Below are 66181 nucleotides of genomic sequence, written 5' to 3'. Positions count from 1 at the left end.
TTGTTGAAAGGCAGCATTCATGGAGTTGTTCCCATCCCTTGACAATGACAACCTGAAAGCAACATGTCCATCCAGATAGACATTTTAAGTCTAGTATGTGCAGATGTTGCACTTCCAACACGCAAGTTCTTCTGGTTCATTTGTGTTTTCTGTAAACAAAATTTGACTTGTTTTTTACTTGGCTTGTAACCGCTGTCCTGATGGAAGGGCATGGAAACCTGGAGTCTTGCAGATAATTCCCCATCTCTTAAGCATTGCTAATGCACCTTATTAACACCTTAGTTGCGTGGACAGATAACTAACAAAGGCCTACCTTCTAAACTTTAGTTGCCTGATAATGATGATGGGCTTGCTAATTTAGACAGAGCATACTGCACCACATGGCCCACATGCGCCCATAATTTGGTAGGGCTGTAGGTGGAGGGGTCTTTCTCCATCTCCAAGCACAAAGGTCCATTTCTTGACACATCAGGTTTCCATTCAAAGCAATGGGCTCTTTGCTGAGCAGCAGAGGAAACTTGTGCAAGAATCAGGCAGGGGTGGGTGGTGGATGCCATTGGCCTCCCATTACACTCATGTGGTCCATCTCCTGGCTAAAGGATGTCAAATGCAGGGCAAATGTGTCAGGAGGTGAAATCATGGAGTGTGTGTGTGTGTGTGTGTGTGTGTGTGTGTGTGTGTGTGTGTGTGTGTGTGTAGAATGCGTGTGCCACCTCTGCATTTCTGGAGGTTGCAGTTGCAGCTATATATATATATATATATCACTTTGGTCCCGGCCGGCCTGATGTGCCGCCTCAAAATAGATAAAGGTTCTAAAGTTGCAGCGAGCCTTGCAACACGAGCAGGCTGCTCGAAACAGTCCGGGGTGATGTGCCTGTAGCTTTGTGGCGAAACGGCAAGTGTGAATCTAAGGAGCCCTCCAGGAAAGGACTCAGGGCCGATCGGAGAGTCTACTACTTGTGCTGCACGTACTGGCCACAGGACAGTACAGCAGTAGCAGTGTTGCTGTTTGTACTGATCACAGGCACGTACGTGCCTAGCTATATGGAATATGCACACGGCTAGTAGTAAGCTGCTTGTTATCATGCGAAAAGCTTCAGTCCCGGGCTGTTCTTGGTGTGCATGCAGGCTTCTGCACGTTTTTGGCTACGAGAACATTCAGAGAATTAAGAATAGTGGTGTGCTTAGTACGTACTTGACAGGATCATCACGTGGACATTTTAGTACCTGCCAAAATGTATGACTTTGAACCGAGATGCAAAAATGGTTAATAGGAGCTAGATTACACATCGACCCCTACGACTAATAACACATATAACTCCGATCCATGGCTTTTGGTTTCATCACTTAAGATTTGTGACTACAGTTTTGCGTGCACACTCCACGGTTTCTTAACCTTACAATACGATGCGCCCTAACCTCAATGCTTTATGAAAAGCTTGTTGCTATATAGTGCAATATGGCCAATCTTGCTCACCACAAAATTGCATGTGTACGCGTACACACGCCATGAGGAGAGTACTAACTCAGTAACTCTAATTGGTATTTTGTCACGCAGCTTTTCTGAAAATAAAGAGGAGATTGAAGGGGCCAAAATGCATATGTACGCACACGCCATGAGCTACCGAATGAGCGGCAGCGGCACACAACCACTCCCCTTCTTTAAAAGGAAACCACGCTGCGCCCGAGGCTTCTCCATGCAGCTGCCCTAAACTTTTCCTCACCCCGTCCCATCGCTCCCCAGCAAGCCCTGATCCCCAGCTCCCCAGCTCGATCCCTTCATTCATTCATCAGATCGGCCGATCGATCGGTAAGAACACGCAGTACTCGATGCGTTTCTTAGCTCTGTGTGTGAATCGATGCATGGATCTGCCCTCGTTTCTTTTCCGGGCCATTTTCCATGTCTTTTTCTGCTATTTCTTGGGGTTAGCTTCAGTTTTGCCGCAAATAGGATCTGTAAAGAACTGCGAGCCTGCGACGAGAGTTTGCGGTACAGCAGCTGTGTCTGATGAGTAGCTAGATCTTTCGCGTGTAAATTCGTTGGATTTGGCTTGCTATTTTTGCCTCAGATCTGGTTGCCCTTGTGGCTAATAACGTTTCTTGCAGCGTGTGCTTTCATTTCTTTGCGATTCTATGCTTATTAGTTTGTTCAGGTGTATTTTTTCTTGCTTTCTTCTCGATCGATTAATTACGCGCTCGTGCTTGTTTCATGCATGTCCATGAGCCTTTCTTTTGCCGGATATATGCTGTTACCCTCCTTGAGATAGCTAGCTCTCCGTGTTCCTTTCTGTTAGCTAACTATATCGCTCAGATCTAGGCTTCTTCACTATTTTCTTCTTGGAAACATATGTGCTTACTTTGATCTGAAGACTAATAAAGCAGGTAGCTGCGAACCTTGAACCTTGAATTGCTGAAGTTTCTTTGCGTGTTCTTTTTTCTCTGCCATGATTTCCCCTTCAAGTAAACACAAAAGGAGTTACATGCTTCTTGGTATGCGTGTGCCAGGGAAATGTGTTTGTACTGCTTTTAGGTTCAAGACCTGCATATATATCTAACATGCATACAGTTAAATTATGCTGCTGCTTAATCAATTTCAGTACAGCTACATCAAAACTAAACCTAGAGCTCTAAACTAAGCTGCTAATTGTATCTCTGTCTTCTTTTATATCCGGTCAGTTATGTTGTGTTGGAAATTATATTATTTCTCTGATTGATTCCTATATCTAGCTTAAGCTTAACATTTCATCAATATGATCAAGTGAAAAGTTCGCATGAACTACTGACCATTATCAATATATCATGCACTGCACGTTTCTCATGTATATACTACTGATGATAGATGATCTACAAATTGTTCTTATGACCATATACTTTTTGCTTACAGAAGGGACTGTGTGAGGATTGTGCGTGAGGATGGGGAGGGGAAAGATTGAGATCAAGAGAATTGAGAACACCACGAGCCGCCAAGTGACCTTCTGCAAGCGCAGGAACGGCCTGCTGAAGAAGGCGTACGAGCTCTCCATCCTATGTGACGCTGAGATCGCTTTGGTCATCTTCTCTAGCCGAGGCCGCCTCTACGAATATTCCAGTAACAGGTGATCAGTAAAGCTAAAGTTACGGTGGTCTTGGCTAATTCTCATTCATTTCGTGCTGTATTCCTGCTCAATTAAACAAAACTGTACGTAGATGATATATATGCAGCTAGCTTTGAAGATGCAAGTAGATCATGAATTGATGGTACAACGTTATTTGCGTGGATCTACCTAGTTGCATCAACTTATACATGCATATGGAAGGCGCATATGATGAGCATTATCAATACGGTTATGACTACTTTCAAAGAAAACGAAGGGAGTATTTTCATGAACCCCACTGATTAGTTATGATTTAGTTCCCTCTGGGATTTTTGGCATCATAAAAAAGCACTATGCTAAATTTTGAGCAATAATCACTTTAGTAATGATCTGAAAATATAGCCGATCATCAGCAATATATAAGCCACTATGTTGAACTTTGATCAATCACTTTATTTAGAGATGATCTGAATATAATACTCGACTGCAATAATACTGACGATAAATACTCCATTTCTGGTTAATTACATATGGCTATTTAGCACACTTGTATGAGTCAATGCAATGCAATGCAGAACAACTTAAAGTTGTTGATGACCCATCATTTTGCTCGTCATGATAAGCATAATGACTTAGTAAGTATGGCGATACATATATGTACTCGCTCGCAATTGGTACCATCTGCATTTAATTTGTGCAATTGGCATTAAAGAAGAGCCTACTGCTTGTGTGCGTGATAGTTTGGGACCGTGGTCGATCTCCTTTTCATTCATGCACGAAACAAGAGATATTATTCTAGTATAACCCCAAGCTCCACAGTTGCAAGTTCTAGCCCTTGGGAACTCCATCTATCATGCCTTGCCATGCATCCACTCATGAATCATCACATGCATGCTTATGGGCCTCCCTGAAAAGGTTCTTTCATTTCATGTGCACACTGCACAGACGTCTCTCTCGACTCTCGAGTGCACTGTATATCATGCATGGAGATGGAAACTGTAGGTTCTCCCTGCCCCCTTTCCCTGGTGGTGCTAACGAGTTAAAGAACGCTTGACTGTTTGTGTGTTTTTGCAACGAGAACCTCCCTGGACTCGACCATTCAAAAATGATGTGCATTATCTAACAAAGTTATTTGGGTCTTTATTTACATCTTTTCTATGTGCAACGTATATATAGTACTTATTGTAAGCCTGGACCCGGAAGAATGTTTTGTCCCAGGATGGAAAACACATGTATGTATAAACACACACACATGCAAATTACTCCTGCATTGTTTATGCTACTACATTGGTGTATTTGGGTGGGACGACAAGGACTTCCTTTTCTCCTTGCTATTGATATTATAGGATTTCAACGAAAGAGATCAGACATCTTCTGAAGTACCCTGCCCTAACTTGTTAAGTTTATGTATTTCATTTCACAAGACACAATATCCAAAGCTTCACTATCTTGTTCAATTAGACATAATCATTTATTTTAAAAATAGAATTGATGAGGATAAATAAATTTAGTTGGGAACACAGTTTATATATTGTTTTTGTTAATAAATACACGCACAAGTCTAATACGCCAAATAAAAAAATGGTACCTGAAACTAGCTAGGAGCTGGTTTCGTTCGGCTATATACATAATCCTTTTATTAGTAATATATTTATTTTCAGTGGGTTTTGGAATTTGTTTTCTGTGAAAGCTTGTTAAATTCTAACCAGACCACACAATTGTGACATACGTGCGCAAAGATGAAACTGGGGAGATTATTAGCAAGAGCTTGACTTTATTTGACAATAGTTAGCATGCATGTGTATCAGCGTAAGGTCGACAATTGAGAGGTACAAGAAAGCCTCTGCCAGCACTTCGGGGACAGCTCCGGTGGTAGATGTCAACTCCCATGTAAGAATTGCCTCAATTATTTTCTCTCGATTTTTTTAACACGTTGTTTTTGCGAAAATTGTGAATGCTTCATTTTTATTTTCTGCGCGCTGGAATTTTCACAGCAATACTTTCAGCAAGAAGCGGCAAAACTACATCAGCAGATACAAACCTTGCAGAATTCAAACAGGTAATTTAAGCCACCAAACTACTAGTTTCTGTTAACTATATTCTCACTTATTTCGTGTCGTCCATATATAGATACTGCAACGTATTTAATTGTTCAATTCTACTTGTTGTCAGGCACCTGATGGGTGAATCAATTGGCAATATGACTGCAAAGGAGCTCAAGAGCATTGAAAGCAGGCTGGAAAGAGGCATTGGTCGAATCCGGTCCAAGAAGGTAAAACATGCATGGATCAACAGGCCATTAGATAAAGTTGTTCCACTGAAGATTTTAACGCGGTCGTACGAGTAACAGTGGGGGTCTTTCCTTTTTCAGCATGAGCTGCTGCTGGCAGACATCGAATACATGCAGAAAAGGGTAAGTTCATCCTTCGGACACTCGATCGGAGCTGTCGTCACAAGAACGAACTCAGAACTTTATGTCATTGCTAATTTGCTATCAATAATATTCCTCCTGTATTTTGTATGAAACATGGACGTGGAAATTCTACGTGCATTTTGGTTGAGAACCCTCCTCTTTAAACTGATCTTATCTTATCTGTATGTACAGGAAGCAGAGCTACAGAGTGAGAACATGTTCCTGAGGGCCAAGGTATTGATTGAACTACCGATCACTGCTACAGTCACATTCAGGAAGCTAAGGGAACTGATCAGTGGTAGCAGTATCCTGATCTTGAACGAACGAACAGGTGTCTGAATGGTTAGTAATAACAATGCTGCACCTTGCAACAGGTTGCAGAGGCCGAGCGAGCTCAGCAGGAGGCGGCAGAAGACCAGCAGATGGCGCCGCCGCCGGATGTAGCGGAGGCGACGACGGAGCTGCAAGCGCTGCCGGCGTCGTTGGACCCGCGCGGCTACTACCTGCAGGCGCAGGCCAGCATGATGGCCGCCGCGTCTGCTGCTGCTGCGTCGTCGTCGTCGCAGCATCAGCAGGGCCAGCAGGAGCACCATCACCTGCAGACTGCCCTCCACCTCGGGTACCACATCAAGGTCGACTCCGCCGCCGCCAGCAAAGGCTTCCTCTAGGTGCACGCACGGCCGGTGATCATCTATATCTTGTGTCAGTTAGCTGTTGCTAACTTGCTACCTGCTAGTGCTATATAGATCTAGAGAGAGAATAACGCGTCGATCTCAAGTCGTGCGCTAGTTGTGTGTGGAGAACTACTAGCTGCCGGGGTGTGGATGGATCACAATAGCTACAGGTTTGTGTGCTTTGCTCTAGCTCGATCATCAGGTGGTCTGTCTGGACATTTGTGTGTATCGAGCTGAGGTGATGTGTGCCTAGATGATCATCAGGTGGTCTGAAACTCTCTGCGTCTCCACGTATGTTAATTCTCACTCAGGATCTGAGGGGAGATATATAGAAATCTGCACCTCTGCTGCTCTGCATCTTTGCGTGCCGACTGACCACGACGATGGTTGGTAGGAATGTGTCACAGTGTGCAAGTGCGAGCGTGTGGATGGGCCTTCTGGGTTCTGGCCCATGTAGAGAATCTGTTGGGTTAGTGAGCCGACTGGGCCTGACGGATCGGGCAAATTTTCCACACTGTTCCTCGCCAAAAAAAAAAAAGGGAATCGATCGCGGCCTAAACTAACTTTAATCTAGGATCAAGATAAACATAGACGACGACGACGACTCAACTGATGACTGGCATCGCGTTGTTGTTCTTTACTCTTTAGGAAACAAAAACAGGGTCCCACAAATCAAACCGGCCAACAGCTAGCTGCCGTTTTCTCTGCCAAGAGCTATTGCTTCGGTTACGGTATTGGTTTCGCCAAATCATTGCTACACGTATTCTGAAAAGGAAGTTCCGTTCCGTTCCTTCTTCTTTTATTGGTTATGACATGCTTATCTGAAATGGACGGGTTCAAGTTTCAGAAAACAGAGACAGATGATGCTATATCGCTGGCTAGCCATCTGTTCAACTGGTTCACATATTCATGTAATTCTCTCTTTTCGTTTCTTTTCTTTTTTCAAAAAGGAAACCGGGATGTTTCTTTTCGTTGAACTCCCTTTCTTTCCAAAACAAAAGTACAGTAGGAGAGAAATCATATGGCCGTCTTTGTACTGCACGCATGGTAAACGCTGTTCTGGAACTGAACAGGAACGGCCGTACGCAGCTGTCAGTAAACGAAGCAAGGTTAATGCACTGACAAGGACCGTGAGCACACATGCATGCACGATACAGTACAGGTCCGCCAGCAATCCTGAGCGAGAATAAATCGGATTCACACTGGAATTACGCGGGCTCCTATAGCTAATGGCGACAGTTTGCTTCTCAAAAAGATAAAACCCAACCCAATTAAAGCGCCTGATAGCCTGCTTTGTCCATGGAACACAGCTGGACGGACAACTCAGAAAGTAACGGATGTGGTAGAAAAATGGCATGTCATTTCTTTTCTCTCTCTTTTGAAAAGATTGTACAGTACAGGTCATCTCTTAATGAGACAGTATACACGAAACGTATATGAGCTGGTGGTAATTTTGGTGTTTCCAGAAACAATATTCCCTTAAAAAATATGTCCAGTAATAATACAAAGAACATAGCAGCCAATATATAAATTTACACAAAAAATATATTGAAAAAAAGAAGAAGATGGAGTCTCTTCTTGTTCCTTCCCCTGTTCTGCAGTAGCACGCGCGTCTCCATCATCCAGCGAAAGCTTACTATCCTCACTACATGACGCCTCTTCTAATTTACACCGACGGGAATGGCATGTTTGGTCAGGCTTGAGCTGTGCTTACTTATCTTATAATAAATATGATTAGCCTTGTGTGATCAAGCTAGCTAGATAGCTAGCTCCCATAGCCATGATTAGTCACGATCCATGCAGCCCATAGCTAGCTAGCTAGCTAGGCTGTTGCATGAAGATGAGCCCGGCCGATCTCCAGGTGCCTGACGGCAACTCGTGTTCCGTTGTGGCCGCCGCTGCCCTAGCACGTTACGCGTGGGCCAAATATACTAAAGCAGGCGCTTCATTGTCAGCCTGCCTGCCTGTCTGATTGTCTCCAGTGCATACCTGTACATGAAACCCCCATTTATTTATCTATATATTCGTCCAGTCAAATGATGACCAGGCCAACTCTTGATCGGTTTGGTACTAGTAGATTACAAACTCTAGCAGCAAAAAAAAAAAAAGAAAAACATCACAAAAATTGTCTCAAATAATGCGTGCCAAGCGGGCGGCCGCACAGGGCTAGAATAAGGCCCACAAGACAGGCCAAAATTGCCTGCTGAAACGTCGACGGCTCCGCATGCTCCGTGGCGAGGTGAGTATGCTTGGACGCGTGATGAACGGCCCAGAGGGGGGGGGGGGGTGGTGCGGGTGCGCTTGGCTAGCTGGAGGAGTCAACGCCCCTCAAACGGACACCTAGATTCCGTTAACTGAGTATAGGAAATTTTTATACTACAGCATGGCTAGGAGTACACGTCAAAATACCCCAACAAATCAACGTATCACTAATTCGTGTGGTGTTGATTGGTTTTACGGCGCCAGGTAACAAAGACGATCCTTATTTGTTAACCCTGTCGATATGAATTTTTTAAGACATAGGTATATGCATGATTAATACTATATGATAAATTTGTATTAAGTTTCTGGAAAAGAAATCATTGAACAAAGAAGAAGTTTGCATGAAAGGGAGACAAGTTAGTATTACTATATTACTTGTGCAATATGAAATATATCTATGAGGTAATTAGTAATACTCTATAAAACAATATCAATGGAATAAAAACAAAACCCATGTCATTTCATAAACAGTATATGTACTCATTAAATGTAAACCCTATAATTCATGTCATATCTAATAGAAGGATTTAAACTGTGTGATATTTTAGAGATTTTCTTTAGATGTGCTTGACCATCAGCGTCGCTGAAACAGTGACGGGTGCACGTAGCAAAACGAGTAAAACAACCACAAGCCTAATAACACTTGAAAGGAGAGAAAAAAATTCGACGAACTGAGAGGAGCAAAATTACAGAGGAAACTCCAGAAGCGGAGAGACCTCAATCATCTGGATTTCTGCGACATATACTGGAGGGAGAGAGAATCCAAAGCCCTCCTTTGGGTTTGTCTCTTCCTCTCTCCTCCCTTCTCCCACCCACCCCCTCTCTCTCGCTGTGGGTGTGCTGTGGAGAGGAGAAAGGAAGGAGAGCAAGAACCAACACCAGCAAGAGTTGCTGCCAACCCTGCACAGCCTGGGCGTTCATCACTGATTGCCCGCCTATTACCTTCCTCTTTTGTGATTTAGAATCACCCATCTATCCCTTATATATCTATCTTCTCGGTTCTCTGTGAACTCTCTTCTCTTCTAGATTTCCCAGGCCTCAAGATAGGCCTCTGCACCTAAGCTTGCCGAGTAGCTGCTGTTCTTGTTTTCTTGGTTTCGTAGTTCTTGGATTTTTGGGGTTTTAGGTCTCTTGTATCTTCCCCTAATCTTGCAAAATCTTGTGGAGAAGTTTGTTGTTTCGCTGTTTGGGGACCATGGATGAGAGGATTCCACCGCCGTCCCCCTTGCAATACTCGCCGTCTCCTGTTCATTCTTCCCCCCATCCCCTAAATTCTCTGAGGTATTCTTCCTCTGAAAGAGAAAGGTGCGTTTCCGCTTCGCTATTTTGCTCTTGATTTTTTTTTGTTCTCAGCGATTGTTATCCCTATTGTTTTTGGCCAAGTTTTGTTTTAGTTTTTGATCCTGCCCATTCGGAATCTTTCTGAGGAGCACGAGATTTGATGCCGCTGGTGGAGATTTCTGCTTAATTCTAAACTTCCGGATGTGATGTTTGGCCTTGATCAATGCTGCCGCTTGTGATGGAGTGATCTGTAAAAATAGGGATTTTTGGTGATCGCTCGCTATAGATTTGTTTATGCTGTTCCCCGACGACGGCTACTAGGCGTAAACAGGAGCTGTATGTTTGACTGGCTGTTAAGGGTGTAAAATTTATGTGTAATAAATCGCTCATTGGCGATGGTCACATGTAAATTTTGATTTGATGGATCATGCTGTATAAATCATATCAAAGTTCTTGCCATTACATTTCATTCTGTGGGCTTATAGTTATTTTAGATCCTTCAAGTTATTTTTTTATGTATCAGGCGATAATAATCTCAGCAGCGACTACTGTGATACTAACAACATGCTTGTTTGGCAGATATCTGGCTGAGTTGCTTGCAGAGAGGCAAAAATTGGCCCCATTCGTGCAAGTTCTTCCTTTCTGTACCAGGCTCTTAAACCAAGGTTTGTTTCCTTTGCCTCCAGGCATTACTAGTGTTGCTAGTTGTATAATTTTTTGTTACTTCAACTATTTTGTTTGTTAATGGCGTGAGACATTCACTTTCACTTGCTCTTATGTTTAGTTCTCTTGAAGTCTTTTATGTTAGGGCTGTTAATCATGTATTCGTGTGAAGTTTTGATGATTGTCTCTACACTTTCTTCTTCTTGGGTATAGAATCATCATGTCTGGTATAGCCGGTATCTTGTTGATCAGAGGAGTTAATTAGAGGATTGTTTTGACTGGATTTTGTTGATTCATTTCTCAAATATCCCAATATCCTATTGCTTATTGCTTTATTTATGGTTATAACATGGTAATATTCCATTGAGTTCTGGCCCTAAACAATATCTTCTGTTCAAGTTGACTTCATGTGGTAGAAAATGGCTGTTGGTTTGTCAACCACAGATTTTTATCCTAGAAATGGTCACTGTACAGCTTATGCTTATCTTAAGAATGGTCATTGTGCAGCTTATGCCTATTTTTAGCAAAGTGGAGTGTTGAGTGTTTACTCTTATTGGCACAGTGCAGTAGTTCATGTCATTGTACAAAATTTTGAAATCCCACACAGGTTGCTTTTGCCCCAATTTAGAGTGCATACAAAGTATTAATACCATTATTATTTCCAACTTATATGTATCATTGTCTAATTGAGTTAACGTTCTATTTAATGCAGAGATTTTGCGGGCATCTACTATGGCGCCTAACCATAATTTTGTTGATCCTGAGAGAATCGAGCATGGTAGCCCATTAAGGTTACCTGGCCACCCTGTGAATGGTCAGCCAATGGATCTGGAGGGCTGGTCAGGGATGCAAACAGAGGTACATATTCAGGCAACTGTTGATTTTATTCTTTTTGGTATTACATGCTTTTTTGGTCATTCGATTGAAAGTTGAAAAATGCAAATAGGTGGTGGACATTGCGTATTTTATTTGAGCATACTGTGCATCTTACTTTGGAGCTGCCACTAATTATGAGTAATCTAATCTACCAATAGAAGTTTTTTTCAGACACTTGGACATGGGTTTAAATAACATGACTTGTAAATAAATAAGGAAAGCTTAAAAAATGAAGATTATTTTGTCATGTCAGATAGTTTGGACACTTGGACCATGCGATTAAATAACGTGACTTGTAAACTTTAACGAGAGCATTTAAAAATGAAGATTATTTTTCGATGTCAGATTATATTGCTGACAAACACGAAACATTCTGTTGCTGTTTATGGAGAGAATGATTGTTTGAAATGTTCTCATTGAGGACCTAAATTCTTTATATTCTTTCTTCCTTAGCTTATATTGTTAGCTTCTCTTAATATGGGGAATTGTTCAACTCTCTCAGCAAATGGGAGTTCTGCAAGCATCATCAATGGGCTGGAATGGTGCTCCTGCACTTGTGGGCACTCCTGTTGTCAAGAAAGTTGTGAGGCTGGATGTTCCAGTGGACAAGTATCCTAATGTATGTGTAGCTTATGTAAATTCATTCCTTTTAACTTTATTGAATGTGAGATGCCATATCTTGAATGTTTTACTCTTTGGATGTGATTAGTACAACTTTGTTGGTCGCTTGTTGGGCCCCCGGGGTAACTCCCTGAAAAGAGTTGAAGCCTCAACACAATGTAGAGTTTATATTCGAGGACGTGGTTCAGTGAAGGATTCTGTTAAGGTAACTACATGTCTGTTGTAACTTCTTTTTTTATATTTCTCTATCTTAATATATCGCTGCTATTAATTAGAATCGTTTGGCATTTTTAAATGTACCATGTGTAGTTGTGGTACTCTTTATGTGGATTTTGAAAAATTAAGTATATTTTCACATGGTTAGATAGCAGATATATTGCATCATTGATATCATGGAACACTTGTGTGGCCCTTACTGATATGCCATTATTACTTAGTTAATTTCACTCAGATGCATTACATAATGCTTATATTGTGACTCTCCATGCTATGATAGTTACACTAGATGTATTGTGAAAAATGCTAAGGAAGGTTAAAATTTTCTGTTTCATATGTAGTGTCTACTGCTTGAGCTATTTATAGTATTATAAACTGCAATCTGGGACTCAGTAAGGATGCAGTTTCTATTTAGGTCTAATCTGGGAGCCGTGAAATGATGTAGCATTTAAAGTAACTGAGTTTTGTTTCCAACTTGATGATATATCGGATTTAAAGTTTTAAGTTTACCAGTAAATCAAGTAGAAGGGCTATTCTAGTTTAAATGTAATTAGTCAGCATTTATATGATGCAGTTTAGATGTGTTTAACGATTGTATTCTCCGTCGACACATAAAATTTCACCTATGCAGTTTCCTGAATTTTATAATAATTTACCTAAAAAATCCATAGTTGCATCAATGAGCTTCAAGGACCCTTGAACTCTTTTTTTTAAAAAAAAATCTCTGGCAGCTAAGATAGTAATATATTGTGATCATTGCTTTCTTGTTACATCTAATTTGTGGCTCAGTGTAAGAAATCCCAGATCCAAAGTAATTATTGGGTTCATTACTTTTTAATACCTCTACTTTACATGCCCACTCCTGATGCAAATGTCCTGAAAAAAAATATTATTTGATCCACAGGAAGACAAATTGAGGGATAAACCTGGGTATGAACACCTCAATGAACCACTGCATGTGCTTGTGGAAGCAGAGTTTCCAGCAGATATCGTTGATGGGCGTCTGAGTCAAGCTGTGTCCATCCTAGAGGATCTTCTGAAACCAATTGTATGTACCCTCATTCCTCTTTGCTGGCATTCTACTATATAGTAATTTTGATATATACTGTCAGCTAACTGGAGCTGTTGTTAGGACGAGTCCATGGACTACTACAAGAAGCAACAACTAAGGGAATTGGCAATTCTAAATGGCACACTGAGGGAGGAAAGCCCAAGCCCTCACCTCAGCCCAAGCCCTCACCTCAGTCCTAGTGTGTCCCCCTTCAACTCCACTGGGATGAAGCGGGCGAAAACAGGGCGGTAATCCCGATTCCGTAAGCTTCACCCTCCAAAATCAATCATGGTTCAATGTCCCATTACAAGCTGCTGCTGCTGCTGCTGCTGCTGGAGATGATTGGTGATGCATATGCTGGGATCATCAGTGCTGCTGGCCTATGCCTGCTATGATCTATGCGCTTTATCGACATACAACATGTCTGTCCTTGGACTAATGGTCTCTGTGGGCTTGTGTTTGACTCTATTATTATTTATTCTTTGTGCACCTGACTGCCTAAGTATTAACATTATTGGTTTGGGTAAGTTAACAAGGCCCGGTTGGCCAGTCACTCTAGAAGCTGGGGTTCAATGTGTCGGACAATAATAAGGTTCCGTTTGGTGTACCTGAAATAGTTGTAATATGTCAAGTGCTGATGCTTTTGTGTGGTGCTAGTACAAGACAACCAGACAGCCATAGTTGAGACAATGATTATTTGCATTCACATTTAGTCGATGTCTTTGTCATGCCTTCTACATGGTTCATCTCATCTACCTGAAATGAAACCCGTGCAAATCGCCTCTACGGGCAGCGCCCATGTTGTATTGTGTCTGACGATGGTGATGGGCAATTTGCTTAGCTGCAAGATCTTGTTCATGTTCCATGTGCAGGTTGTGGCCTAGATCTCATGTGCAGGGTGGCAGTTTCAGGCCATTAAAGCGCCGCAGACCAAGGCTACGAGCCTGCTGGTGGGGCGCCGAGCCGACCTGGCATGAAAGGCCAGTGCAGCAGCAGCAGCAGCAGAAAGGCGCTCTCATCTCAATCATTCGCACGGGCGTTTTCACGATCTTGCCAGGGCAGCAGCTCGGCTGCGGCGTAAAACTAAAAACGTCATGGGATCTTTCGCTGGATTACTTGTCCTGCCACCTTTTCCCTGTGGTCCCATTTTGGTTTCATTTTGCAAATTCCGTCCCTTTTGTAGGCCAAAACATTGTCAAATTTGCTGCGAATTCCGTCCGTGCAGAGCTGCTCCAGTTACTCTGGTGATGATTCCGATCGTGCCGGTATTGAAATCGACATGCCTTCTGGGATTTAAGGAGAGCTTGGTTTAGTGCTTGAGCGGCAGCAGGGGACAAACGGGGAACGAAAATTCAGATGCCTGACGAATGGACTGCGACTCCAAGGAGAACTCTCCCAGTCTAGCTATTCACCTCGGGTAGCATGGAAGAAGAAGAAGATTTCCCCGTCATCTTATGCGACAAGTTGAAAAGGACGTGTGCGTTAGCATGACACTATTCAATTGCAGCCTCTCCCACGGAGCAGGAACAATCGATTAGAAACTCCAAACACAAGCATCATCTCGCTGTCGCGTGACGTCGGAATCGCTTGGACCTTGCACCCTAGAGGAACGGCGACCGTCTCGAGCGGTGACGCCGGGGAACCAGGATCTCCTTCAGCAAGGCCGCGAGATTATAGCAGAGGGAAGAAACAGCATGGTTGAGCTGACAAGATGGAAAACCAGTGGCTGCTTCGGTCAACACATGGCGCAGATAAAAAAAAAATACACGCCCTGCCAGGCATCTCGATACGAAAAATAGCGCTCTCCAGAAGCGCACAAGGGCGTCGACGGCGACGTCGTGGGTGATATTTCAATTCCCAGGCGGCCGTCGCCGTCACATGGTGTCGCATCCCAGCACATGGCTGAAAAAGTAGTCGATCCTGAGCATCAAACAGGCCGGGAGTATCGGGCAGCATATCTCATGAATCGCTGAAAATATTCGCTGCTAACAGCGAGCAAGCCAAAAAGGTCAGGTCAGTTCCCACACGGGCACGTGCAGTGTGCCTCCGGGAACTTCTGGTTCTGAATATATGCAGTTCCTATGTATGCTGCTTGCCCTACATCCGCCTCCACTTGTCGATCTCCTTTGATGTTGCTTTGATCAGCTTCCTGGTGCTCTCCATCAGTTCATCAAACATGATGTCAAACTGCTCGCTGCAAAAATATTTGACAGGTTCATGTTAAAGCAGGGGTACTGACTGTTGTAAATTACCGGTGCATACATGAAATAATAACCCACTAAGCACAGCATAATGCGTCCTCCATAGATAGTATTCTACAGATTCATCAAACCCAAACTAAAAATAGGCAACACATATTGATCTTTAACTGACTACAAACCACTCGTAAGTAAAACTCAGTGCCGAAAAACGCATATAAAAAATAGTAGGAGATGTAGTCTCTTTGCATTAGCATGGAGCAGAATAGCAGATCTGTCACTTACTCGTAAGGAAGGCTTCTGGAGTTCTGGAGTGGTCTCCTGATGTTTGAATATCTCCCGCTTTCATCATATGCAACGCCTTTTCCAAAACCATAACCAAAACCTATTCCTATTCCACATCCGGCACCAGCTCCAAATCCCAATTGTAAACCAGGGAATCCAGCTCCAATCCCTGCACCTGTTCAGAGATATGTAAAAGTGAGAAGGAACAGAGCAAGCGATTCAATAATATCAATCATCAGACAATCCAAACCAAGATGGCTTCTACTGTTCTAAAGTGAGAAGGAACCACTCAAAAAAAGTGAGAAGGAACAACACAAGATATTGCAGATCCGGTCACATCAGCCATCACGCCATCTAAACTAAGACGAGTTCTGCTGTTCCCAATCACAGCGTGCACAATGTGTTCTTGGAAATGGTACCTAACCTATTCTATGTGAAGTTCAGCCTCTGAAGGAGACCCGTATCGTGCACACAACAGAAAAATGGCAAAGACCAGAAGATGCGCAAAAAAAAAAGTTTGAGCAATAACTTATTGTACATAGCGAACAAAATCACAATGTATAACCAGAGCACAGAGTACAGACATCAATTATGATAATCAGGTAGCTCCAACAACCTCTGCAATGGAGTTCAGAACTTAAAATGATACATTATACATCAACTATGATAATCAGGTAGCTCCAATTATCTCTGCAATGGAATGCAGAACTCAAAACAATAGAATATATGTGCAGCTGCTACACAGGCTGCCCTATTCCTAACAGTGGGATACACGACTAAACACATTATGAAAACCCACGCCGATCATGAAATCACTTGATTCATCGGGAACTGGGCCTGGCTTTGTGGGGCCTGTTTTTTAGCATTGTATTATTGGAGGAAATGAGGCAGCTGTTCCTTCTCCTCAAAACAACTGTTTTGCTCAATGAGATACTGAGCCACAGTTCAGCGTCCATCCGCACCAGCAGACGGAGCAGCTCCTTTTTTTTTTCTCCCTGATGTACTTCCTAAGATCCACTGAGGGAAGCCTACTACAAGAAGACTCACATGACTATCTATTCTGTTTTTCATAACACTAGAGATGCCCTTCGCTCTTGCTTGTTTCCACAAGCCTCTGCACCTGGGCAGCAAGCTCCACGCAAGGAACCAGTATAGAAGACACGACCACAGGCGGTCCACAGAGAAACCTACCACTGCTATGGAAGAGGACACTATACCAGATAGCCATGGCCACAGCATGAGGCAGGGGCTGCAGCTCTAGTCGTGGGAACACACGGATTATACCACTTGCATCTTGCTAGCGGACTGAAGGAATGCTGCAACCCATGAAGCCATGATCAGTTGCAATCTGTCCCACCTGACGTAATTTCACTCTTCGATGATGTACAGAAAAAGATGCAGCAAAATAGCAGGGATTTCCACCGCGGCCACCATGCCACCTAATCCTATGATATGATCCTATATTATTCCTATCTACAAGGGGCGCCTTTGCCAACAATAAGCGTGGAATTCATTTCTTAAAAAAAAAGCTTGAATTTCGTCGCTCTGTGAGCCCGACGCGTTCGCCGTTTGTCAACAACTGCCTCCTGAAGTCCTGAATCCCCATTCCATATCCATCGACGGCACGGCGGAAAAAGTGATCGAGTATATCGCAAAAATTCCAAATTCACAGTGATTAAACCCCTAACAGCGAACAAAAAAATAATGGGCGGTTCTCGGATTATTAAACAAACGAACCGCGGGAGATAAGCGTGCCTATCTCTACCGTTAAAACCCTCCCTCAAGAGCACCCAGTGCGCCTGTCTGGTATGGTGCTCCGTCAACGCGTCTATGGCGGCGACACACCCAGCAGACTAGGAGTAAACTCGGACGAAGGGTCACGCACCTCCGACGAGGCCGAAGCCGACGCCCACGCCGCAGCCGGCGCCGATGCCGAAGGCGGGTCCCAGCTTGCCGAGCGCATCCGACCTCGCCACCGGGAGGCTCCACAGGGGGGCCCTCCTCCTGCCGCCCGGCATCCCTCCCCAGTCCCCACCTCGCCCCTTCGCCCTCCTGCGCAGTGCGCCCCCACCCTCCGGAACGGGAAGCAGCGGGAGGAGGAGGAGGAGGATAATCCTAGAGCTCTCGAGACGAGTGAAGAGACTCCCCCAGAGTCCCACCCAGTCCCCGCGCGTACCGGGCTTCCAGGCCCTCGGCACGGAACGAACGGCGGGAAGGGGGAGACGACAGGCCGAGAGGGCCCAGTGATGGCCGCGTAGGAAAGGCTAAGGCCCAGTTGTCACCTGCGTGTCTGGAGCCGCGTCGTACGTATCCTCTGATTGCCTCACCTCTGAATCTCTGAATGGAGAGATGGATTCGTCATCGCCAAACGTTCGTGTGTGCTATATTATCCCCCCTAAAAATCAGATAATTAACCTCACAACGTGTGGCGCTGGACAAGTCACTTGATGCATCAATGGAGACCTGTGCAAATCTGGAGGGGTAAAAAAATAAGCAGCAAAACCTTAGCTGCTGTATGTTTGATCTCATAAATCAGCTCAAAATGAACCGTTGTAGCACACATAGCTGAAAACAAATACTACCTTGGAACTACTTCATAATATCGTAGTAGGGGCACAGGGGAAATAATTACATTTTCCTGTGCTGAAAGCAGGACAGGATAAGTTTTACAACCTTCATTGTCCATCATTTGATGAACATCTAGCGACTAATACCAACTCATCAGATGTGATTCCGAGAGAACGATCAGGAACACCACCAACTCCAGGTTCTACTGCCACCACCATGGCCAGCACCAACTGTCACCGCGCGCGCTAGTGGTGCTGCTATAATTATTGTAACTTGTCAATGAGCGAGTTCGATCCCTAACAACCCAAGCAGTCTGGATTATTTGGCGTCAAAGAAAACAGTCTTAATGATCAGACGGAGCCGGCAGCGGCATACCTAGAACTGGAAGAGCCTTGGCGAAGGCAGGCTCCACGCTCTCCTCCCTTCACCGTGCGTTCCTTCTCCTCTGCCATCGTCGACCGCCCCTCGGTCACGAGATCACAAACCGGAAGGGAGAGAGGAGAACCTCCTCGGCCATGGCGTTTTCGTCCATGCTGCTGCTGCGCACGCCGTGGAGCCGTGCAGCGCCGCCTGGGCTGAATCGAGCTAGCGGCGTGGAAGTTCGTGGGTGCATGGCGGCGGCGGCGGCCGCCGCTGCCTCCTTTCTCCTAATCCGAGTGCGTGCGGATGGTTTGAGGGTGGAGCCTGGCTTGCGGGGCATGAGGCGAAGGCGGCCCAAGCACGGAGATGGGTTCGGGGATCTCGGAGGCGGAGGCGGAGGCGGCCATGGCCAGCGGCCGCCTTCTGCAGTGCGCCAATGTTTAACATTTTTCCGAAGACCCGATTATCTACGTAAAGCCCCCTGATTTGGATCGCGTTACTTACACAAAACACCCTATTTCGGATCGCGATTACTAATCGCGATCCGATTATTTACAGAAAACCCCTTAAATATTTTCAGTATGGTCCCTCCGCATGATTGTTGTTGACTGCCCCTTCCCGCGCGGCTCCGGCGACCTCCGCGCCGCGTACAGGGCTCCGCCCCTCCTCCTCCCAATCTCCGTCCCCTTCCCCGCGCGAATCTCCACTGCCGTATCCTCCTCCTCCGCCATTACCAGTCCCGCAATCGTCGTCGGGTTCTGGCGGCGGCGTCGCGGCGCGCCGGAGACGCGATGCCATCGCTAGAGGCGACTTGTGCTGCTGGGGCCAGGAACCGTGTGAGCTTTCGCTCGCCGCCATCGCCATCGCCGATGGCGCGCACCGTTCCGTTTGGGCCAGGAACCTTGCGCGCTATAGCTCACCGTCGTCGCCAATTCGCCACTAACGAAGCCGCAGGCAGTTGCTAGTATTTTTTATCATACCAGTATCAGTAAAATGCACCTTTTTTATCATATCAGTGAAATGATGATCTTTACAGCTGTGCCAACGACAATTGGGCTGCCCCGTTGGGGGCAGCAGGAAAAAAAATGGGAACAATTTACTTGGCAGGACGGTTGCTCAATCAAACGGCAACTCCTGTTTACATGGATTACAACAAATGGCGCTCTGGATCTATCGGCTCCTCGGAGCTCATCAGGAATGGAATCAAATTACAGGCGATTCGGTGAGCAAGACAGAGCTAGTGTGAGTGTTGGGTGGACATGTTCCATGATGTACGAAGTTGGTCAGAACTCAGCATGTACGCTTCCTCCCGCCTTTTTTTTTTAGTTACAAGCTAACAATTCTCGACAGCATGTACGCTTCCTCGAGCTCCCCGGCCAAACCATCGTTAGTTTCCTGCACGGGAAAACAGACGTTAGCAGAGCAAGTGAAAAGGTCTATTTTCCATCTCAGTGCTACTTTTCACTACAAGGATATAACATAATACCACAGCAAAGCAAAGATGAGCATGAGTGGAATTATATGATTTTGACCTGCCATGTCAGGAAGAAATTTTACAGTATTACTGTTTCTTGCTTGACAGCAACCTACCTGTAAATTCATCACATTAGTTCTTCTTATGTACTGATCCAATGCACCATCTCCTTGGAGAATTTTAGCCCCACAGCCCTGCCTATCAACAGAACCAATTGCCTCCTCATCAACCACAACCGCGTCTACTCGCTCATTTCCTGTTTTCTCGTCTGGGATCTGCTTAAAAGGAGATAGAATTTATGGATCAAAAATTGCATCTTGTTACAGAAAGGGTCAAGAGTCCTACCTCATACATGGCCTCCAATAGAATGGTTTCCAAGATGGCTCTTAAACCACGAGCCCCAGTATTTTTAGCTATCGCCTTCTGAGCTATCAATCTCAGTGCTCCATCAGTAAAGTGCAGCTTAACCTGATGAACCAAAAATCACAATACAAGATTAGTAATAGTTGATACAGGAAGATATGTTATGATGATAGGTTTTGGTGGGCTCACTTTGTTCAGGTTAAACATTTTCCTGTACTGTCTGGAAAGTGAATTCTTCGGTTCTGTCAGAACCTGGAAGCAGATAAAATCATTTTAATGAGTTTCACCATGCAAGAGAAATTGTGCCAATCATGTAAGAGCTTCTACTGAAGTCATTAGTTAACAGCATTGAATAAAGAAGTAGCAAAAATTCTGCATTTCCCGGAGCTACCTGAACGAGCTGACCTTCATTGAGAGCTGCCAAACTTACTAGAATGGGCAAACGTCCAATGAACTCTGGAATTAGACCGTATCTTACAAGGTCACCACTCTCAACCTGTCAATGCAAGTGGATTATCCAGTTAATGAATATGCGAGGAACAACTTTTGAGACATAAAAGACTGTTTCGTGGTATTGATTGAAAAAAATGAGAGTACTCTTACAGATTCTAACAAAGATGAAGTAACCATTGGACTGCTAGCTCCAGAACTTCTCATATTTGTACGAATGGGTGCCCCAAACCCTATAGATGAATCTTGGCGCCTGATTCATGTCAGAAGATAGGGTTCAATTTCTGTATGCAGATTCTTAGGAATAACAAATCTACACATACAATTTGCAATACCTTTCAGAAATAGTCTTTTCCAAGTCTACAAAAGCACCACCGCATATAAAAAGAATATCTGTCGTGTCTATCTGCATTATCATGAGATTCTGTTACAGGCATGTGACACTGAAAACAGTTAAGAACAAAGATGGATTTATGATGCCCATAATACCTATCCAAATACTGACAAAATGCAGAATATTTATGCCTTATGCACAGCCAGTGGGTTGCTATTATTTAGTTGTCAGGAAATGCATTTGAAGTATCCACACTTCTTTAGTTAACTATGTACTCTAGTACAGTATCCTTTTGACAGAAAACAACCATATAAAGAACTGTTTTCATTCAACTGAATCCAAATTCGACCATATGATATACAGCAATATTCATCAAGGACTGTGTAGAGTACTGGAGTACGTAACCTGTATGCTTTCACTGCGAGAATTCTTGCGCGATCCTTTCTCGGGAATACTGACAACCTGCAGTAGAAACACACGTAAGTACTCAATATAATATACACGGGTTCATTACTGAGTCTCTTGACAAGCAGTTCACAGTCAGTCAAAGATAGAACAATAAACTCCTAATTCTGAAGCCATCAAATAAAAAGGTCAGTAACATGTGTCTTCACTTACAGTTCCTTCTAGGATTTTCAACAATGCTTGTTGAACACCTTCTCCAGATACATCCCTACTGACATTTGCGCTCTCAGCCTGAAACATGGTACTGTTTATAAACCTCAAGTTAAATAAGCTACACAAAAAAAAGGTAAATGAACCAGTACCTTCTTTGTTATTTTATCTATTTCGTCTATGTACACTATTCCTTGCTGGGCAGCTTGAACATTATACTCAGCAGCCTGAATAAAATTTAGAATGCCATGAGGATTCTGGAATAATCTGATTTTCTTATTTTCCCTATTTGTGGATCTACATAAGCAGATAAAATACGATTCAAAAACTAAAGGAAAGGAATGTAATGTCCTGCCACACGTACCACTAGTAGCTTCTGCAGTATCGACTCTACATCCTCCCCTACATATCCAGCCTGCATAATGCATCAAAGTTTAGTTTTGGTTCCAAATTTGAACTCCCATTCTCAGCTACTCAATATAGACTTCAATGCAATCAAGAATCTGCACATGTACATAACAGATGAACATGATAAATGAGGAGGAAGAACAGATGGAAACCATAAATACGATACTGAAGAATTGTGTAAAATGACATCCAAAATAGTAAAAGAGCACAAATAAAGTTAGCAGCTATGCCATGTATTGAGCATTCATAAATCAGTTTAATGCATTTAAGCAGGGCACTTTCCTAGCCATTCTAAAGAAAATAGTGCTTAAATCAGTAATGAACTTGCCTGTGTTAATGATGTCGCGTCAGCTATAACGAATGGTACATTTACAATACGTGCTAATGTTTTTGCAAGCAATGTTTTTCCTGTCAGCAGATAAGATAAGAAAAAATTAACTGTCAGCTCCAACTTATATAGTAACTCCAGTTACACATGTGTAAGGCGTCCTTGGAGGTATGGAAGGTATGGAAGATGATTTTTTTAAGAAAAAAGAATATTAACCTGAGCCAGTTGGGCCCATTAGGAGTACATTGCTTTTATCTATTTCTACAATATTTTGATCATCATGTGCAGCGTCTGGAAACTCACAATTGGCAGCAGATCTGGATACAACAGCAACACATACATGTCAGGAAAAAAAAAAGCATGACATAGCAACTGCCAACTTGCATTTACATACAACCATATGAGCCGCACATTACAAATGTGTAATAAAGCTTAGTAACTTATCAATTGTAGAGATGTTAAAAAAAACTAAGGCAGGTAAGTAAAAGAGCAGAGACTAACTCTTTCTGTACATTTGCATTATATATTCTCTTGTAATGGTTGTATACAGCTACAGATAGCACCTGCGAGGAAAAAGTATTTGTGATAAGTATGTAGAAACTATTGCTTTGCACTTAGAAAAGGGTCATGGTGCCTGAACACTCATGCATTTAACTCCTTTCCATGAGCAAAAAGGATGCATAGTCACCAACCCTGCTTTTAACAAGATGTATCACCAATTACATTCTTTCAACTACACTAGCATACCAGACGTGTTTACTTCCAATAAAAGTAAAACACCGCTACCTCCTGTTAATTTAGTTCATGACTTATGTATATATACACAGAAATGTCTCACACACAAGTCATGCAATCCAACTGCATAATTTGGTCATTATTCTGCGCAGTTAGCTGCATTGATAATAATTTTGGAGCAATTACTGTATCAATAAATCCAGCTAGTCTCCATGTTAAATTCCCATAACAAAGTTTAGGAATTCCTGCAATCCGTACAAAACCACCACCCACCAAAATCCATCAATCAAGATGTGAAGCTATTATGTGACTTTAACACCGAAAACTTGAAAAAAAGGCACGATGCCAATACTAGCATGGGATGAAGAACTGTGTTGGTTGAGTTGGGTGACACTGTGATAGTGACACATTTGCAAAATTCAATCATCATTAGTTCATCAATTCAGCAATCCCCATCAGAGATTTGCCACAGCTCTATAGAAGCCTACAGCATTGTTTCAGTCACAACTGCACTAGGTCACATTAACCCGAAATTCGCACGAATTTTGAAAAACTAAGGCAGAATTGGGAACATACGGGGCACCTTTTTTGCCTTGGCCTGCCCGATGACGAACTCGTCAAGCCTCCGGCACATCTCCCGAGGCGTCGGCAACTCATCGCCCAGGCTGGCTCCACCCCACCACTCCCTCTTAGGCGAGGCGCTCGTACCCTCCCCTCCCGACGATGACTCCCCGCCGTTACCTCCGCCGCCCCCGCCCCCGCCTCCACCTCCCTCCTCCCTCTGTCTCCTCCTGTTCTGTTTCCGTCGGTGCGGATAGTGCGGCATCGGCATCGGGGGCGATTGCGGCAACGGGGGAAACTCATCCGGCGGGCGCTCCGATAACATCCTCTTGATCCGATCGGCGAACCCTCCCTTATCCGCGTCCTCTTCGTCGCCCCCGATGCCGCCGGGGATCTCGAGGAACGCGCCCCGCAGCGGTTCGATCCGGTGCGCGCGGAACAGGAACGCCGCTCGGCACGCCGGGCACACGCCCGCCCCGTCATGCTTGTGACTCTGGGCGGCATCCACGACCCCCGCGGCGGCCGGCGGTGGCGCCGGGAGCTGCTGGAGGGAGAATTGGACCGACATGTGGGCGTCGCAGCGCGGGCAATTGGCGTCGGCCCGGATCCGGCTGCCGCCGGAGCACCGCCGCACCGCCGACGCCGCGAGCGGCGCCGCTGCATCCCGGAGCTTGGTGAAGGTCCGGAACATGGCGATGTGTGTGGGGGCGGAGCCGGGGGAGGGGCGCGGGGGCCGATGCGGACGGAGGTGGAGGATGGAGGAGATAGGGAGGAAGTGGGAAGTGGGTGAAGGTTCCCGTTTTTATACGGGCGGAGGAAGTGGGAGAGTGAGATTTGATTGGGGAATCTCCGGCCGTCGGATGGGGTGACGTGGAGGAATCCGGGGGCGTCGGCTCCGGAGCTAACCGTCCTGCGGCCCGGAGCGGTTAACGGCCGGGGTTGGGGTGCGCGAGTGTCGCGGGCGGGGTTAAGGATGGATGGAGGCCGACGCGTGGGGCCACCGGCTCACGGGCGAAGATCCGCTGCCATGTGGGGCACGTGGGGCCAGCTGCGGACGAGCCTTATCTGCCAGGGATGCGAGCATGGGAGCGGGAGGGCTTGCGCTGCGTCCCCGCGAGGCTTGCGCCGCGTTATCGTCGGGATCCATCCCCCGGGGTGCGCGGGTGCCGTGCCGGAAGGAAGATGAGCCATGCTCTTTACATGCTCTCCGCTCTTGGTCTTGGCAGACGCTGTGGACCTGTGGCTTCAGCCTTCACGTCTCCTTTCAGAAGCCCTTCCATTGTTTGCGCGAGTCCTTTTCATCATGTTATAGTAGAGCGCATGTGGCGTGCAACTGGCAAGTTACCGGCGCCACAAGCAAGGAAAAGCCAGGTCGACTCTTTCAGCTGGTTCAGAAGATCGGGAAAAGGAAAGTGGTGAGTGCCACGCAGTGTATCTGGGGCCGGAAGTGGCGAGTGTGATTAATGCCTAACTACTCTCTGATGATCTTCATTCATGTGCGAGTGTCAACGTCGAAATTAAAGCAGTACGAGTAAAGCGAGGATTTCGCTTTCCGATGGAATGAGTACTGAGGAGTAGCAACCAAGAAGCATTTCATTGAATGGAGATGGTGTATATTCGTTTTTTTTTCTTTTTCTTTTTGTTATGCGTCTTGTGTTTTGACACCACGTGCACGCACGTGAGGTGAGGACTGGATCTCGATCCTCTGGGTCCAATCGCATGTTGCGAGCATTTTACTACGTATGCGCAGTGAATTTGGTTAGAAAGTGCCTGAGACAGAGAGGAACAATAGCCGTGGGACCACATGACATGCATGACACTTTTTGTTTTGTTTTGTTTGTTAGTTTGAGAGAGAGAGGGGGGAGAGAGAGGTGGGATGCTTATCTTATATGTTTAAAATATTTAGATTAGAATATACGGTTTGTGTATTTGTTTATTCGTTGATTATCTTTTATTCTTTGCTGTTAGTGTTTTATATACTTAGTAGCTGATTAGTTTTATATGTATTGCGAGATGGTTTCAGGTTGGCGAAACCAACGCGACAGCCGGTGTGCTATGTGGTTGTGAAGTTCTACTCGGTACTTACCATATTTATCGCAAGTCTGTATTTAATAAACAGTCTCCTATCCATAGTTATCTACGGTCATGACTATGCGGGCTAAAAACTTGTCGTCTCCCCATGCAGTTCGACCCGAAAGGTAAACTTTTCTACGGCAACAACGTCCTCTCAAACTGTCAAACACAGCATTAAACAAGAACTAACGAAAAGGTCTCTCCTATAGGATCCTAGGCACATAGACTTAGAACGCGCAACCAGACCAGTAGATACAGAAAAATTAAAGGGAAACTACTTTATTAAAACAAACATGCTTACAAATGGTTTTCCTTTTCGGGAACCCCAAACTCTTAAAACAAGGAAGGAAAAAAATATTACCTTACATATAGTACAACGGACTTGAAGACTATCTTAAAGGGATGGTACTAAGGATTTTATTGGTTTTAGGAACTCTCGTAGGAACTTCGTTCTTAGAGGCTCTGGCTATTTCTTCCCATACTTCTGTTGTGTGATGCATGTTCTCCTTGTATACTGTCGTGGAGAGTGCTGAGATCTTTCCTGCTCTTATCTTCTTCGTCAAGTTTATCGTTCTGAGGCATGGTGCTAATTTCCTCCGTACGGTGTTAACTTCTGCATGGCTATAACTTCGTTTGTATTTTTTTTTAGCATAAGTACCAATGTAAATTTTTTCAAGGCGCTATGACATGCTGAGTGAGTGCCTGCAAGGCTTGTTAATTTTTCTGTGGTCTTGAACGATAATCTGATATTTTTTTAGATGTCTTCTACGTCTAAAAAATTTGATAGTACCATTAAGGGAATGAGAAAGTTATTGACGAGAGAGAGAAGAGCGCGCGCACGAGAGAGGAATAGCTGCCAAAATCCAGAGATCCCTGGACCATATTGGGTTTTCCAGGGAGGATGAATTGGGGGGGGGGGTGGACTGGGCTGTTCGTTTCTCTGGGCTCTAATAAATCTAGCCCAAATATGAGTGCATTGCAGGTATATTACGCGTACTAACGTGTCGGCGTCTCAGGTCCCAACACGCTCGATGGGCCCAGAACCCACCTGTTTAAACCCTTCGTCGTCTTCTAGGTTTCCTATACAGAGTAGTATATAAAACTTGCCAAGTCGGCAAGGCCGCTCGTGTAAAAAAAAGATTGCTAAGGGCAGATCAATGTCTCGAAGTCGAACCTCTGATTCGCTCCTTCCGGACGCCGGACCCGAAACGAGTGAAGGAGAGGGCGCTTCTCGTGGATCCCCAGCTGCCGGATCCGCGAGGAGTGAAGGAAATGCCGCTCATCACGGACCTCATAGATCCGAAGAACATAGGCAGGGGAAGAGGAAGATGGAAGAAAGGGGGCAGGTTGCCCCGAGTCCAACGGAACAAGAGGAAGCAGAAGCAGTGCAGAAGAATCAGCCCGGAAAGGCGTTTGCATTAGTAGGCGAGGGTTCCAGGGCCTCAGCTGCCGCACCCCGCCTTCGATACCCGCCATGCCCGAGGACTGGCAAGCCTAAGGATATGCGGAAGTGGCACAAGGAGTGCAAGAGGATCAGCGAGATACTCGAGAAAGGTTTGCTTCTGAATTTCGAGATGCCTATTTTTTTTTCAAATTCGCTACTCATCAATCGTCTGAGATTTTGCAAATCGGTCAGTCACTTCAGCTATTAGAGGTTAGGGTTAGGAATTTGGGTGGGGGATTTACGGTTTTGGTGGTGAGGAGTACATGTGCCGGCGCCCACAATGTCAGGTTGAAGCAAGGAAATCAGTGGTGCTGCTATTTACTTGTGCGCATGTGTATGAAGTAACATTGGTTGTGCAGATGCGTGTGCCTGTGGATTTGTATTTGGGTAAAGATAATTATTATAGAACGGACCCATAAGGTTTTCCTACACGTCTTTTTTTTTCCAGATATTGATTACGACCTCCCTACCATGAGCAAGCCCAAGGACCCATTAACCACCAAAGCCGTACAGAGCTCAGGAGACAAGGCGGTGGTTCTGCGCACACAGCATTGTCATTGTGTCCTACATCATGGATGGTATGATTAAATAACAAATTTTGCAAGTTTCACTCAAAGTTCCTCCTAGCTGAACATAATAACATCATATCTGTGTTTTGAGACGGACGCAGGGAACCACAATGTAGTGGCATCATCATTAAACAATTGTCTGATGGTCCTGGGCGTCATCGTGCTATGGTTGTGACCTATTGCGGAGTTGCCTGCATGAGGGGTCGAAAACGTGATCCCTTACCCAAGGTACAAACTTTTCCTTTCAGTGCTTGCAGGCTGCATGTAGTTTTTCATTCTGCTGTGCCTATTATAAGTAGCCCCTCAACATGTATGGTTCAGCCACCTAGAGCATGCTGCATTTTGGGAAAAAGGTTTTCCTTGGATATTTTATGCTATGAAGACATAATGTGGCATCTGTCTGTGTGGCCTTCATTGTGCAAGTGTGCTTCAATCCAAATATTTTCTTGTTTCACTATTGTGTGAAGGTGCCATGGATCTTTCTTTTTTGCTCCATGTTTGGTGGTACCCTGTTCATTTCTGACTTTTCCTTCTCGCTGAGGTTGTGCTGCTTTCGATTATGCCTGCAACTGCATGCTGGCTCCCCCTTTTCTTTTACCTTAAGCAATTATTTGCACCTCAGTTATCATGATGATAACCTCCTATCGTGCTCTTAAACTCTTTTTATGGCTGTATTGTGATATTTCAACAGTATCAGGTATTGTTGCCTTTGCCACATTACAACATCATCAGTTCAGCTTGACCATAGGGTTATTATCCTGCTCTTATTTTTCTATCTGGAGTCCTTGTTAGTTTTGTGGTGCTTTTATGGCCAACTGTTATTTTCTTCCTTAATCTTGGACGAGTTGTGTGGCCATGCAATTTAACTATATATGATCAACACCCATCTTTTCAGCTACCTGTTACCTTGCCAGACAAGAAGACTGTCATGGATGCGGAGCTTATCTACTTCTATGATCGTTATAACATTGCCCTATTAGATATCTATCTAGACTTCACCTTGGAGCTCCCATCTATTGGATTTCATCCACAGTATGGTGAAGAGGTTTTTTGCTGGCCAGGGATGGAGATGCATCCTTGAGGGTTAGGCGTGGAAATATCAAATGGTTAGAAGAATCAGGTTTTTTATGGCGTGACCACTACATGTTTCTCAGTTCTGCCATCCCTGATGTAATAATTATATTTTTTTTCTTATATTTTATTGTTGTTATGATTATTTAATTCTGTGGTATTTCTCTGATGCAGGGTGGCAATGGAGGAATGGTGATTGACCATGATGGGGGGGTTCAGAGGGATGGCAGTACATTGAGCCCGGATCCTGCTGTTATATCAATTTCTATTATTGAAACATGCATTGACATGTTTATGCGCTTCAAGTAAGTCATCCTATCTATGATCCTCACGTTAGAATTTAGTTGACCTCTTTATGCTTAGTGAATTCTAGAATTGGTGTGTACTCGATGGCGGGTTTGCTGCCATCCCTTGCATGCTAGCTTGGGTGGGTTTCAGAATTAGGTGTATGAACCTGGTATGATGTGCTAACTTCTGGTAAATGATGAATTTAGTGTAAGAATAAGTGTCTTTTGAGATTTAGGTTCTCTTGGTAGCTGGTGCCTTCATGTAATGAAATCTAACATGTGGAACGATTTGTACTAGAAATCTAGAATTGAATCCGTATTCATATGACATGACTTGGAATGATGCTAGAATCTTACGATAACCTAACATATCTAGTCAATGTGCCATTTAAGACAATGATATGATCTTGTAAGGCGGTCCTGCCCTTGGCTTGGCATGAAAAAAAATGTTTGCAGTACCATTTTTTTATTGTTGCTTGACTAAAGTCAACTTATTTCAGTTCGGTTGCTCGCCCCATTCTTGGTATTGACATCAGAACAATAGCGTTGTTGGACGTCCAGCTTCTAGAGGATATCTATGGCTTTGGCATCAAAGGTGGTTTCCTTGTGGATCAGGTAAGGTTGTTGTTCAGTCTGTATATGCATTGTTGATGCTATTGTAATCCTTTTTTTGTGTGTCTTTAGTTTTGTAACCCAGTGGCTCAAGAACTTGGGACTAAACGCGGTAATGTGATTATTTCGATAAATGGGCAGGATGCTGTGAGGTTACCTGAGGTGAAAACAAACACCAGATTATCTTGATAGATAATTTCAAATTTGATGCAAATGTGGCTAAATGTAAAACATTTTTTTTGCAGCTGGAAGACTATTTTCTATCACTTGGCTTGGACTATTTGATGGACAAATCAACTCACATGAAAGAATTCAAGGTATGCCCAGGAGGAGGATTACAATATAGGACAGCCCTTTGGATCCATTACTCTGTCTAAACATTAGAAATACTTATGAGTCAGTTTGGCATCTGTTAATTGAAAATGAGGAAGAAAAGTACTAACACTTATTCTTTTGTATCAGCTTACAGTTTTTGATCTCAAAAACCGTGTGCAAAGAGATGTCACAGTCCCTGTCAGATACTATGATAAACCTGAGCGGGTATGTCCTTAACCTATTACTGTGGTTTTTCGTAAGTATTACAAAACTACATTTCTTTTATGCAAACTTCCACAAAAAGCACACTTTTTTTGAAGTACTGCACCTTTTTTGGCACAAGAATTTTCACAAAAATACATTAACATCAGGATGAAGACTTTGAGTGGATGGGCTCATATGACACCTCTTAGCGTCACAGTTTCCGGTAATAGTGCAAGCTCTACTTCCTTCTTATCTTATTTTCCCAGGGTTCTATGTTTTCTTGGCTATTAAGATTACTCTTGCCACGCTTTTGTAGCATGAAAATTGACCACCTAACGTTAGGCAAAATTAGATGAAATAAAATTACTCTGGTCACTGGGCCATGTGGCTTAGAAGTTAGGTGGTGTAAGTTGCGGAAGCAACTAAAAACTGACAAGGAAAATTGTGGAATGAGTAGTAGGAAACAAGAAACATATCCGAGCTAGCTGAGCCATCATTAGATTGAGATGATCTGACCGGTATATTCGTTTTTGTCTCTTTTATTTTTTTAAGCGGCTTGGTTTTTCTACACCACGTGCACGCACATGACGCGAGGACTTGAACTCGATCCTCTGGGTCCAATCGCGTGTGGCGAACATTTTACTACGTATGCGCAGTGAATTTGGTTAGTGTGAGGAACAATAGCGGTTGGACCACATGACATGCGTGACCATTTTTTTTAGATAGAGAGAGGAAGAGCGCGCGCACTCGGATGTCAGGATGGCGCGCGCGCGGTAGGGGCACATATTTGGTCATAATGGGCTTTCCAGGTGGGCCGAATGTGTGATTGATCTTGGTTTGTATGGGGAGCATGCGGCCCAAACGTAATCTATGTTTGAGAGGGAGGAAATTTCTTGAAGGCCCATTTGTGTTTTTTTTGGTTATTCACTTCAAAGCCTACGCTGCCGATTCTGTCCTTTTTTTCTCTCATTGCACTAAATTTTGTTCAATACCAAATTTTGTACCACTATAAATCAATGCATCATCTACCCACTCATATTTTTTATTAAATTTTTTCATGCATTTTTTGGTGTTTTTTTTTAGCGGAGCACGGGAGCGCCTCGGTCGACAGCGACGAGCGTGTGGGCAGGAGAGGGGATTTTGTGACAGCGCAGCTCGTGGCCTCATTCTTTGCACCTTCCCTACACTTGTTTCGCCCCCGGGCGGAAAATGAATGAGGTTCTTTCTACTCAACTGAGCAGAGATGCTGTGGAGGACTCGAGGCTCGTCTACGCATCTTTCGGCCCCAAAGGGAGAAGGGGTTTGTTCAAAAAAAGAAAAGGAGAAGGGGCTCGTCTACGCATCTTTCGTCTTGCCGTTGCTTTTGACGCGAAAAAGCTCCCACGTTTTGCGAAATCCTATCGTCGTCCTTTACCACCAACATTCAGAACTCGGCGGCAGAAAGATACAGAACCACTGGCGTGCATGCGATTGGATCGCTCACCGGGCCCCACCTCATCCCCTCCCGTTCCACGTCAGCGCCCCTGACTCGAGCCTCCGCTAGAAGCGATATACGGTGTGCACCATGGCGCATGGGCGCGCCACGATTAGCATCATCTTCCGTCTCGCAGCATCGGGACGTCGGGACACGCACCGCGCCCGCGCGTTTGGTCAGCTACCTCCAGGAATCTGATGGATGCCGTGCTCCACACTGCTGCTGCTGCTACCCATCAGAGTCCTCAATAATTTTCTGTTCCTGCAAAGAAGTCTTCCTCCGTAGGCAGCAGCGAGACACGCGTGAAGGGATTAGCATTAGCAGGAAGCGGGCTCTGGAAATGGCGGGAGGTGTCAAACGCTGCGCGCGCCACGGGCGTGTTTCAGGCGCACGCACGCACGCACGCAGCGCGGCGAGATTGTGCGACTGCTTCAGAGTTTCGGTTCAGATACGGGCGGCCGCGCCCGCCGGCCATGCCGTTTCCGGGCCGGCCGGCTTGATTGACTCCTTTCTTTAATTTTTGTCCCCCCCCCCCCCCCCCCCCCCGGAAGTAGAGTAATTAGTGCTAGATAAGATGCTACTCCTTGGTCACAAGTTAAAAAGTAAAAAAGAAGTAGGGTTCGTGCGACATGTTGGACCCTCCTGTTGCTTTCCGGTTGTCACGACTGATGATTATTACCGCTTCGATTGACGGCAGGATGGTGATGGGCTGCTTACATGACTGTTAAAATTGCGTTTAAGTTAAAAAAAATTGCGTTTTTGGGTCAATCGCTGAGCATCACTAAATGACAGAAGCAGAACTAAGATATGGCAATTCTTGCTAGGACCATAGTGAAGGGAGGCTCTTCTTTGTCCTTGGCATCGCGTTCATCGCTTAGCTCAAGGAACATTGGGCGAGGTGGTGGGAAAAACAGACACTTTTTGTCAGAGATGCCTAATCGAAGTTCTCATCACTGCAAAAATATAAACATTTCCAGTGTACTAGGCTGTCCAAAAAAAAAGGAGTATTCTTTCCGGGTTTTTTTGGGCGTGCAACGAGGTAGCAGTCTCCCTGTGATCCATCCAAGACGGTGGACAGAAAAGAGAACGAGTCGAGGTTCATTCTCTGCGGAGAACGAACAGGGTTTTGCTCTGATTGCTCGGGTACAACGTGACGTGTCGTCAGTCATCACCCACAGAAACAGAATTACGTAGCGTTCGTCTTCATCAAGTGAACCAGCAAGTTGGTTCCGCCGCAGAAAGTGTGCAAGCCGCGAGAAACCAGAGGGTCACGCCAAACGTGCCGGACGGTGAACCTGGAAAGAGGCTTTGACCACACCGCCACGGCTCCGCGCCGAAACCGTGCGGTACACGAACAGGTAGCCCCAACCAAATACACGACCCGGCATTCGATGTCCAAAACAGCAGAAATTTTTCGTCCAGAGTTTGTTCGACGGCGGCAGCTAATCCACCACCAAACTCCACCCGGTTATCGCCAACTTCTCGTGCGTGTCACAAGTCGATGCAGTGCGAGGCTCGAACAAGCCAACAAGTGAAACTCGAGCAACCTGGCGAGCACGAGACACGACGCGGAGAACAGGAAGCCACACGGCGCCGCCCGGAGCTTGGACGGGCGGCGCAGGGGGGAGAGGCCGATGAACAGCACCCAACTGCCAACCACGACCGGACCGCCCGGGGGCCAGGCCGAGAGCGACGGCCGTCGGCCACCGGACCAGCCCGCGCCACGGCGGCGTGCTGACGGGACGGGAGGGGAATAATAATCATCATCATCATCTGGCGCCCGACACGAGCTAGGCAGCAGCGGCGGGCATGGCGCCATTTGGGCACGTCGCGACGGGGAGCCGGCAGCGCCGCCCCGCCACGAGGCCACCTGCCCGCCCGGGGAAAACAGCGGTGCTGCGTGCCAGCCCGCCACGGAGTGCTGTTTCTGTTTACAAACGTGGGAGATCCCATGCGATTTTGCGATAACACGCGCCGATGTGACTCTGTGAGCATGTTTAACAGATTTTTTTGGCCAAAGAACTCGAGGATTCGCCCGTGTTCGGTTTTATTCACGTTCATATGAGCACAAAGTCTAGGTTGGATTTGACATGAGTACGTACAAATTACGAACGCCGATTTCGGTGACGGAGTGGGAAGGCGTGGCCGTACCGCGACGCTGCCACTCGAGACTCTCGTTTTTTTTTTTCACGGCGCTCCTCACCTCGTACTTAACGCCCAGGCAGGCAGGCAGGCAGAGGTAGCCCACAGGCGCTGGATTCCTTGGCCTGGCAGAGGAAGCGGCCACACGCCCCAAAAATATCACGGTCCATGGGCCATGGACCCCGACACGGCGACGACCCTCTCCGCCTCCCGTCGTGCTTCCACCCGCGGTCCACCTGCCGCTCGCCCACCATCCCCGTCCCCCATCTTGCTTCCTCTCTGCCTCCCGCGATGACAGGTGGGACATAGCAGCCGCGCTGCCCCACGAGCCATCGTGATGGGTAGAAATGTAGGTGAAACTGTTGCGTTTCGTCTGTCCGGTGCCCGGCGCCAAGCTGGACCACCGCACCCTCCTGCTGGAGCACGGATGACGGGTGGGCCCTCTCTGACCTGTCATAAAGTAAGGGGGGGGGCAATGAACTGTGTACATTGTTTGGTGCACGTAGTAGAGACCAAGGGAGGGAAATTATAGCGCTCGTATTATCGATGTATCGTATATACTTTCCGACTATAAAAGCATTTCTGGCTCTAGTCTCCAGCGCTCGCCTCTGCATCTTGGCGTTGCTCGCCTCGTCCGCCGGCCTTTTATAACCCTCGCCTCTCTGGCTCTCTCTCTCTCTCTAACCACTGCCAGCCACCTCGCCTCCGCGCCCCCTCGCGACCACTCGCGAAGTAATTTCCGTTCCGCCCACCTGACTACGCCGAGGCCCCGGCGTCGCCTCCGCCCGCCGGACGCGGAAGCCATGGCGCCGGCGGTGGGGATCAAGCGCCCGGCCACGCAGACCATCACGCTGCCGCCGCCGGCGGTGCGCGACGTCCTGCGGTCCACGATCCCGTCGCAGCCCGCCGAGGCGCCGGCGGCCGCGGAGAGGGCGCCGCCCGCGGCGCCCGCGGCGGCGGTGGAGGGGTTCCTGTGCCTGGAGGAGGTGGACGGGAGGCGGTGGAGCTACGTGGTGGACGGCGGCGGGGCCGTCAAGGGGAGGGGCAGGGGCGGGGCAGCGGGCCCCGCGGGGGCCTCCGTCAGGGCAGTGCCGCTGCAGTCGCCGCTTCCGCCGGCCGAGGTGAGCAGTTGGGTGGAATTGCGACTCACTGTTGGGTTCGGTGTTGGTTACAAACTTGCGGTTCATCTGAGGGCTCATTGGGGAGAACGGATTTTGGGTAATTCGATTGATTGATTGGTAGGGTGTTTTTCGGTTGGATTGATGTATACGAGGCATAGTCGCTTGTTGATTTGAGTTTTTGGGTATTGATCTAATCGGAGTAGATGTTTTTTCTCGCTCATAGGATGTACACTTCCTGATTGGAGTAACACCAGTGTTTTCGAGGTAACTTGAGCCAAAATTGGGGGAAGTTTGGTTTGATCGAGAATTCCGAGGCTGTGACTTTTTTTCGTGTTTTTAAGTCCATATGGTACCTTTATCTTACGATGGTTCTAGTTGGTTCACGTAAATTCGTAGAGAATTGGACACTTGGGTGGATTAGATGCGAGATTTATTGGTCTCACTGTGGAAAAGTCTCAGAATAGCGGGTGGATGCTGGTCTCAATCAGTTGGGAGGTTGCATCCTTATTATTATTGTCCCACCTAGGGACAATTACTTCTAGCTCACCAGCTTTGTTGATTTTGGTGCTGTGCTACCTCTCCAACTTTTGGTTCTCCATTAGTATAAGGATTTGTTAAGTGGCATTTGAAATGTTAAAGCTGATCCATTGCAACTGAAAAACTAAGTGTACCGTGGAATATGACTGCAGGAAATAATGGCATTCATAAGATCGTATGTCGTACCTGAAGGGTTTCCAGACAGTGTTACACCTTCATACGTCCCATACATGACCTGGAGGGCTTTGAAGGTATATTGCAGGATCTACGTTCACTAATCGGTCATCACCGCTACATTCAAATAAATCAGGCTAAGTTCAACTGTTTGCTCTTTATTTAGCATTTCTTTGGTGGAGCAATGGGGGTATTTACGACAAGAACCTTGCTGAGCTCTGTTGGAGTCTCTCAAAGCAAGGTTACACCAGGTGCCATTGCTATCAACTGGATCCTCAAGGTATTTTTTTTCTTTCCATTCAAGAACTCACCAAACAAGTCAGTATAATGTATCAAAATCATAATTCGTTAAAGGAGTACTGTCAATCCAGTAGCATAGCTACAATGAAAACAAGTAAAAGGAAACTACCAGTAGGTTAATGGTGCACTTCAATAATTGTTGTTGACTATTTTATTTGCACAAGATAGTAGCCATATACTCTGTTCTGTTATGTGTCTTGTAATGTAATGTAATTGTGATTTCACTTGTACGCCAGGATGGTGCTGGGCGTGTCGGTAAAATGCTTTTTGCACGTCAAGGAAAGAAGTTTGACTATGACCTAAAGCAGGTAACAAGTGTTCACTTTTGCAGAATCCACTTTACTTCCAATTTCTTGGTGTTCTATGTGCATTCTAACTGAAACAAAAATCATCTGCAGCTGCGGTTTTCTAGTGATCTCTTGCTGGAGATAGGAGCTGGTATTGAATTAACTACTGCAGCATTCCCTCAATTTTTCTTGCCTATGGCTTGCGTAGCAAATGTTGTAAAGGTCTGCCCTCACCAAGCACTAGCCATTCCATTTTGGGATTACTCTATTTCAAAAGTGTTGACGAACTGCATTTTTTTTGTTTCGCACAATATTTAGAACGTCGCTGCTGTTACATCAACCTCAACGCGCACTCCAATCTATAAGGCCTATGCAAGAGGAGAAAACATTGGCGATGTCACTGCTAAAGGCGAATCTGTCGGGAACATTGCAGATCTGGTAATTATCATATGTTGTCCTCACATCTTTCTTGTCACCCACTCACCCGGTAACAATTGTGCATGCAGCTGAAACATCCTTATAGTAATGTCCTCTTTTGCTTGCTTACGTTCATTTGTTAAGCTTGATCTAGCATAGCAGCTACACTGACTTCTCTTTGTTATTTCACCTGTAGTTGGGTACTGGTCTGAGCATCTTTATCTCAAAAAGGAATCCATCGCTGGTGACTTCGTTTGCCTTTCTGTCCTGTGGATACCTCCTGAGTTCATATCAAGAGGTTCGCTTTTCATTCTTCTAGTGTATCGCCGAGCATATTTAGAGTTTTCTGAAAGACTAAAATTTTTTAATTATAAATTGTTTGTCTGTTAACAGGTGAGATCTGTTGTGCTGAATACCCTAAACAGGGCAAGGTTTACAGTTGCAGTGGATTCATTTATTAAAACTGGTAGGTCAACACTCACAAACATATGTTTGAATTGTTCTGGGTGGTGCTAGAAATAACTGCACGGCTATCCATATTCAATTTGTTTATTGGACCATTGAAGCAGTAGTTATTATTTATAAAAATATGAAACTCAAAAGACAAATAACCTTAGCATCATATATAAACTGGGTTCAGAGAGCTAATGGATTTTAGCAGCACGTAGATTCTTTTGGGCAATGCTAAAACATCCTGGAAAGTTTGTTCTCTTAGCATGATGCTGCAATGTTTCAGATCTATAAAAGCAGCATACTGAAGATGAAATTGAAAGATTTTTAAACACACTTCTTATGTTTCATTCACATGGTTAAGTCTACTCTAAGCTGGAAGCTTGATTCTGACCTTTCTGGACACCTAGGAGTTTTAAATAGAAAAATTTGAAATCACATTCGCTTGGCTCTACTTTTTATCTAATATTCTTAATCTTTAATTTTATATGTAGGTCACATTCCCTCCTTAAAAGAAGGAAACTCACAGGAGACGATATTTAATCCACCTTGGCGGCATGAGCCAGTTGCAATAGGTTTGTGCAAGTGTTATTCAGATTATGGACCTTTTTTTTATAAGAATCAGATTTTGGTGCTTCCCTAAGAGTTAAGACACTGGGGACAATTTTTAATAGTATTTTTCAACTATATTTCAGGGTCACGATTTGGAGAAGCATTTCAAGAGCCTGCTTCATTTGTTGCCATAAGACCGCTATTTGAGGTATGCCCTTCCCTGGCCACCAGAATTGGAAACAAACATACCCCGAAAATACTGTGTTTTCGTATATATGAATATTTCCTTCAATTTTAATTCGCTCATTTGGTATGACCAACGTTTTATAGGATGAGAGATACATAGTAACATATAATCCAACAAAGGACAAAGTATATGCTTTGCTCAAGGACCAAGCAAAATCAGACGACATTATCAAAGCTGCTTTCCATGTAAGCATTTTTCTCACTGCAATGCAATAGCTATGGTTGTTTTGGTTTCTTTATCATATACTCAGACATGGTATTCTGTTTTACAGGCTCATGTGCTACTGCATTTCATAAATGCATCACATGCACGGAGGCTGAAGCAGAAGCAGAGGCAGGCAAATCCCGACCGATCAGACTATGGAAGCCTGTACTCAAGAAACATGGATTTCCTGGCACACATCGCTGAATCTTGCAAAATCGTTTCTTCATCATATGGAACATTCAAGAAGAAAGCGAGAGAACAGGTAAAAACTCCCTGTCTTTATGATAAATGCACCGCTTTCCACTATGCGCGCGAGTTAGTTCAGACAGTGACAACCAACCGCATTTTTGTTTTCTGTTTCAGGGTTGGATAATGTCCGAATCACTGCTCAACCCTGGAAAGGCTCGATTGTGTGGGGCAAAACCACTATGAGTCTACTGTCCTTCTGTTTGATATATCCAGGGGATGATACCATCTTAAGTTTGTCAGTTTGTTAGACTAACTTTGCTGACAAAGACGGGATGCTCAGCTGTTAGGAGCTGAACTAACATATGTTGGCGCCCAGCAATAGGTGTGAATCAGTGAAACCTTCAATCGCAGTTCCCAAGCTACCAAATTCCATGGCGAGCAAGAGTTACGCGATGTGTAAGTTACTGATCATTTTCTGTTTGGACCTAGGCCTCTTACACCGAACTGTCAGTCACTGATGGTTTTCTGTTTGGATTCTCGACATGAACAGGAAGAATGCCCGAACTAAGATGAATAAAACATGCAGGGGAGTGTGGTGGTGCGCTGGTTCGCGCGTGAGTGAAAGGGGTCAACGAGGGGGACTTGAAACTGCTAACTGCACAGACTAGGAGCTTGTATTTATGCTTTCCGCTGTATCATATATGGTGTAGCCATCCTGCTGTAACCTGTTTTGCGTGTTGGTCGGCTGCGGAGCTTCTTGTTTGAGTGTCCTTGCAGCTGTTTCTTTTATTTTCTTCCTCTGTTGACCTGCGGTACTGGAGAGCTGCTGCTGATCCTCTTCTAACTTAGCACCCTTAGTAAATTCCAGTTTTCTCGGTGAGTCATCAGTCATGCCGTCGACGACGGTTTCCATCTTGTACATACATGCTCGGTAATAACTTGAAGCCTTTGTGTTTCTTTTTTCTTGGAAGCCTTCTTTTTGTCGATCTGATATGGTGTCACCTTGTGGTACTGTTACTGGTTATTTCGTGTTGGACTGTTGGGTGAGCCACTGAGCTTCGTGGTACTGATTATGCCTGACATCGTGCACTCGTGCTTCTGCTTCTTTGGTACCGACGCGAGAAGGTTCGGGGCTTTAGGGCCGCCTAGAAAAAGCAGGACGGTCCTCTCGAAAACAAAGCACGACGAAATCTGCAAGCACAATAGTTCTTTTGAGTTTGGCGTTGCCTTTTTTTTAGCTGTTTTGCACCTTGCTTTTGACGACCCACACAGTACACCAATGTGGACTTCGCTGAATTCCGTCACACGTGGAAAGAAATTCGACCGCTTTTACATGGCGTAATCATATGTTGACTATTCCTAGTCCAATCATATATATCTAGGACCTGACATTATTCTTCAGAAACTACGGTATTCAACTGAGCGACATAAAAATTTTAGCAAACCATGTGCTGAAAATGGGCTGATACTTCGAGGAACACCCAGGCAAGTCCAAGTTTATTTTTGAACGAACGAAGGAAAGAATGAAGACAAATCCAAATATATATCTACAATAAAATTAAACTTACTGTACAAAACTACTATAATTATGTAAACCACCCTGTCTAAGTACTCCCTCCGTCCCTAAAATAATGCAACTCTCGTTTTCTAAGGAGTCAAATAATTTTAAATTTAACCAAATTATACAAAATAGTATTAATATTTATATTACAAAATAAGTATTATTAGATTAATTATGTAATATATTTTCATACTAAATTTATTTGGAGATATAATTGTTAGTAATTTTTTATATTAATTTGCTCAAACTTAAAATTATTATTTAATTTTTCATGAGGGGAGAGTTGCATTTTTTAGGGGACGGATGAGTAGTAAATACACTGACAACTTAAAAAGTATAATCTAAATAAGATGCTACTGACAGTTAGAACTTGAGTTGAACACGTGATGGGGAAATGGGGAATTGTGGACGGCGTGGATTGACCGGAGCGCATACATGCTGCAGCCCCCGCCTCCATTCCGGCCGGGCGTCCACCATTTGTCGCCTTTCTGGAGTCCATCGCCACCACCAGCCACCATCCACCCCTTGGCTTCCCCCTCGCGTTGGCAGCGGTCAGCGCCTCCGAGATGGAGCTCCGCCTCTGCCTCCGTCTCAACGCGCCCCTCCCTCCTGCCGCGACGCCACCTTTCCCGGCGCACGCGGTGCTCCCCGCGTCCCGACGCCTTCGGACTGGTAAGGATTGCCTCAGCACAATCGGTCGCCGCTTCTCCGTTTGTTCGGGCGCTTGGCTCCGTCAAAATGCCGGGCCGCGCGCAACCATCGGTGTGCAAATTTTGGCGAGTTCCGATAGGATTGCTCATAGAAGCTACCTGCGATGAGAGGGACCTTGATTTTGTTGCCATTTGTGGTCAGGTGGGAGCTACGGCGTCGCTCTTAGCGCTCTTAGGCGGCACACGAGGCGTTCGAATCCGGCAATCCGCGCTGCCATAGCCGACGGCGAGCAGGTACGGTGGATAGCAGAAGCCACGGGGGCGGTGTCCTGTTGACTAAGAGGGGAAGCACTGACATGAGCTTTGTTTCACCAGGGTGTGGCTGTGAAGGAGAGGAGCGTCTCGGTGATCCTCTTGTCCGGAGGGCAGGGAAAGAGAATGGGGGTATTATGTCTCTTCTGCTTTGACCTTGTCTTTGGTTTTTGGTTGTGACAGTGACAGTGGGAGGCACTTGCTCTTTAGTTCTCGTACATTGCTTCGGGTTAGGTTAGTCAGTTTGGTGATTCTAATCTGGGGACAGTAAGGTCACTATGGCTTCTCTTCAGTCACTGATATTGGGGCCTTTAAGCAACAATTCATCTAAAACACAATGCATCAAGGCTGTGCGCCCTGTTGAACAATCGCAGGGAAATGAACAGACTACATAGTCATTCTTGTTGCTATCAGTGTAGATGAATTTAGCACTGTAAAAAATAACTGTTTTTCTAGTTGTGAGCCTGCGAACTTAGTGTGTCCTTCCAATGCTTGATCATTTTGTCTAAATTCTGCCCATCTTTTTTAACAGGCAAGTATGCCAAAGCAGTATCTGCCACTACTGGGACTACCAATTGCATTGCACAGGTTCATTTCTCTTGCATAAACATTTTCAAATTTCTCAAGTTGACAAGGTGATGTGGACTCAAGAATCTTTACATTTTATCCACAGTTTAAAAACATTCTGTCAACTGAAGGAAGTCAAAGAGGTCGTGGTAGTGTGTGACCCAGACTACCGTGATGTATTTGAAGGTTGTAAAATTGTCCACACCCATTCTATTTTCCTTGGCTTAGCTACGCATTTATCTGAAGTTGTCAAAAAATCTTCATCCACTTCCACAGGCTCTATTGAAACCTTGCAAATACCTCTTAAATTTGCATGCCCAGGAAAAGAGAGACAGGACTCTGTTTTTAATGGACTTCAGGTCAGTGATGATCCACATGTATATTGCTTCCTGTGCTTAAATATCATAGGGATTTTGTGTATCGTTTGTTCACAGGAAACTGATGGGGACTCGGAACTTGTTTGTGTCCATGATTCTGCAAGGCCCTTAGTTTCTTCTGAAGATGTAAAAAAGGTTAGTCTTATTGTCCATGATCCACCATTAGTCACATCATAGTATGTTTGTTTGGTAGTGTTTTGGTCTGAGGGTGTTCAGTCTTTTTTTCCCTGGCGCGAATGTCATAGGTTCTGGTGTGGAGTGGGTGTGTGGTGTCTTCTAAATGTTTTGCTCTTCTTCTTAATGCAATGATACACAGTTCTCTTGCGTATTCGAGGAAAAAAAAGTTTGCTTTAGCTTGTTCTTTCTTTGGAAGTACTGAGACATATCTTTCCCATCCATGAGCCCGCAGATAGCCCTTCCCCTGCAAGTTGCAACTTATATTCAGATTTACAAAATGTTTGGCTGCTTGGAATTTATTGCCAAATACCTGATCCAGATTCAATATTTTTGTGCTAGCCCTGAGAGCAGTTCACATTTTTCTTATTTTAATTCTGCTGCTTTGTTACATTTAGAGGAATTGTATCTCTTGGAAGCGGCAGGTTGTCTTGTGCTTTCTAAGGGGGAAAACAGATAGCTGTAATTGCTTCACAGTTTGTTCAAGCAATAATATTTATTTTGATTTTACTGATTAGGTCTTAGAAGATGCTGCTGTGCATGGAGCAGCTGTTCTTGGTGTGCCTGTGAAAGCAACAATAAAGGAGGTGATTGTTTATATCATCTAGATGATTCAATTTGATCTTACAAATAGCATTGGCCAACTTCATATAGCATTCTTGATGGGGGTATATAACATTCCTTTCCACCCATATTCCCTTCAGGCCAATAGCGATTCTTTTGTCGTAAAAACCCTTGACCGGAAGACTCTCTGGGAAATGCAAACTCCACAGGTATTCATATTATTAATTCTGGTATGCATTTTATGTTTCTTTTTTTTTTCCTTGTTCCTGCACTCAAGAACGTTTCCCCCCTTACTTTTTTTTTATTTTTGGAGAAACTGCAACATTACAAGAGCATGTTTTCTATTGTAGGTTATGAAGCCCAATTTACTCAAAGATGGTTTTGAACTTGTTAGACGGTTAGCCTTACTTCTTACTTCTTGCCAAATCAAAATAACAGATATACTGCTTCTAAGCTCTCTGCTGACTTGATTTTGCCATCGCAGGGATGGCCTTGAAGTCACTGATGACGTATCTATAGTGGAATATCTCAAACACCCAGTCTATATCACGGAAGGCTCGTACACAAACATTAAGGTATTCCTGAATAACGTTTGAGCTATAACGTCCTGAACCGCTTAATCTGAAGACATAACTCTCAACATGTGAATTTATTGCAGGTGACCACTCCTGATGACATGCTTCTGGCTGAGCGCCTGATGAATGAGAAATGATAGGCAAAACTAACTGTTTGCCTGGTTGTACAGACAAATGTGATTTTGAATTTTTGTGGCACGGCATTCACCAGCACCTCCTCAATTCTGAAAACCAGAAAATAAGTATGGAGCTCGTACACGAGATAGCTGACCTCTCTGTAAACATTCTTTGTATATCAGTGAAAAAATAGCAAGGTTTTCTGCTGAATTCATACTTTGGCAGAACAAATGGAGCTCCTATTACTATTTTAGTTTTCACGCAATGACATAGAACTTAAAAATAAGTCCATTATGCATTTAAGTGTAAGAGCTTCATTTTGTTATAAGCATTATCAAACGATGATATGTTTAAAAAAAAGAATTGTTGGCGACTAGTAAGTGTAAGAGCTTCATTTTGTTATAAACATTATCAAACGATGATATGTTATAAGCCCATCAGTAGTTACAGCTGATCCAATATGCAATTCAGTGCATCCATTTCAACAACCTTTTGCTGGCGACTAGTAAGACTTAGTGGTTAACATGGAGATTCATCCAAAAAGGTAGTACAGTGGCGTTGGAGAACATTGAGATATATGTAATACAGAACGGGGACATTCCGAAGAGATACAAGATTCCTAATGACCATGTTTGGGGTAATCTTAACTGACATTTGATATTCCTTGAACCAACACAATGAGTATAGGGCCCGAAGGTTTCCCTTGAAATCATGGCTCCTGACTTCTGTGCAATTTGGCACTTGGGCTATGGTGCGTTTGAAGGTGACAATAACACAGAATTCATCTTAGAGGCTTCAGTCCCTGCAGAGAGAGAACAGTCATACTGATATTTTTAGAAAAGGATTATCATGTGCAGTAAATTAGTGAAATGAGTAATCTATGAACTTTGGTCAATAGTGAAAACTTTAAGGACGTGATAAAACAAATTGGCCTATGTTTTAGTAAACATACTCTGATAATTCCAACCCATATACTCTTCTTATAGTTCTAAAAATTGGGTGACTTGTCCTGGATATGGGTAGATGGTGCTTGTACATCGTACTTGCATGTAAAGTGCTCATGTGGGAATCAAAGAGTGTCACATTGAGGTGAAATTATTAGCCATTTGATGTGCTTGAAATTGCTTTGTCAAAGTACTGTAAAGTATAAAAGCATGTAATGGACCTGGCTATTACCACTCACCAGGGGTCTGTTTAGACAAGGAGCTCGTGGTAACATCTTATATTGTTAACCTAGGTCACTATGTGCATGGTCACCTATTGCTGGGACTCCAGATTCTAGAGCCTAATGTTTGGAATGTGCTGTGATATTCTCTAATCAATGAACAGACATTTATGGCCACATATTTACAGGGTTACCTTCAAAGCTCGCAGTTCATTTGCAGCTGTTCGGAGAGAATCATCTGACAGGATCAATCTTGACAAAGCACCAGTGCTTAGGCTGCATTGCAGTCAATAGTTCACCGGAATATCTATGAGGTGGCTTCAATGTAAAACTATAGCGACTATAAATGCTGGCATCCAGCATCTGTTTGCAACTGTAGAATATGAAAGTGATGCATTACCCTAAAAGCTTTGCTGCATCTGAAACAGAACCTTCAACAGCAAACAGCAGATCTAATAAAGCTTGCATTCCCTGTCCAGTCGAAAATGAAGCACACCGGGAGGTGTTTTAATATGCAATACCGGGGACAACAAAACATATGCATTAGGCCTGTTAACGTAAGAACAGAAGCATACTGGAGAAAATTTTGAGTTATTTGGACCAATTTGTGGGCCAACATCTTTTCCTCGAACAGTGGACTTCAGGGGCAATATCTGAAGAAGCTCAACTGGTGGAGTGTAGTCCTCAAGGTTTATCGGCCTCCTAACTGGTAGAACCAAGTTGTTAATGATGATGGGGTTTTGTGGCCATCAGGTGGCATGAGAACTGGAAAATGGAAGTGAATTGCCTTAAACACCACTTAGTTATTGGAATTTCGGCTTTTCAAAAAAGTTATTGGAATTTCGAAGCAGGGCTATGATGGACAGGTTTTCAGCTCACGAAATATATTTGACAAAGTGTTTTTAAGTTGCAGGCAAATCTAAGATAATTCTTGAATTGCTTGAACTAGTAATAAACACTTGTTGTCTGAAACAAAAGCATAACTTGAAGTACAGCAGATTTACCTTTAAGAGCAATGAGGGTTCGAAGCCGAGACAAAGCTGATGCCCGGTTCATATGTTGTGACCGATCCTCCACAGCCTGTGGGGAATCACGCTGAAAATGAATTATCACGCAAAAAGGAAGAACTAGTTCTATTGCACTACCTCATGATAAAACATGACACAGCTTGACGAGGGAAAAACAAGGTTTATCAAAAGTTCAATTGGTTAGTGATTGCATTGATCCAACCAACTCCGTATCATTCAAACTCTTGGAACATAGGAAGTACTGTACGGAATGCCCATTTATTTAAGATGGTTTAGCACGATGCAACTGGATTGAGAAACCGTAGCTAAATCAGCAAAAAGTTTCCGACCTGGGCGATGATGCCGGTGGGGCGGTGTTTCAGGCGGACGGCGGACTCACGCTTGTTGCGGTGCTGGCCGCCGGGGCCGGACGCCTTGAACGTGCCCATCTCGCACTGCTCCATGAGCTCCTCGTCGCTCATCCCCAAGTAGTCGACGCAGCCGCCGGTCCCGGTCCCCGCGTCATCCTCTCCCCCCTTGCGGCCGCCCCCGCCGTCGCTGGGAGCATCCGAGCTGGTGGACACGGACGAGGCGGGGAGGGCGAGGGGAACGAAGCGGTGCGGGGAGGGCGCGTGTCGGCGGAGCGGCGGAAGCGGCAGGAGCCGCGGCTGGGAGTGGGAGAGCGGGGGTGGGGTCGGGAGGGGCGGGTAGCGGGCTACTCGCAGGAGCAGCGCTCGAGCCATTTCAGCAGGGGGGCGGGCGGCGGTGGGCGGAGCGTCGCACCGGAGGTGCCAGCCAGGATGGGAGGGAGAGGACACCTACCAGATCGCGTGGTTGGACGCGATTTTGATGGGCTCGGCCCGAACGAACGAGGAGGCCTAGATGTCTTGGGCCGTCCGTTTCCGTCGGCGGCACATGGGCCACGGCCCGTGGGACAGATCTCGGTAGATTTTTGTGCTGTGGATTATTGGTCGGGAAAAATCGCGTGCACAACATTTAGCGCAATCCTCTCCAAAATTAAAAAAAAAGGAAGAAGAAAAATAGAAAGATGCAGCGCGTCTGCGCGTGGATGCCGGAGCCTGTTGCTGCCGGTGGTGCCAGTGCCCACCGGCAAGTGCGCCGGGACGGTGAAGGTCTTTGTGGCGAGGCGGGTTCCCAGGAACGGGGAACGCCGGACGCCCGTGCGCGCATGCAAGGGTCGCGGCCGCAACTGGCAGAGCATGACCGGCGACCGTGCCCCGATAATCGGCGCTGGTCATTTCTTTGTTGGGGTCCGATTAGCCGCTCGCGCCTGCGCCGGGATTACGTTACTTGCGCGACATTAGTGTAGGGCGAACGGACCTGCTGGTTCGTGTGATCGGAGCACCGAGCACGAGTGATAATTTCGCGGCAAGGGTCAGCGGTGACCGCGAAGCTTGCGCTGCCTTGCGCCAGGCCGGCGGGTAGAACGCTCCGACGGCTGGCGCGTGCGCCCATCGCCATGGCGCTGGCGCCTCCGCATTCGCGACACCGCTCCACAGGGCCGGGCGGGCGCGCCGGCGCGCCACGAGTTCACCTCACGGCCTTACCCGCGCGCACGCAGCACGCTGTTCGGGGCTTCGGGACTCGGGACCCGTCCACCTGGCGGCCACCTCCATCCCCAGAGGCAGCATCGGCAGCAACGCGTGCGCTCGAGCTCGACGGTATCCTCAAATACCGACCGGGTCTGCAACCCTGACAAAAAGCCCAGATAAATTCATGTGGATGGGGGCTATAATCTCGCGTCATCCTGTAAAATTTCAGACTCTAACTCGATCCGTAGGAATAGGGGGAAAAAGGCAATCTTATGCTTGGGGTGGTCGGTACTTCAAATACCGTCCGGGTCTGCAATTCTGAAAAAGTTCCCGATTGCGGATGTTATATGTGCTTAAAAATCGCAGATAAAATCATGTGGATGGGGAAAGTACTTCAGCATCGTCATGTAAAATTTTAGACTCTAACACGATCCGTAGGAGGAGAAAGAAAATGGTAATTTTATGCTTGGGGTGGTCGGTAAATGAAATACCGACCAGGCCCGCCCTCGTGAAAGATCCCGAATTGCGGCTCCACGTGTCCAAAAAACAATCCAGGGAAAATTCAGGGAGCGAGGTAATAGATCGACGCATCATCCTACAAAAATTTTAAGCTCTTGCATGATCTCTCGAGATAGAAATTAATGCGACAAGTTTATGTTTTTGAGTTGGCCTGTAAGCCAAATACCGACCAGGCCTGGTGCAGACTGCAGATGGTGCATGTCTTTTCTTTTATTTTTTGCTGGTCTATGATTTGGCAGACCACTGCATCTTCTCGCGTTTGTGCGGGAGGCTTTACGAGCTGGGCGCGCCATGCACCTCGTCGCGGTGACGGGCGTGGCGCTGCACAGCTTGGACGGGACCCTGCATGCGACCCGGAGCTGCAACATCTACCGCCCGCGGCCGGCGAGCGATGCTGGCGAGCTCAACTAGCGGTTCGGCGGCGCGTGCCCACAGAACACGGAGCACTTCTTACCGCAGAGAGCAAATGTTCTGCAGAAGCAAGCATAGAGAAAACCAGATTTCAGGAAATCATATTCGACCCACGTGAATGCTTTTGACAATTCATGTACCAACATACTTGCACAGTAAGATACAGATTTCTGCAATTCAGAACCCCCGGTACAAATCCTGGCCACGCACAAGCAGATGTGCTGGGAACTGGGAACAGAGACTACAGTCACTAGTCACTACTCAGTGCTACCAAGTGCACGGCACCAATAATGAAGAAATGGTCAGTTGAGAGGTAGCTTCAGTGACAACGTTTACATACTAGAGAAAGGCTCAAGTCAACAACTCAACACAAGAAACATGCCACGTTTTAGACACACAGCTAGGGTCGGAACAACTAATCAACAGATATAGCCATAAATAGAAACACGGGTTTACAGGCTAGGGAAACTACACCATATCTAGGGATGATCTCTGCGCCAGGAGATGATTTCCTCCAAACAAGTCCGCCGATGCTTGCTGCTCGGTTACTCACGCCCTCGCCCTCTTGTTGGTGCAATCCGGGCACTTGTACTGCTTGATATGCTCAGCTCGGGCAGGCGTGATCTTGACGCACTTGCCATGGTACCACTTCTCGCAGTTATCACAGCAGATCCAGAACTGGTCCTTGCCATCGTTGGTTCCGCAAGTTCCACACAGGGTGTTGTCGTGCTCTTCTGCCTCCTCATCCCCATCATCATCGCCACTCTCTTCTTCATCTTTGGGGACCTTGGCCTTTGAACGAGACTCAGCTCTTGACTGCTGAAAATACCAGTCGTGTTAGCAGCAAGAATTAAGGCTGGATGGCAACAGAAAAGGGCTCGGCATTTACCACTTTTGAACTAGGCTTGTTGCTCTTGCTGCTACTGTTAAGCGTCTTCTCCTTTGTCTGCTTCTTGGCCGATCCTGTCACTACCTCAAATATTGTAGGCATGTTGTTTATCATGCTAAAGAGTCGCCTCCTGCATAAGAACAATCAAGGATCATAAGAAATGCACTTTGGAAGGTAGACAGGCACAACCACCTATTAATAAACAGCCGCATAAAACTTCTAATATGCCAAGGGTCCAATAGAGTTTCGTCCGCAAAGAGCCATTGCAAAGTATGTTTTTGATCCTGATTCTCCAACAGCAGCAAAGAAAAGATCTTATAAACCATACTGACATCATGTAGGTCGATTTTGCAATCATACTCTAGCAAATTTCACGTGCGACCACTGTATGAAATTATAGCTGATTTCTGACAATTAGGATACTCCCTCTTTTGTGTCTTATTGTTCTGCCGTAGTCATGTGACCAGATTTATAACTAATATTGCTATCCTCAAACTCACACTATTTGAGATCTGAACGCAATAGGAGACAAGTTAGTTGGAGTGAATCCTTCATGAATGAAGATGAGAGAACAAATGAAGTGCAATGAATGGTAATATTTACTATTCGGAGGGGGAAAATGGTTAAAAGATCCAGTCATTTCAATACCTAATCCTTAACCATACACTCAGACATTGATAACTCTAGAATCTAGATGAGCTAACATTTCTGGGGTTCTAAACAGGAATATTTGTCCAATCAACTACAATAATTCTGTAACTACATGATACACACCTTACAATACATTGTCAGTTTCTATGCCTGGTGCATAGTTCCACAGTTTAGTTTTGCAAAATATATTTTTGGGTATTTTTAAATGTACACCTGTCATGCCCAGATGACATCATTTTCTTACAAAATGAGCAAAAATACAGTAGCATTCACTCTTGAGTGTAACAAAACCATTTAACAAATGGTTCCATCTCTCAAACAGCAATGTGGAGGTGCATGCCTATAGTTGGTTTACCAGGGTAGTAACTACTAAATACCGATATCACAAGTCCGGAAAAAAAGTAAAGGGTTCAATATATATGACAAGGATGAGATCTAAAAGGTTATAATGGAATTTCATGAAATACTGAATTCAGTGTGGTTAAGTGGTTAACTGAACTATGCCTAGCATTAATAGCATGTGAATCAACATTAGCATAATTCATCCCTGCAGACATTCAACATATCCATTCACTTTGTCATTTGTAGCATTTTTCTCCTTTCAACACGTGATAGACAGTAAAATAAAGTTGACATACATTCTATGGTAGTAATGCAATGTCGTAAATATATGATGTTTATGACATTAGGAAGAGCCGTTAAAGCACAAATTCTGCTATATGGGTGCTCTCAGTAATGCATATATTTACCCTTCTAAACATCAATGGTCTTGCATTATTCATGAAAGAAATAACTGAATATAGGTTTAACAACACAGAAGGTACACATTGCTAAGCAATCTATATTACAAGATTTATCCAGTAATCGGCAGGGAAAAAGTGGTGGCAGAATTACACTAAAATATCCTATTTGGTATCCACGAAAAGGTGATATGATTGCACATAAAACCCATACTGTATGGCACAAGACATAATAAAATGCATCTTTTAAAGTGAATGGTATTTCAAAAGTCTCAGTCACTCCTATCCACATTACAGCTGAGAAATTCAAATCCTAAATCCTAATTGAAAAGGGGGAATTGTAAAATGAGCATCACAACTGAGCCAAAAGAAAAGGACAAAGCTAAGAACATAAGTCATTTAAGAATCCCATTTTCTTCACTTGCCCTAGGACTTGCCACACAAATGCAATCCCGTTTCTTTATGCATTCAGCACAAGCAAATACGAACAGGATCCCAACATTCAACAAATATTGTTCACACTGTTCAGAATTCTGAATGTAGAAACTATCGTGTGGAAGCAACAAGGAACTGGCCAAATATTGAGTAAAAAAATTCACTCCCAAACTTAGGTGGATACCATTTCCATATTAAACGAATTAACAGGTGCATCTTGAAAATGAAAAGTTAGCAAATCCGTAAGGTGCATCCATACTTTCTGGTACACCAAATTGAAATAAAAACATGTTTGTGAAGAAAGGGCCAGACAAATTGATTAAACAGCATAGTTCAATCATAGCAGAAAATTACCTAGCTTCTTTGTCAAACCCAAACCGGGCACCAAAGTAGAATGCAACAGACAGTAACCAGGAATCGCTGTGAACTGCAACTAGCGCCAGCCAGTCCTTCTCATTCATGCCATCCCTAGCAAAGTTGATTCCTAATGCTGGCTCAGGGATCTCTGGGGGCACTTCCTCAGCTGGCAAGGTAACCTCCCACGTCTCATTGGGATACCCATAAAGGCACAAGTTCTCCTTTTCTGTTCAAAAACCAATGCAATTAGTACCCATAACAAGATACTGCATAGCATTATCCAGCAGCATTCAAAACTTAGTAGTAGTTCTACACTAACTGTGCACTGCTGTTCACCAGGGTGCAAGGCTCAAGCCGAAAACACTGCAGACCAGGCCATAATATTTAATAATGAGAAGCAACCAAACCCCGCAATAATTACATGAATAGAGCAAGCAGCGAAAGCAACCACGTATTTCAGCCAGTCGTACAGTGCTATCAATGCACTGAAGGAAAAAAGATATGCTGATTCAGTATACCTATCCAATTATGTCACTGACTCCACCAATTGACTGGGCCAACAACTACAGAGTAGTATAAGAAACAACAGACAGCACACCATAGCAAGCGGTCATATAGAAATCCAAGCACACGGTCTACAATTAGTGGATAATCCAATGGCAACAACGAGCCTAAAATCTCTAGCAATTTTCTGCAGCATCGTTCTTATGAGCTGCCAATATAGGATTGGTCGCAACACACATAGTGCTAACAACCTAACAGAAAACGAAGGCCAACCAGTAGTTCCACAGTTCCAACCAACCAAAAAACATCTTTTTTTTCTCCATAAAACTGCCATATCAGTCCCTAATCTCTCACCAAAATCCAACAACTACAATCCAGCACAGCATTAATGAAAGCTACAAGACCAACAATAATTCGAATCCCAGGCACATAGAGCGAGTGAGGATGGAGACAGAGAAAGGGAAAATTTCTCCAAATTTAGCTTCCAATCTCCCACCAAAGCAACCACACCCAAGCAGCAAAACCACAGAAAGCTCCTCGGCTACGAATCCCCATCCCGGAGGAGGAAGCCGGAGAGATCGAGCGCACTCACCGGGGTCGCAGAGCTTGAAGAACTTGTCCACATCTGCACAGAATAAGAGAAAAATACCGCATCAATCCCACGAATCCACGCAGCCGCGCGGGAATCCGGAGCCCAATCTAGGGCGAGCGGAGGCGTACCGGTGGTGAGGGCCTTGATCATGCCGGCGCGACGGGCGCGGTAGTCGCGGAAGACCTCCTCCGCGGTGCGCGCCGCGTACGGCGCCGCCCCGGAGCCCCCGCCGTCCATCGGGCGCGCGGCGCGGGGGCAATGGCGGTCGCTAGGGTTCCGGCGCGGGGGAAAGGCGCCGCGGGTCGCGGCGAGACGAGCAGGCGCTGGTAGAGGGAACCGGGGGGATGGTGGAGGAGGAAGAGAGGAGTCGGAGGAACGGGAGGAGTGGGTTTATATTTGCCTTGCGGGGAATTTCCTCGGCGTTTCGGCGAGGATTTGGGCCCGGTTTATTTGATCCGTGTGTTGTGCTCGGCACGGGGCCCCAAACCGCTGCCGTCGTCCTCGCCGTGGCGTGTCCGTCTACGGCCGGTGGAACCGGTCCACGGTGGACCAGGAGGGTTTCCTGATGTTTTCTTGGTGGTCTCGGTTTTTTTGACGGTTAGGCTTCATTTATTTTTGTAAACTTGAAATTCCTAAATTGTATATGAAAAAAAAAGGATCAATGCCCGTTCATATTGAAGAACACAAAGTAAAAATCGTTGAGGAAAAGCAGAAATCATCAACAAACAATGTTTAACGTTGACAGGTGTAATTGGTCATCTTCTGTGTTGCAGACGGTGCTCCAACCAAACTGGAACCGGTTGTTCAACTCATTTATGTTGTTGAGCAATTGAGTCTACACGCTTACATGCTAGCAAATAGCAATCTCCCTGGACTTTCGGATAGCGACGCTGCAAACCTGCAGGCACAGTGTCATGATCCGGACAAGAAGTACAGGGTCTGAACACAGAAATTCTGTACTGGATTATTCCAACCGCGAGGACATTCTTGGGGCTGGAGCGGCGATCGACCCGGGAGGAAGCAGCGCTGAATCCACTCGTCCCAATCTGGGCGAAGATTTTATTTGAACGGTGACGGACTCTGGTAGTAGGAACGAGAGGCGCAAGGCGCAGCGAATTCCTGAAGCAGGGAAGCCTCGGCAATGGCAGATTAGCAGCTCAGGCTCAGGTCACCTTCACCTGCTTCTGCTTCCCCTTCCCCCTCCCCGTCTCCCGCCCCAACCCTCCTGGGCTCGCTCACCATCGCGCTTCTCTTCCAACCTCGCATTCTCCACCCTTTCATCTGGGACAGGTCCATGTCAATGGAGGCGTTGCATTTGGTCGTATAAAGCGCTTGTTTCAGCTTCGTGTTTTCCTCGGATCATCATGTTCACTGAGACTGTCGTGGTCTCCACTGTTTGCCGTACCCAATGCTGATCTGTGACAGGGAAAGCATGAAAGACTTCGTACATTCAGAGTTCCAGTTATGGAAACAACGAGCATGTTCACGCAGCGAGCACGTTTCTCGTGGTTGATTCACTTGTTGGAGCGATACAGGAACGCTCCTAAGATGACGAAGGATGCGTGAAAGGGAAGACACCATAGCTCACGCAACGAAATTCAGAAAAGGGAAAATACTTCACTCTGAAGAAGCGTGTCAGTACAGAATCCACGGACCAGTGATGCAGTTCTGAATTCCAATAGTTCAAACTTGCATTGATAAAAGAGGATTCCTGACACCGAGAAATTAAACAACTGTTAAACGAAGGGTTCTTCAAAACTAGTACAGTTACACGCCCGGTCACGTCACATCCCATCTAGCATTATTTCTTCCGTTGAGGCTATCTCCAGCGGATGACCGTAAAGGGTGCTGCAGAGGAAGATTCCGTTCTCTACTGCTTCAGCAGCGTTCAGCGTTCTTTAAATGGTCCTCTAAAATAGAGAACGCTACAGGTTTCCTTTATATATAGAGATTCTCTCTCCTCTTCTCTATTTTTCTTTACGTTTCAAACACTGAATTAAATAAAAATAAAATATGTCCATAGCGTTTGAGGTATGATAAATACGTACGTACAAAAATTTGGAACAAAATACGTTTCTAATATAGGATTTAATTATAGAGAACGAGATTTAGAGAACGTTGTTGGAGAGAAATGAGATATAGAGGAGAGAATCTTGTAGAAAATTCTGTAAATGAAGGATGGAGAGGATGGGATTTGGAGGATATCGCTGGAGACATACTAACACTGCAACGAACTGCTCCGGCTCTGTGTGAAGTTTCACATCATGGGCCTCTCCAGCAGAGCCGAGATGTACCACTCGTCGGCGTTGGGCCCCTTGTCGAGCTTCCTGCCGGTGTTCCACCGGATCTTCCGGAACCCGACCTTCTCGATGATGGGCACGTACACCTCCGTCAGCTCCTTCCCGGCGCAGAAGAAGTGGTCCAGCCAGAATATCCCGCCCGGCCGGAGCACGCGGTAGATGTCGTACAGCTCCGCGTCCAGCACCTCGCCGGGGATCCACCGGCTCAGCACGTGCGCCGAGTGCACGATGTCCAGCGTGCCGTCGAAGAACGGGAGCCGCCCGGCGACGGCGCCGAGGTGGAGCGGGATGAGCCCCCGGGACGCCACGAAGGCGCCGAACGGCGCGCCGAGGTCGAGCGTCGTGGTCACCACGGTCACGCCGCGCTCGGCCATGCGCGCCGCGAACGTGCCCGTGCCGCCGCCGATGTCGAGCCCAATCCGTATCGTGCCCCGCGGCTTGGACCCAAGCACGGTGTCGATGTCGTAGTCGAGGTCCCCGACGTTCCCGACCCAACGGCGCTGCTCCTTGCCGGCGAGGTCGAAGCAGGCCTTGCAGTCGTGGCTCCCCGGGCGGCGAGCGCGGTCCACGAGGCACGAGTAGTTCTTGCACGAGTAGGGGCCCCACGAGACGGACTTGTCCGGCGGGATGACCCACAGGCTCTCCGGGAACGGCGTCGGGTCCGGGAACCCGGCGGGGCCGCGCGCGCGGCAGCGGCGCCTCGGCAGCGGCTCGCACCCCCGCAGCATCAGGCTCTCGGCGAGCGCCTCGTCGGACGGGCAGTCTCCGGTCATGTTGTAGCTCATGTACTTCCTGAGCTCGTCGCGGTGGCGGTGGCACGCGGCGCCGACCGCCGGGTACAGCTTGTCGGAGTCGAGGTTCGGGGTGTAGCCGAACGGGAGCGTGTGCGGGCCGAGCGCGAGCGTGAGCTCCTCCTCCGGCGTCAGCTGGGGCGGGGGCTCGTCCCGCTTCATCCTGCCGGAGTTGGAGATGAGCCTCTTGATGATCACGTCGGTGGCCTCGACGCGGCGGTGGAGGTCGACGGCGAGGCTTTGGCTGGAGGAGAGGACGCTGAGCGCGAAGTCGAGCCCGGAGTCGCCGCCGCCGCTCCCAACGCCGGTGACGTGGGAGAAGGAGACGGACAGGAGGATGGAGACCGAGTTGGTGAGGATGAAGAGGAGGATCATCTTGGTGCGGTCCGAGTAGTGCCTCTTCTTGGCCGTGGCGTGGTGAGGCGCCGGCGGTGCATGGGTGGCGCTGCTGCAGCTGCTGCTTGCGCCGGCTGGGAGGGCGTCCATTTGAGACTGGTGTTGGGTGATTGGTTTTCTTGGATAGCCTTCCATGATGCCCATCTCCAGTTTTCATGCGAGACTCTGCTTGCTTGGTTGCAAGTTATATTTATATGACTACGAATTTCTTTCCATTTCCATCTAAAATATTCTTTCTTTCTTTTTTGGAATTTTTCCAAAGCAACTCGAGACTGAAGAGATGCATGTTAGCATTGCGTAAACCGCACCGATTCATTTCTGACCGAATGACGCGAGAGAGCCTCTTGCCAAATGCTGATTCAATTGGAGGATTGCTAGTGCATTTGGGTGTAAAATAGTCGGGTAATAACCGATTGGAGGATGGTTGCGCTGCGGCCTGCGCGGCTGCTCGTATGCAGACTTTGAGAAGGGTGCAGAAAGGATGTCTTGAAGTGCAAGGGTGATGTCCTTTGCTTACTTCCGGGTTCATCAAACTATATACGCAAGTGTTTCACAAAAAAGAACTATATATATGCTACTAGACTTTGGTTATGATAACAGTACCATTATTCCCTACTATGCGAATTTGTACTCTTTCCATTTCAAATTATCAATCATTTCAGCTTTTCTAGGTGTATTGTTTTTGTTATGCATATATATATGCTATGTCTAGATGCATAATAGAATATATGTATCTAAACAAGCTAAAAAGACTAATAATTTGGGGCGGATGGAGTACCGTGCTATAGCGCCTCTCTTCACAAAGTGTCACCAAATTCGTAGATCAATAAGGTCAGAAAGTGTTGATTGAGGAACACAATACGTACTTAAAAAGGTTTTTACAAATCGAAGCCAGTATTCCTAGAACCGGATATATGGCATCTTGCCATGTTCTCAACAATGTGTTCGGCTGCCATTTATGCGGCTGCAGCTGCACCCGGAAAAATGGCAGTGGAATAGGCCTAAAATAGCTTTCACCACCATTATCACCGTACCATCAACCATGGCTATGGTGATACAGGCAATGGCCACATGATCACAGCAACAACAGATTGATCGCAAACCCAAAAACTTCAATCGACTTAAAGTACGCTGTATAAAAAAAGATGAGGCCCCTAAAATGGAGTGGGGACGAGATGGCAGGGAGTGAGGAGGACCATGTTGCGTTTTCGAGCTTCCGGAAGCAACCTCCATCGAACGGATGGAGACAATTGGCCGCACGTCCCATCGAACGGTGGATATCACACCCACCATTCCACCGGTGCCAGCGGCGACGCCATTTCTTTCTTTCCGGGTAAGGAAACCATGCGCCTGTGTTCTCCTTCCTGTTGCTGCGGCTGAGTAAGAGCGGCTCCAAATCTCAATCCAAGCAAAAGCGTGGAGTCCTCGAGGCCCGAGCGCCCGAGTCCATGGCGAGGATCAAGGTTCGATCCCCAACCAAATCTGATTCCTCTAGCCTAAACAGTAAACACGTTTGATCTGACGGTTCCACGTTTGATTCGTCAAGCGCCATGCCACCCGGAGGCTCTGGCGCCGATCGAGAGAAGAGAAGAGGCGGCTTAGTGAGGGTGGAGGAGGCACCGTCACACAGGTCTGCTTCTGACTTGCGTGTCGGTGTGATGTTTTTGCTGGTTAGCTGCACGTATATAGATCTTGCTGATGTCGTGCTCTCGTGTGATTTCAGCAAACCTCTGAAGCTGATAACCAAAGTAACAGCGACCTCAAGGTACGATCTCTGTTTATGCCTTTTTCTTCAGTAAGTGACATGGTTCATGGTGATGTGTGCATGTGGGAGTACTGACATTGCTGGAGTGATTCGGTGAACTTGGTTACGGGTGCTGTGATGGTTATTCTGGTGCCTTTCCGGACCTCATGGGGAAATGCTGATGTGTCACTTATTTGTTGCTCTCATTGCAAAATGTCAAGTGATTTTGGAACACTCTGTTTCAGACCCTTACATTTGCCGACACATTTCTAATTTCTAAAGGATCATTTTATACTGTTTGCGAATGCAATGTTTATTTCAAACCTTGTGAAAGAGAAAGATTTTGGGGAACACTTGCAGTCAATATTTATTTCAAACCTTTTCTATGAATCAACCTTTTTTTTTTGGTTCAGATCGTCCTGGAGGATCTAACCGTTGAAGAGATTGACAGAGCTTACCACTGCGTATTCCATTTCAATGAGGTCAGTATTTAATTTTTTTTGCTATTGTGCTATGCTGCATACTACTACGTATCATGTTTTCCTTCTTTGCAAATATCTATGTCTGTCAATGCTGAATGGTTTCTGTTTCAGGTCTATGGTTCGTTACTTCTGAAGGAGGACGGACTCCGTGATGACATTGAGAAGTTCTGCCAGTTAAAGGCTTCAATGGATGAGAAGATAACAAACATAAAGATGATGATAAGGTCTCCAGACTCCGAGAGGATCAAGAAGTTGAAGGCCGCCACAAGGAGGAGCAGCGAGCTACAGGACGTCATACTTACCTTGGAGCAGGATCTTGCAAGCGTGAAGTTGGGACAGACAGTCGCTGAAGCAAACTACGTACAACTCATGTGCACGTATAGTCAATGAGGATGCGATCGGTGAGGGTGACGATCTGCTCTTCGGTTTCATAGGTCACGTGCTTAGGTGAACGGTGGAATAGTGCTCGGTCGTTTTTGATGGAACAGTGCTCGGTCGTGTTTGTCAGACCCAGTCGTATGAGTATGCTATCAAACTGTGGCATCACTGCCATCTCATGACCTTCTTAAAATGGTAAGGAGCAGTAGATGTGGCATGAAGTGCCGAAAGACACACGGTGGTGCTATATGGAATAATGTCTGAATGAGAGAAATATGTTGAGACCATGCTGCTGATGATTACACTGTGGTCGAGTCAAGCGAATCTGAACTGATTTTGCCGCATCATGTCTAATCTTTCCACTTCTAGAGTTCCTTCCTACTTTCCCATCAGAGGCAGTGTACTGTTTTTACTATGCCTGGACTTTAGAGAAATCACCTTTGGAATTTGAACTTGTGCGCCAACAAAAATGGAAGGGTACCTGTAGAGAGAGGCGTGGTCAATCAAGAGAGGGTCTGAAGGTGAAGCGTGGTCGAAGGATCTGCCGTACACGCGCGCCAACAGTTTGGCTTCGGACCCGTACACGTGTGCTGTACGCTTCGTGTCGGAGTTGGGAACAGGGCAGGGGCGTGGGGAACCATCGATTCTTCGAACTTTAGAAAAAAAGTAGAAGACACCACGCAACGCACCTTGTTCTGACATGAAAGTTTGCAAACGCAAAGCACCACGACGCATGGACGGCATCGGCCATGGCGCAGCCGGACGCCGCCGCAGCCAGGCGTAAGCTGGAGACGCTAGTCCGGACGATGGAGCCGGTGATGGAGGGGGTGGACCGCATGATCCGGCGCCGCAGGATGCTGACGCCGGCAGGAAGCAAGCGGAAGCAGCCGGAGCCGCCCGCCCGCCGCCCCCTCTCTCATCTTGTGACCATCGACGAGAGGCGCGCCGAATTGAAGGAGAAAGCCACCCGCCTCTACGAAGAGACGAGCGAACTCGACGAGGTGGCTGCGGCCGGAGCAGCCGCCGCCGCCGCCGCCACCGAGGAGAACCACCAGGGCATGCAGGGTTTCCTGCGCCATGGAGGTGATGGAGACCTGCACGGACAGCGACTATGATCAGGGCTTCATGCCGGCCGGATTTTGTTTATCGTTTATTCTTTCTTGTTCCTAGTTCCTTTCCTTTTCCTCGGATGGATGAATTATAACATTGAACAGTGATGGATACTCACAGTCTGTATGGAGGTTTGCATGTATCGCTAATTCTTTCTTGTTCCTAGTTCCTTATGAATTTACCTTGATGTTCGATCGGAGATTTGGGCATTCTCCTTGGTGCTACCATTTGCCTTCATGGTTTATTTAGTTGTTACTCTTAGCGTGTAAAGCATGACCAAATTTTGAAAGCCTTTTAATGGGGTCTCGAAAATTTGGCACACAAAAGTTCATTTCACATGTCAATCTTGATTAAAATCTTGGAGACCAAATTGTTTGGTTTTGTCACCACTGTATCTGTATGTGGCCAACAAGACACAGTCTGGCTTGCTCTGCCCATAGTAACTTCGTGCCTAAACCAAAGTACCAAACAACTGGTGTTTCATGGACAAACTTTTTGGGCCACAAGGCTGGTACAGAAAACATGAACTGCGAGTCTCCATGCTACGTCCTACTATGTAAACAGCATACAGCAGTGTGGATTTTTTTAAAAAAAAATAATACAGTTTGATGCAGTACTAGTTACAAGAACAACCCGCCTCAATGCTACTTAGGAGTACAAATTATTACTTAGTACAAAAACATACGTGGAAGCTTATCAGGTTCCCAAACAAAACAAGAACCACGATGAAACCCAATGCCCCTGTGTACCCAAACGGTGAAACGGCTCCGTGGTCTATGGGCAATTGGGCATGGCAGCAGCAGCAGAACTGCAGAACCTGCATGCCGGTGATGGAGGGGGATGGACCGCCTGATTCTGCGCCATCAGAAGCTGTAACCCGCGGGAAGCAAGCGCCGGCGGCGCCCCCCTGTCCTTCGCTCGGTTCGGATGGCTGCGAACGCCGGACGCCGGCGAGGCAGCCAGGCGGAGACTGCAAGCGCTGGTCCGGAGGATGGGTCGACCCGGTGATGGAGGGGCTGGACCGCGTGATGCTGCGCCATCGCATGGCGACGCCGGCGGGGGCCAAGCGCAAGCAGCCGGAGGCGCACTCTCTAGCCGCCCGCTCAGCTACCTGCTGACCATTGATCAGAGGCGCCAATTTCAGGGCAGAATTCAACCGGATCCATGAAGAGGCGATGACGGAGCTCAACAAGGTTGAAGCGTCGGAACGCCGCGAAAGGCACCTGCATAAGAACCTCAACGCCGCCGGCCAGAACGGAAGGCAGGAAGGTTGGCGGCGGTGGAGTCGGAGGCCGTCGGCGTAAGAGGCGATGAGGAGAGGGAGAGAAGGAGCACTTTGTAAATTTTCTATCCGAAATAGGGGGTAAAATAAATATTTTGGATCGCTATTATTAATCAAGATCCAAATGAGGGTGTTATTTATAAATATTCGGATCGCGATCCGAATCAAGGTGTGTAAATATTCGGAATAAAATCAGGGTTCATGTCGCAACTATTCCAGGCCGGCGAGGTCGGGCTGCCGCCGGCGACCTCTGCTAGCTCCGCCGCCAAGCATCCCGCGCTCGCCTCCATCAAGTCCACACGCCGCCCCTGCCTCATCTCTCGTATGCGGGTTCTCCGGAGATGCGGCCGCGGTGCGGGAGCCGGGAGGAGACGGAGGCGCTTTCGGCCAAGCGCGCGCTTGGCTCCGCTCGTCATCGCCCCGAAAGAACCGGCCGCAGATTCCAACTCCATTCATATCCTCACGTATACCATAAAATTGCACGCAATCACCTATTCACCTCTGGTCGTCAAATATCTGGTTTGCTGTGTTTGCTTGTGTTCTGAAATTTGCTGTAGCATACCTCTGCCTTCTCATCTCCAGTTCTTTCTAGCCCATTTGATTTCACCGAATTGGGGATAGTATTTCAGACTCCGCCGACTGCTTGTTAGTGCTAAGTTTTGGTTACTGCCAAAGGCTATTTTCAGATCGATCATTGGCCCAAACGCCACAGCTTGTTTGTTGAAGGACAACTCTGGCATCCACTTTTAGTCCAAGGTTCTGGACTTCTACAGAGGGTTTATCCAAAGGAATATCTGCAAATTTAGTGAGCTTCCATCTGATCGTTTCAACCAAAATAATCGAGCACATCTTGGGAGAATGGCTAGTTGGCTAAGCCTCTGAACATTTTGTGGTTTATTATCAGTATTAACGATCTCCAAGAAGAGCAGGCTCTGAAAATATGATTACAAGATGAGACGAAGGAAAGTGCTAGGCCTCATAGGAAATTTGAGGCCACAACATGGAAGGTTGACTCATGGGAAATGAAACACTTGTTGTTGGTTTTACTCCAGGTAGCAGCCTTAGAACGTGGGCGTTAAAACTTTCACCTTGTTAGTGTTTTCAGTGCAACACTGCACGTCATTTGTCAACACAGCCGCATGGTTATGTTTGGTGGCTTGCGTGATTGGTTGACAACTGTAACTGTAATGAAGCAAATTATCAGTTTCATATTGCAACCGGAGCTTCATGATGATGTAAGGAGATCGGGCATTCTTGCTACCAGGCTACCAGCCATTGGTCCTGGAAGAGATGGAAAGATATTTTGAGTAGATGAACTGAATGGTCTTGCATGATTGTAGCCATATATATATGCACTCAATCTTGTTGCCTTTCAAGCCCACGTACCAGCGCAAAAATTTGATTATTCGGTATGATTTTTGCTCTGTTCTGTAAATGTTGTATGGACTCTCTTATCCGCTGAAAATTGACAATTTTGTTCTTTTTTGTTTTCATAGCCTGCAGTTACTTGATCACACAAAATTAAAGGTACATGCTACAAGATAAAACTTAATATTTACAAAGGGTTATTTTGCATGTGTTATGTACTTATGTGTAAGTAAATATGCTGCAATGTCCTCTAAAAATATTATCTTCTCCCCCTGTTTCAGTCATAAAAGGAGAATGGTTGAGCAGAGTTGGGTTAAGAGTGGATCGTTTGACCATTGATAATATCGTGTGGATAACAGCCTCAATGCGAATGCAATGAAAATCAATTTTGCAGCTCAGTCGACACAGATAGGGTTTATATTTCTTCGGAGGCCAGTATACATGAATGGAGCGAGGAAGACATAAGAAACACAGTGTATAGATTTGTCTCCACTCCATGTAGTATAATCTCAAGAGCCAAACTCCAGATTGGACTCCTCAAGAAAAATACATGGTTTTGCTTAGAGGTGTAAATTAGTGACCCTTAGGTGTATCTCCAATCCTCTTCAATTCAAATATTTGTGCTCATTTTCCAAAATAAGATTCTATTTTGGAGAAGTAGTGCAAATATTTGAACTAAAGAGGGTTGGAGGTGCACCTAAAGGTCACCGATTTGCACTGGACCTTTTAATTTTGCTCCAATACTTTGGTCACTAATTACAATCTCACTATACTAGTAGGTACAATTAAGGGGGCTGATCCTTGCAGGACGCAGGACCTGTCAGTTGTTTGGCGTCTTGTATGATCCATGCCTGGCAATCTTGGATCCAGGATCCATATCTCAACAAAAAAAAAATTCTAGAACAGCTTCCCTGCCATTGCACAGTGACGATGAAGCTTGCGAAATACGCGGATCTCAACAGCTTGATACATTCAAAATACTTGCCCTACGTATATACTATACTGTCTATATGGTCTCTATGCGTATATATTTGCATACTCTTAGGTATTCTCGCGCGGATCAGTCCTGGAGCCCGCTCTCGGAGAAGAGCGCCTCGACGATGTTAATTGGTATCGATGAGGGACTCGACGAACAGATACACATTACCTGGAACAACCGCAGGCCCAAGTCGCACGCACGCATCGTCGCATCCTCGGCCCGTCCCGGCCTGGCTCATGCGGAGACTCTTCTCGGCTTCTCGCCAAAAGACTGCAGCACCAGCGACACGACGCGCGCATCCATCAGAGACCCACCCGGCCGGGGTCAACCGGTCAGCATGCGGGTCAGTCAGCCGCCAGCGCCACCGTAGAAATGTCAAGGCGGAGGTCGGGTCAGCAGTCAACAAATCTAGACAACCACGGGATCCCCGACAGCAGCTGGAGGCGGTCCGACTGACTGGCCTCGCCTCCGAGGCTGAGTCCAGCGGCCGGGGCGAGATATCTTCCCGTCACGTCAGCTCTCACCCTCACTTTCATTCTCACTTTCACTCCACCCCTTCAATGCACAGCCTGTAGTACCAGCTCTCACTTCTCTCTTCTCCATGTCAGCTTTTCTTTTTCAGATTTAATTATTTCACTCTTTTTTGTTCGCGTACGCAAAATAATTCAATAAACTAATTTTATTCAACTAAAAAAATACCGATTACATCATAATTAAAAAAAATTACATAGTAATTAAAAATAGTAAAAATACATAATAATTAAAAGAAAACTCTAATCCTCCTCCGAATCTCCGAATCCTCATCTAGTCCAAGCTCTTTTTCCACCATCTTGACGGCCTTGAAATGAGTACGTTTTTCTGTTTCGTCCATATCCGCGGTTGATCGGAACTTCATTATGTTCATTGCTTGAATAGTTTAGCCTTCACTAAACCACCTCACATGTTCTTCATTACAAATGCTTTACGTGCTACCGCACTGCTTGATGAGGATTCTTTCCCCTTCTCCTTCCCCTTAGCCTTCTCCTTCCGCTTAGCCGCCTTGGCCATATCACGGCCTATTGGACGAGTCTCATTGTCCTGCTCGGTGTCTTCTGTTCTGTCGGAGCTGTACTCACCTGAAACTCCGAGGCGGGTTCTCTTGCTACTCACATCGGGTCCACTGTCAGGACCATGTTTCACTGCCCACTTGGGTTCGTGGCAAATAGCTCTCCACCAATGATGGCGCTTGAATGCTGTCATCACTTTCGAGTCGTTCTTGTACCTCGCCATTACCCCCTCCATGACCATTGCATCGTCTGCTCCACTCTGACGTACTCTTTTTTCTTGGATGTAGTATCCATTAAACAGGGCCACCTCGCGGTTGTACACGTTCCAATGATCCTTCAGTTGCTTCGCGGTGCGACGACGGGACGGCTCTGCGGTAGAGTTGAAGGTCTCCGCTATTTGGCCCTAAAAACTCAAACCGGTCTGGTCGTTGCTGGTGATAGTGTCATCCGAGTGATAAACCCAAGCATATACCTAGCCCGAACATATTGTTAGTTATTTGAAAAAAACACGATATCTAAATAGATGAACACTAATTAAATTACCAGTTTTTTCTCCTCCGCAATTGTCCAATCAAGTCTCTTTGGACGCTTTGGTTCGGTCGCTCCTGCACCTTCATTTTGAGACTCAACGGAGACGGAGCGCCACCTCGCGGTTGTACACGTTCCAATGATCCTTCAGTTGCTTCGCGGTGCGACGACGGGACGGCTCTGCGGTAGAGTTGAAAGTCTCCGCTATTTGGCCCTAAAAACTCAAACCGGTTTGGTTGTTGCTGGTGATAGTGTCATCCGAGTGATAAACCCAAGCATATACCTAGCCCGAATATATTGTTAGTTATTTGAAAAAAACACGATATCTAAATAGATAAACACTAATTAAATTACCAGTTTTTTCTCCTCCGCAATTGTCCAATCAAGTCTCTTTGGACGCTTTGGTTCGGTCGCTCCCGCACCTTTATTTTGAGACTCAACGGAGACGGAGCTTGGAACCGTGGGTGCCGCGTGCGGAGGTGGTGGGTATGGACCATATGGAGGTGGAGCATATGGAGGTGGAGCGTACGAAGGTGGTGGGTACGGACCTTCAGTCCCGCTCCTTGTGCCTGGAGGTGGAGCATATGGAGGTGGTGGGTATGAGTATGGACCGTACGGATAATGATATGGCGGTGGAGGTGCCCCCGGAGCCGGAGGTGCAGCAGGGGGGAATAATACCCGGGGTTGCGGCGAATTGACATCGGAGCGGCGATGCATTGGAGAAGGCTCATCTTGGGGAGATGCTTGTGACCCGTCGGACTGCAAGAGATCGATGAAGTTATAGAAATCTGGAGACCAACCGGTCATGGTGGAAGAGATTTCGGATTGTAGAGGAGAGAAATGAGCTCAAATGAGGTGTGGAAGGAGTGAAAACCGGGTGGGGTATTCATAGGGAGGTTGGGGATGAAATTTGGGATTTTTTGCAATTATTTTGAATTTTTTGGAGTTCAAACGGTCAAATAACAGCTAATTCAATGGATAGTCCGCGTGGACCAATCGAAACGCGACACATCACGCCCTCTCGCCAGCGCACCACCTCACTCCCGCCCCCGCGCGCCTACCAACGCGGGCGAGAGCGGGGCGATAGCGCCCGCTCCTGCCCGGCAGGATTGATCCCGCCCTCTCTCCCCCTCCCGCCCGTCTCTCACCCGCCTCCCGCTTGAGCTGTGTCCATAGGGGGGCGGTACCGCCCCCTATTGGCACCAGCCTGAATATTACTGCCTCCTGAACTCTGCATCTGAGATTAAGGACATGGCGATGCAAGGAGGAGAGTTAGCTCGGGTAATTAAGGCGGCAGTGAGCTATCTCACCGCTGGAATTTAATGCTCTAGTTCTCCTCCCGGACAGCTCAATGCTAGTAGTGTAGTACCTGCAGAGTGTCCTCTGTCTTCCTTTCCCATTCTTCTTGACAGAAAGTCCATAGGCTCCCTTGTTAGGGCAGCCGCAACAGGCCGATAAGAGAGTGCTACAACAGTTCCACGTCACGTTTCTTCTTACGTGGAGCAGAGAGAAAAGGATGTCGCTAGCTCTGGCGAGAGTCGGTAGGCGATAGCACGTCTCCCGACACCGAGCGGGTCC

General features: G+C 46.1%; 10 protein-coding genes and 1 pseudogene across 14 annotated transcripts in view; 6 read left to right on the top strand and 5 right to left on the bottom strand.

The window, feature by feature from the left end:
- LOC112894008 (MADS-box transcription factor 21-like) overlaps nucleotides 1-6155 on the top strand; it is an 11841-nt gene extending 5686 nt beyond the window's left edge. The window contains exons 2-8 of the mRNA XM_025961562.1: nucleotides 2913-3095; nucleotides 4883-4964; nucleotides 5069-5133; nucleotides 5247-5346; nucleotides 5446-5487; nucleotides 5680-5721; nucleotides 5862-6155. Of these exons, the coding sequence (XP_025817347.1) occupies nucleotides 2914-3095; nucleotides 4883-4964; nucleotides 5069-5133; nucleotides 5247-5346; nucleotides 5446-5487; nucleotides 5680-5721; nucleotides 5862-6155 (807 nt within the window). The 5' untranslated portion in view covers nucleotide 2913. The remainder of the gene's footprint in view (nucleotides 1-2912; nucleotides 3096-4882; nucleotides 4965-5068; nucleotides 5134-5246; nucleotides 5347-5445; nucleotides 5488-5679; nucleotides 5722-5861) is intronic.
- Nucleotides 6156-9077: 2922 nt separating this feature from the next.
- On the top strand, nucleotides 9078-13843 carry LOC112895208 (KH domain-containing protein At1g09660/At1g09670-like). Of its 3 annotated transcripts, none has more exons than XM_025963138.1 (7): nucleotides 9078-9728; nucleotides 10284-10369; nucleotides 11080-11225; nucleotides 11746-11862; nucleotides 11953-12069; nucleotides 12985-13128; nucleotides 13213-13843. In XM_025963138.1, exons 1-7 carry the CDS (start codon nucleotides 9619-9621, stop codon nucleotides 13381-13383), a joined length of 891 nt encoding a protein of 296 aa, XP_025818923.1. In that variant the 5' UTR covers nucleotides 9078-9618; the 3' UTR covers nucleotides 13384-13843. The 3 variants fall into 3 exon arrangements, with proteins under 3 accessions (XP_025818923.1, XP_025818920.1, XP_025818922.1); XM_025963137.1 differs by having other exon boundaries at nucleotides 9607-9728; nucleotides 9818-10369; XM_025963135.1 differs by having other exon boundaries at nucleotides 9080-10369.
- A 1042-nt stretch (nucleotides 13844-14885) lies between these two features.
- LOC112895209 (keratin-associated protein 21-1-like) lies at nucleotides 14886-17790 on the bottom strand. Its single transcript, XM_025963139.1, has 3 exons — nucleotides 17500-17790; nucleotides 15615-15789; nucleotides 14886-15325 (listed from the first exon to the last, which is right to left on the bottom strand). Exons 1-3 carry the CDS (start codon nucleotides 17630-17632, stop codon nucleotides 15229-15231), a joined length of 405 nt encoding a protein of 134 aa, XP_025818924.1. The 5' UTR covers nucleotides 17633-17790; the 3' UTR covers nucleotides 14886-15228.
- Nucleotides 17791-19525: 1735 nt separating this feature from the next.
- LOC112895207 (CLP protease regulatory subunit CLPX1, mitochondrial-like) lies at nucleotides 19526-24587 on the bottom strand. The gene is made up of 15 exons (XM_025963134.1): nucleotides 23833-24587; nucleotides 23016-23077; nucleotides 22731-22831; nucleotides 22515-22594; nucleotides 22143-22193; nucleotides 21931-22005; nucleotides 21782-21859; nucleotides 21569-21625; nucleotides 21165-21235; nucleotides 20983-21082; nucleotides 20771-20875; nucleotides 20569-20631; nucleotides 20362-20484; nucleotides 20133-20291; nucleotides 19526-19937 (listed from the first exon to the last, which is right to left on the bottom strand). The coding sequence occupies exons 1-15, from the start codon at nucleotides 24499-24501 to the stop codon at nucleotides 19869-19871; spliced, it is 1863 nt and encodes a 620-aa protein (XP_025818919.1). The 5' UTR covers nucleotides 24502-24587; the 3' UTR covers nucleotides 19526-19868.
- A 2473-nt stretch (nucleotides 24588-27060) lies between these two features.
- On the top strand, nucleotides 27061-31618 carry LOC112895438 (annotated as a pseudogene).
- Nucleotides 31619-34632: 3014 nt separating this feature from the next.
- On the top strand, nucleotides 34633-39452 carry LOC112893054 (protein root UVB sensitive 6-like). Its single transcript, XM_025960207.1, has 14 exons — nucleotides 34633-35122; nucleotides 35812-35910; nucleotides 36000-36113; nucleotides 36370-36441; nucleotides 36532-36642; nucleotides 36739-36858; nucleotides 37034-37135; nucleotides 37231-37303; nucleotides 37782-37862; nucleotides 37983-38047; nucleotides 38170-38271; nucleotides 38358-38552; nucleotides 38654-38935; nucleotides 39030-39452. Exons 1-13 carry the CDS (start codon nucleotides 34805-34807, stop codon nucleotides 38720-38722), a joined length of 1521 nt encoding a protein of 506 aa, XP_025815992.1. The 5' UTR covers nucleotides 34633-34804; the 3' UTR covers nucleotides 38723-38935; nucleotides 39030-39452.
- Nucleotides 39453-40509: 1057 nt separating this feature from the next.
- Nucleotides 40510-43629, top strand: LOC112893055 (2-C-methyl-D-erythritol 4-phosphate cytidylyltransferase, chloroplastic). The gene is made up of 12 exons (XM_025960208.1): nucleotides 40510-40712; nucleotides 40893-40984; nucleotides 41066-41134; nucleotides 41535-41590; nucleotides 41676-41755; nucleotides 41846-41928; nucleotides 42004-42081; nucleotides 42639-42707; nucleotides 42825-42893; nucleotides 43035-43081; nucleotides 43169-43259; nucleotides 43343-43629. The coding sequence occupies exons 1-12, from the start codon at nucleotides 40607-40609 to the stop codon at nucleotides 43394-43396; spliced, it is 894 nt and encodes a 297-aa protein (XP_025815993.1). The 5' UTR covers nucleotides 40510-40606; the 3' UTR covers nucleotides 43397-43629.
- Nucleotides 43630-43784: 155 nt separating this feature from the next.
- On the bottom strand, nucleotides 43785-46381 carry LOC112893056. 2 transcript variants are annotated; one of them, XM_025960211.1, is made up of 6 exons: nucleotides 45899-46381; nucleotides 45546-45621; nucleotides 45117-45247; nucleotides 44942-45012; nucleotides 44736-44848; nucleotides 43785-44178 (listed from the first exon to the last, which is right to left on the bottom strand). In XM_025960211.1, the coding sequence occupies exons 1-5, from the start codon at nucleotides 46289-46291 to the stop codon at nucleotides 44776-44778; spliced, it is 744 nt and encodes a 247-aa protein (XP_025815996.1). In that variant the 5' UTR covers nucleotides 46292-46381; the 3' UTR covers nucleotides 43785-44178; nucleotides 44736-44775. The 2 variants fall into 2 exon arrangements, with proteins under 2 accessions (XP_025815996.1, XP_025815994.1); XM_025960209.1 differs by having other exon boundaries at nucleotides 44736-44817; nucleotides 45899-46378.
- A 1769-nt stretch (nucleotides 46382-48150) lies between these two features.
- On the bottom strand, nucleotides 48151-52560 carry LOC112893907 (PHD finger protein ALFIN-LIKE 6). 2 transcript variants are annotated; one of them, XM_025961435.1, is made up of 5 exons: nucleotides 52328-52436; nucleotides 52200-52232; nucleotides 51101-51329; nucleotides 48921-49050; nucleotides 48151-48850 (listed from the first exon to the last, which is right to left on the bottom strand). In XM_025961435.1, the coding sequence occupies exons 1-5, from the start codon at nucleotides 52434-52436 to the stop codon at nucleotides 48581-48583; spliced, it is 771 nt and encodes a 256-aa protein (XP_025817220.1). In that variant the 3' UTR covers nucleotides 48151-48580. The 2 variants fall into 2 exon arrangements, with proteins under 2 accessions (XP_025817220.1, XP_025817221.1); XM_025961436.1 differs by having other exon boundaries at nucleotides 48508-48847; nucleotides 52328-52560.
- Nucleotides 52561-54330: 1770 nt separating this feature from the next.
- Nucleotides 54331-55830, bottom strand: LOC112891465. The gene has a single exon (XM_025958346.1). The coding sequence runs from the start codon at nucleotides 55828-55830 to the stop codon at nucleotides 54457-54459; it is 1374 nt and encodes a 457-aa protein (XP_025814131.1). The 3' UTR covers nucleotides 54331-54456.
- A 1183-nt stretch (nucleotides 55831-57013) lies between these two features.
- On the top strand, nucleotides 57014-58500 carry LOC112895664. Its single transcript, XM_025963644.1, has 5 exons — nucleotides 57014-57149; nucleotides 57233-57316; nucleotides 57410-57451; nucleotides 57844-57912; nucleotides 58024-58500. The coding sequence occupies exons 1-5, from the start codon at nucleotides 57135-57137 to the stop codon at nucleotides 58300-58302; spliced, it is 489 nt and encodes a 162-aa protein (XP_025819429.1). The 5' UTR covers nucleotides 57014-57134; the 3' UTR covers nucleotides 58303-58500.
- Nucleotides 58501-66181: the final 7681 nt, after the last annotated feature.

The sequence above is a fragment of the Panicum hallii genome, chromosome 5 (assembly GCF_002211085.1).
Source record: "Panicum hallii strain FIL2 chromosome 5, PHallii_v3.1, whole genome shotgun sequence".
Lineage (NCBI taxonomy): Eukaryota > Viridiplantae > Streptophyta > Magnoliopsida > Poales > Poaceae > Panicum > Panicum hallii.
Note: the sequence above shows the minus strand (reverse complement) of the source record. Positions and strands in the feature narration are given on the sequence as shown.

Bases quoted from the DNA above. Each gene is read 5' to 3' on its own strand.
- LOC112893055 (XM_025960208.1), top strand. From the start codon at position 40,607: ATGGAGCTCCGCCTCTGCCTCCGTCTCAACGCGCCCCTCCCTCCTGCC. The intron at 40,713-40,892 runs GTAAGGATTGCC...ATTTGTGGTCAG, and splicing joins GTCCCGACGCCTTCGGACTG to GTGGGAGCTACGGCGTCGCT. The intron at 40,985-41,065 runs GTACGGTGGATA...TTGTTTCACCAG, and splicing joins CCATAGCCGACGGCGAGCAG to GGTGTGGCTGTGAAGGAGAG.
- LOC112895209 (XM_025963139.1), bottom strand. From the start codon at position 17,632: ATGCCGGGCGGCAGGAGGAGGGCCCCCCTGTGGAGCCTCCCGGTGGCG. The intron at 15,790-17,499 runs GTGCGTGACCCT...ATCTCTGAACAG, and splicing joins CGGCTTCGGCCTCGTCGGAG to GTGCAGGGATTGGAGCTGGA. The intron at 15,326-15,614 runs GTAAGTGACAGA...ATATTTTTGCAG, and splicing joins TCCAGAAGCCTTCCTTACGA to CGAGCAGTTTGACATCATGT.
- LOC112893907 (XM_025961435.1), bottom strand. From the start codon at position 52,436: ATGGACGGCGGGGGCTCCGGGGCGGCGCCGTACGCGGCGCGCACCGCG. The intron at 52,233-52,327 runs GTACGCCTCCGC...TATTCTGTGCAG, and splicing joins GATCAAGGCCCTCACCACCG to ATGTGGACAAGTTCTTCAAG. The intron at 51,330-52,199 runs GTGAGTGCGCTC...GTTTTTGAACAG, and splicing joins CTTCAAGCTCTGCGACCCCG to AAAAGGAGAACTTGTGCCTT.
- LOC112895664 (XM_025963644.1), top strand. The intron at 57,317-57,409 runs GTCTGCTTCTGA...GTGTGATTTCAG, and splicing joins GAGGAGGCACCGTCACACAG to CAAACCTCTGAAGCTGATAA. The intron at 57,452-57,843 runs GTACGATCTCTG...TTTTTGGTTCAG, and splicing joins AAAGTAACAGCGACCTCAAG to ATCGTCCTGGAGGATCTAAC.
- LOC112891465 (XM_025958346.1), bottom strand. From the start codon at position 55,830: ATGGGCATCATGGAAGGCTATCCAAGAAAACCAATCACCCAACACCAG.
- LOC112893056 (XM_025960209.1), bottom strand. From the start codon at position 46,291: ATGGCTCGAGCGCTGCTCCTGCGAGTAGCCCGCTACCCGCCCCTCCCG. The intron at 45,248-45,545 runs GTAAATCTGCTG...TGGTTCTACCAG, and splicing joins AACCCTCATTGCTCTTAAAG to TTAGGAGGCCGATAAACCTT. The intron at 44,818-44,941 runs GTAATGCATCAC...ACTGCAATGCAG, and splicing joins GATGCAGCAAAGCTTTTAGG to CCTAAGCACTGGTGCTTTGT.
- LOC112895207 (XM_025963134.1), bottom strand. From the start codon at position 24,501: ATGTTCCGGACCTTCACCAAGCTCCGGGATGCAGCGGCGCCGCTCGCG. The intron at 23,078-23,832 runs GTGCCCCGTATG...TTTTCCTCGCAG, and splicing joins GGCAGGCCAAGGCAAAAAAG to GTGCTATCTGTAGCTGTATA. The intron at 20,876-20,982 runs GTAAGAGTACTC...TTGCATTGACAG, and splicing joins CTTCATCTTTGTTAGAATCT to GTTGAGAGTGGTGACCTTGT.
- LOC112893054 (XM_025960207.1), top strand. From the start codon at position 34,805: ATGGCGCCGGCGGTGGGGATCAAGCGCCCGGCCACGCAGACCATCACG. The intron at 37,304-37,781 runs GTAGGTCAACAC...TTTTATATGTAG, and splicing joins GGATTCATTTATTAAAACTG to GTCACATTCCCTCCTTAAAA. The intron at 38,553-38,653 runs GTAAAAACTCCC...TTTCTGTTTCAG, and splicing joins AGAAGAAAGCGAGAGAACAG to GGTTGGATAATGTCCGAATC.
- LOC112895208 (XM_025963135.1), top strand. From the start codon at position 10,132: ATGCTGTATAAATCATATCAAAGTTCTTGCCATTACATTTCATTCTGT. The intron at 10,370-11,079 runs GTTTGTTTCCTT...TATTTAATGCAG, and splicing joins TACCAGGCTCTTAAACCAAG to AGATTTTGCGGGCATCTACT. The intron at 12,070-12,984 runs GTAACTACATGT...TTTGATCCACAG, and splicing joins CAGTGAAGGATTCTGTTAAG to GAAGACAAATTGAGGGATAA.